The sequence below is a fragment of the Quercus suber genome, unplaced genomic scaffold (assembly GCF_002906115.3).
Source record: "Quercus suber isolate HL8 unplaced genomic scaffold, Cork oak 2.0 scaffold_527, whole genome shotgun sequence".
In the NCBI taxonomy this organism is placed as follows: domain Eukaryota; kingdom Viridiplantae; phylum Streptophyta; class Magnoliopsida; order Fagales; family Fagaceae; genus Quercus; species Quercus suber.
This window is the reverse complement of record NW_027069976.1, coordinates 279,875-351,963: the sequence shown is the minus strand read 5'-3', so window position 1 is coordinate 351,963 and position 72,089 is coordinate 279,875. Positions and strand designations below refer to the sequence as shown.

Here is a 72,089-nt window from a genome sequence, read left to right as displayed (position 1 = left end):
AATTGAAAATTTGACTAGTACCAAGCCTGTTATTGATAACAAAAGTGTTTTTGTTTCTCTTAAGCCTAAGACTGAGAAAGTTTATATCACTCCTTTCAAGAGGAATAATAAAGAGAAGGCTTACTTTGCTAGGTTAGACAAAGTAAAAGTTCTGATGTTAACGATGAAGTTTCTAAACCTATGTCTAAACCTGCTGCTAGTGTGCAAAAGAAATCTGTTTTTATGCCTACCTGTCACTTTTGTGGTGTTGTTGGTCATATTAGACCAAACTGTTCTTTGTTGAGGCAAAAACCTAAATCTGAGACTAGATTTGCTGTTAGGAATACTGATGTTCTTAAATTTGTTCCTGTTTGCCACTATTGAGGTGTTCGTGGTCACATTCGTCCTAATTGTCATAAGTTGAAATTTCAGCATTCTGTATGTCAATCTAGGATATGTGATGATATATCTCCTGCCATAAGTCCATATAAATTGTTTCATATTTTTTTGAAAAATTTGAGCTTGTTGGCTTGTGAAAGGAATTTACAGGATTTCAGTCTCTCTCAGAAGTTTGGTATAATCCCTCAAATACACTCTGCTTCACATGGATTTTCACCTACAAAGCTAAAGACTCGTGCTAGATGGGTGAGAAAAGATTCTCTAAGGTGAGTGTTCCTAACTTGTCCCTGATTTAATTCTTTCAATTATTTGTGGACATGTTTTGTTTTAGTTTTTGGTTGTATTATTTTCTTTGATTGTTTTGTTTTAAAAAAAAAAAAAAAAAATCCAAAAACATTGAAAATTTTCAAAAAGACAAAAATATTTTATTTTGTGTCTAGTTTTTCTTTTTGAGGATTACATGAATTATGATATCTCTCTCTTGATTTAGAACATGCTTGACATTGTGGAGAAACTTGAATAATTTGTGCTAAGCTATTTCTGATCTTGTATGAGTATGTACTAATTTGTACATGTACTCAAGGGTTAATTAAGAAATTGATATTTCTTGTTTGTGTACCCTCTATAGCTTAGTTAAGTACTGTCATGCATTGCATTTGCATTGTTCATTTAGCATAATATGTGCTTTTTGTTTTTGGTCATAAATTTTTCCTAAACCAAAAAGATTTTTGTGTTTTGTTATAGATCTTGGATTTGAAATCAAGGTTGGCCACCTTATCTTTACATAACAAGTTTATGTACCTTGTTTAGCTTGGATAGGCTTATTTATTGCACTTTACTAGTTGAAACTTTGTAGTGTATGTTGTGTAGGAAAGATATTTATGGTGTTTATCACTTTGTCTTAATCTTGAAGTCACATGTTATTTGACTGTCGGACTTGATCCTTTTGAGAAAGGCATAAATAACCATCTCACCACTGTTCACTAGCCAATCATGAACACTTTAGTGCATATCATAAGATTTTGTACTCGAGAAAGTGTAGCACATGCACAAAAAGAACATAAGGTGTAGCCTCGATTGAATTGCTTAATTAAAATTGGTGTGTACTATTAGGCTTGATGCCAATTCACATAAATATCAGGCCAATTCAAGAAACTTACATGATTGCAACCTTATATTCTAGGAGATGTGGGAGTTATATGATGTAACTCTTTAGGTGATAGTCTCTTTTAAATTCTATGTGATGAATTTTGTAAACTTTGTGATTGATTGCTATTCACATATCATCTCACATGTATCTCAAGCTTTTGCTAGTTGCACACACTACACAAGTTACTCTTTTTTAAACTTGATACATTATATTGTGTGTGACTTTGTTGTGGCCATCCAAGATTAAAAGTTCCTTGATTTTAATGCAAAATGTGTTTAAATGTTTGCGCTTTGAGGACAAATTGATTGAAAATCTTGATTTTGGAAGATCTGGGTTGAATTCAAGTATTTTTTTAAAACTTTTCGTCTCATACTCATGCATTTTTTAAAAAACAATGTGCTTTGAGAAGTTTCTGCATTAAAATGCTCTGTTTTTTAAAAATCTGATTTTTCCAGACTTTCGATTGATTGAACCTGTTTTTCGATCAATCGAAATTGCGATTAAAATTTTAGGTTTGAGTCTGCCTGACTCGATTGATGTTCGATCGATCGAAACTGAAAAATTTTTTGTTTCTATGTTTTGGACCAAAATTTTTTTTCATGCATCATTTGTGTTTAGGATTCACATGCATTGCATTATTTTTGTATCCATCTTGCAGTTTTGCAGTCATATCTCTCATTGTTTTCACACATAGCATGCATACACTTTGCTAAATTGGGTACTCAACTTGATTTAAAAATTGATTGATTAATTTTTGAGTTTTGTATATTTTAGTATATGCTATTTCTTATGTGTGAACTGCAGAAATTTTTTTCTTAAAAGATATGATGGATAATCAATGTGTAAATATTTTCTCTATTCATGCAACTGTTTATGGGTCACATAATGCCATGTTTGCATTTTATTGAAAGAGAGAATATTTTTTCTTCATATGTATCTTCACCTTAGTTTTTAACTTTGGTTTGTGTGTTTTTAACTTTGGTCCTGCTGGTGAGGATGTACCTGATCCTGTTGGTGATGCTGCTGCTGCTGCTGATTTTCCCCCACCTCTTTTATTTTTTCCCAAAACTGTTTTTCCTAAAACTTGTTTTGTTTTTTCTATTTTTGATAGGGGGAGAAATTTTTTTTTTTTTTTTTAACCTGTGTTGTTCATAGGGGGAGCTGTCTCTATTTTCTATAGAGTTGAATTGTTTTGTGTCCCCTTCTTTCTCTATTTTCTCTTATCCTTTGTTGCGTATGTTGACTGTTTACTCTTTGTATGAGTTGTCTGTGTCAATACGTGACAAAAAGGGGGAGAAATAGTTGATATGTGGGAATATGTGTGGAAAATACAAGAATGTTATGTTTAGGGGGAGTTAACATTGTTTTTGATGTATCTAACTTAGGGGGAGAGTTAGTTTGCATATTCGTTGATTTACTGTTTTTCTGTCACACATGCGTTTATGCGTTTGTTGAGTGTTTTAGAAAATATATAGGTTGATTCAATTGAGCTGCTGTCTACACTTGCAACTGATGGATAGTAGTTAGGTTGAATTTGTTGTAATGAGCATTTTATTGTATTGGGTTGTTCTTGTATTTGAGCATTTCATTCTGTATGAAAGTTTTGTCACGAATTGCCAAAGGGAGAGTTTGTTAGGTTCTAAATGTTTAGAACAACTGGCAAATCGTGAACACAAACTTGTCTAGATATAGATCTTAGAGTTTATAGGTTTTATTAGACAATACTCAAGGTGATTCAAGTTAAGATTTAAGAACATAAAAGCTGCAGGAAGAAGACTTCATATTCTGCCTGGTTCGATCGATTGAAGAACATGCTCGATCGATCGAAAATCGTATCTGCAGAATTTTAAGTCGGCCCAAACAGCAGCTTAAGCCCATTAAGGATTAGGGTTTCAGATCTACTTCTCCCACTATATAAAGGAAACCCTAAGCCACGTTTTTGGGACTTTTTGAGAGAGAGATTAGAGTGCCTCTTGTACCTCCTTTTATTTTTAGTGTTTTGTACCCAAACCTTTCTAAGTCTTTGTTGCTCATATTTACGATTTGTGTGAATCTCTTGTGAGATCATTGAGGAGCTTTCCTTCACATAAACTTAGGGTTTTCAAGGTAGAGATATTATCTACATCTTGATGATTAACAAGGTTGCTACCATTGAAACTTAAAGAATATCAAGCGTGGGTGCTTGTAACTGATTGAAGAATTCAAGAAAGAAGGAGTCCGTGGATTCGAAACTTGCACGGGGTCGTGTCAGTAAGTTCTACTGGTAGGTAGCATTAGGAAGTCGAGCGGGGAGCTTGTAAGTCATTTTGTATGAACTTCGATTCTTTCATAGTGAATTCTGTTTTACCTTGAGGATCGGTGGGTAAAATCCTCCTCAGGTTTTTTACTGATTTGGTTTTCCTGGGTGATCATATCTTGTATTATTTACTTTTTCGCTACTTTATATTCTTGATATGATTGTTTGATTGTTTTAACCTAGAATTACTTAATTTGACTAAGTAACAACTTGGCTAATTAACTAGGCTACTCAATCTGGTTGTGTTTTAAGGGGTCTAAATTTCATTTTATTAAGTAGTGTTGTAACCTAATGTTACAGCAAATTTTGTAACTAAATTTTGTCTTTTAAAATTTGGGTTCATAACATAAACTCACAGTTTAAAATGAAGAAAAAAAAATGTAAAATATAAGACTATCTATTGAAATTCCGTAAAAGGAAACTAAAATGTGTGATTATTATCTCTATATATTAAAAGGATTCAGAACCAACACATACCCTTGGTGCGATGGTCACTCCACAAAGTATAAGTGCTTGTGGGATATGGGGGGCAAGGGCCGATGTTCAAGTCTTTAAGAGGAAATTTCACACACATATACATTTAGATTGGGCTAGAGTAGAATTGTCTTGTATAAAAAAAAAAAAAAAAGATTCAGAAAGTTAGTTATTTGTTAGTTACCTGATGACTAAATTCTCTAGCTAGATAGCCCATGATATTTAGTCTTTACAAAATATGAGATGTACAGCTATTATAGATTGAAAACATGAGTTAAACCCAATGTTTTCAATTATAACTAGTAAGTTTCAAAAGGAAAAACAATGGTTAATCCCACATTGGAAAATGAGTGTGAGTTATAGAGGTTTAAAACTTGTGTTGTGTATTCAAGAGTTAGACCCTTTTGGATATACACCACTGTTAGTTTTTTTAAGACATTCTTCCTTCTCCTCGTGTGTGTGTGTGTTAAAAATACTTAGTATTCTTAAAAAAAAAACAAAATTATAACTAATAAGGTTTGCACGTGTAAGGCACATGCTGCCCCTTGAATGAGAAAATTTAAGATAACATTTTTTTTAAAAAGTAGTATCAAACCATGTATTTAAATATAGAATAGTTATTTAACATATGACCATCTATTTAATATGATCATTTCTTAGGAGAAGGTATTTGGTATCAAATGAGGAAAATTATTAGATACTCCCAGAGTACCATAAATGCATATTCCTTCCTCTCACATGAGTCCCACCATGAATTTAATTAGTGAGACCCACTATTTATGTGAGAGGAAGGAATACACATTTATGGTATTCTGGGAGTACACAATAATTTCCCATCAAATGATACTACGTTAGCAGTATTAAAATCCAGTGAGTGTGAGACATGTCATTAAAAAATAACTAACCTACTAACAATTAAAAGACATGTGTTAGTGGGTAGTTATTTTTGTACGCATGTTTCTCGTTTATTGGATTTTGATACGGATGATGGATATCATTTGATACAAAATACTTTTTCATTTCTTAGAACCTATTTACTAAAGACAGTATCTACTAACAAAAAAATTCTGCTAAGAATGATAACAAATGTCGTCATCTTCCAACAATAAACAACTAAGTTTTGATAAAATATTGTCATAATATTTAAATTTTCGCAATAAATGATGACATATGTTACAATTGAAACTCTTCATCAAATTAAATACCTACTACCATTTTCATGAATATTTTGTTAGTCATACTTCCTTCTTTATCATTTTATTTTATGAGTCTAATTATGATGCTTAGCTTACTTAATTTTTAATGAACACCTTTTTAAGAAAGAAAAAAAAAAACAAAAGACATATGTCATTGAAGTTTCTATTAGATAAAATTATAAATCTAGAAGATTTAAACCACTAATAAATTAGTGTTCTCTAGGTAACAAATAGAATACCATACATTACCATTTTTACTTTCTAAGTATGACTAAAACATAAAACTCAAAATACATGAAGAAAGTTTTTGGGACATCAAAATTTCGTGAGGCATTTTAGATATTGCACAATGAAATATTCTAGCAATCATAAGATTTTGTTAAGGTTTAATTAAGAGAGTAATAACAGGGACTATATACTTGTCTACAAAATATAAAAGAGGAAATTATTCAACTTTAAAGTTGGGATGATAAAACTACTTCAAACATAAAGGGGGAAAGTACTTTTTTCCATAAATCTTTTTTGTTGGTAAAATTATGTGTTTTTTACTTTAAAAAATGTGTTAAAAAAAGTCAGTCCAAGAAAACTATTTTTAAAACTATGAATTTTGGCTCAGCAAATTGGTTAAACCAAAAACTATGTGTGTTTTACTTAAAATGGTGCATAAAGAAAAAGAAAAAGAAAATACAAAAATTCAACCCAAAAAAATTGTATGTGAAACAGTGTGATAGGCCAAGAATGTATTGACCCTTTTGGTAACTTAATCAATTAATTTAGTCAAGTGAAATTAATTAGATTCAATTACATGCAATGAGTATGGTAGCATAAACAAATCACCAAATAACTAAATATAGTGGAAATTAAATTTGACACGGGTGATTTGTTTATGAATGGAGAAAACCATTGAGGCAAAACCCCATTAGGTGAATTTAAGGTCACCACTCTTGAGAATCCACTATTATCAAAACAAGCGGTTACATGTAAAAGGAATCCCAGTACCTAATACCAATCTATAGTTGAACCCCTACCCCAATACGTAATTGGACTTGTAATATAGCGGCAATCTCTCCTTTCAATGCACGACTCCTAGTACATGATTAACCAATAATGCACGAATCCCAGTACGTGATTAACTCCACAGCAACCCCTTGATTGTTGTAGTTCATTTGTAGTAGCTTCACATAGAAACACCAATAAGATCTTCAATGTTGGTGCAAGAGCCTTTGTTTATAGAACCTAAGGGCGTATAAGAAACACAACAAGAATTCTTTCTTCTATAGGAAAGGGCTAGGGTTTCAAAAAGAAAACCTTATGAAGCTCTCTTGGGTTAGGTTTTTCTTTTTCCACCTTCTTATTTAAATAGGAGCTCAATGGACTCTCCTATTCCAAATAGGTATACATAAACCTTGAGCTTTCCTAGTCCAATAAAGATTATACAAACTCATAAACAAATAACATTCTAGAATAAAAATGTTGCTGGCTATAGTTTGAATCTCGTAAGCTCGATAGATCAAGACATGTGTCGAGTTTTAATGAATCTCGATAGATCGAGCTTTTATTGAGGAGGTATCGAGACTTGTAGATTGCACTTTTTTTGAGCAGTTCTTGAGTAATCTTCATGTCTTCAATGTAACCACTTGTAAGGATCATTTTGAACATATTTAGATTTACCCAAATACAAGTAAAGTGCATTTTGTCAAAAGATATGCCAATTACATAAAAATATGTCCCTAACAATCTCTCCTTTTGGCAATCCATGACAAAACCACAAGTGTACATTGAATATCCAAAAATACATTCTACTCAAAATTATAGAATAAATAAGCCTAGTTTAAAAGATCTGAACCTTGGAAGTTGCTGCAAAAGAAGGTTCAGAATCTTGACTTGTTTTAATCTGTCTTTCCTGAAAGGCACTAACAAAACACAACAAGGTACCATGTGGAAAAAAAATGACAAGTTAAATAAATAAGAAACTTATGTATAAAGAGAGAAAAGAAACAACATATGTGAGATAAAGAGTGAAACACGTACATCATAATCAAATATAGAAACAACACATGATGTATGTAAATGGTTACAAAACCAAAAGATACACAACACAAAATATATATCAATATCAAAGTGTATCAAACTAACTTTCCTCCTAAGTTAGTTACATCAAAAACTTTCTTTCCTTTAACATAAAGTTCTCCCCCTAAGTCTATTACTCCCCTTGATGAATGACATTCAATTTTCAAAATTCTCCCCCTTTTGACACAAATATCAAAGGGCATAAAAGGCCAAAAAACTTGACCCGTGACAGAAAGAAAACTGATATAGAGAGAACGAGGAGAACAAAGAACCATAGACCTACAAGAAAAAGAAAACAAGATGCTATGGACACAAAGGAAAAAAATTCAAAAAAAATGAAAAAAAAAAAGAAATGCATGAAAGGGTATCTTGATCGATTGAGGAGGTGTCGAGCATTTATTGAGAAGAAGCTAACCTCGATGGATTAAGAATCTGTTAAGGATGTGTCAAGCAGACAGAAAGCACAAGATTTTGGCTTGATGGATTGACCTATCTGTTGAGAAGCTGTCGAGGTCAAATCCAGAAATCTCAATAGAATAGGTATCTATCGAGATTTTATCGAGAAGCTATCGAGGATGCGAAAAAGAGGTTTTTCAAGGGGGGAAAAACACATAAGATGAGAAACTGACAAGATGGCTACTCAAACAAGCACCCAAGCAACATATTATGCACTCAAACCACATCTTAACTCTAGATGCAAAGCATTTCTAGATCCACAAACACACTAAACAAGTCTAACCAATTTTATATTTCAAAAAAAAATTAAGACAGTTTAGCAAGTATATATTAACACATGTATCCTTTGTGATGACCAAAACACATTGTACCTGCACATGTATCAAGAGTAGCAAAGAGTATATGTGTTGTATGTGAAAACATAACAAGTGTGATCAAGTTTCTCATATTATGACGATTTGAGATATGAGAACATTTAATACACACACACAATTATAACTATTTCATGGGGACTATCACCTTTGAGGTACATCATATAACTTCCACATCTCCTAGAAACACACTTACAATCATTTTAAAAGCATTTTGATTCTTTTTGCTTATATTTTTTGCATATATTCTTTTTGAACATATCATGCATGGGCATATAAGAGAGAAAAGAAATCCCCAATTATGTAAGGCAAAATATCACAATTTTGTTATGTCGAAGTATACAGATGTTATACATGATTAGCATGCTTTAGTGGTGAAATGGTTATTTATGCATTTTTCTTAGGATTTTCTAGTCATTTCCGTCAAAAAGAGTGATATGATCATGAGATATAAGAGATCATCTTAATCGTACTCATCACAAATATGAACCATAAAGCTCACTTGCTTGGTTGTGTATTGAGATGTTCATCTATGGTACAAGAGATACAAAGTTTAGAAACTTTGTTTCAATGGCCATCCAAGTTACACAAGTAACAATATATAAATACACACAATTGTTTTTTTTTTTTTTTTTGAAAAACAAATAAAACAAAAACTGAAAACAAATAAACAAATAAACAAAAACAAGCAAACAACTATAAAGCATAAAAACTAGATGCAAATGCATGAAAGATGATTCTAAAAGCACAAGAAATCAAGCAAGAGAGTCCTACTTTAAATAGAAAGAATTAAAGTAGAGGACAAACAGAAAGACAATTAAATCTTAGGATCCTTTATCACCCACACAGCATGAGTCTTTGGTCGTAAAGATGAAAAGACACATCTCCAAGTATGATTACTAAAGGACATAGAGGAATTAGAATTCCCTTGAAATTGAGTTAAAAAGCTCAAAAATTTTAATAACTCACTAAGAATAGGTACAGAGCCTTTAGACAAATGATGAGACCTATTGGACACTCGCTTATGAGGAAACAACTTGAAACAATTAGGACGAATGTGACCTGAAGCACCACAATGGTGACAAACATGAGTGGTTTTAGATCTACTCAGCTTCGTAGAAGAAGGTCTACCCTTAGAGGTTGACAACTTAGGACAATTTGGCCTAATATGACCAACAATATGACAATGATGATAAGTGGGGACAAATTCAGAATTTTTATTCAACCTAGGGGGAGTTTTAGACATAGGTTTAGAAACTTCAGTGTTAACATCAGAATTTTTACCTTTGTCTATCCTAGCAATATTAACCTTCAACTCTTCACTATTCCTTTTAAATGGAGGAATATAAAAAAAAAAAAAAAATTTCCTTTGAGTTAGGCTTAACAACAAGTTTGGTACTAGTTAATTTTTCAACTTCAGTTTTAAATTAATTAGTTGCTCTTCCAAACTTTTAATTTTGTCCACCTAAGATGAAATTTGATTTTTAAATTTCTCATTCAAATTATTAGCTTCATCCAATTTTGCAATCAAATCATCTTTTTCAAGCTTGACCTTTTTAAATTTAGCCTTTTATTTTGTAGAACTTTTAAGAGATCTCATACAAAAATTATAAAGCTTACAATAGGCATCTTGAATATCATCGTCATCATTCAACACAAGATCATGCAAATCAAAATAATCAAGAGTTTCCATGAAAACGGGGGTTAATGGATCACAAAGCAAAGATTAAAACCTAATCAGGGTGTGCTTGCTTTGATACCACTTGATAGGCCAATAATGTATTGACCTCTTTGGTAACTTAATCAATTAATTTAGCCAAGTGAAATTAATTAGATTCAATTACATGTAATGAGTGTGGTAACACAAACAAATTACCAAATAACTAAATGTAGTGGAAATTAAATTTGACATGGGTGATTTGTTTACGAATAGGGAAAACCACTGAGGTAAAACCTCACTGGGAGAATTTAAGGTCACCACTCCCGAGAATCTACTATTATCAAAACAAGCAGTTATAAGTAAAAGGAATCTCAGTATCTAATACCAACCTACAGTTGAACCCTTACCTCAATACCTAATTGGACTTGTAATGTAGTGGCAATCTTTTTTTTTTTCAATGCATGACTCCTAGAAAGTGACTAACCAACGAGGCACAGATCCCAGTACGTAACTAACTCCACAGTAACCCTTTGATTGTTGTAGTTGATTTACACCAGCTTCACATAGAAACACCAATAAGATCTTCAATGTTGGTAAAAGAGACTTTGCTTTGTTACAGAATCCAAAGGCGTATAAGAAACGCAGCAAGAACTCTTTTTTCTAAAGGAGGAGACTAGGGTTTCGAAAAGAAAACCTTATGAAGCTCTCTAGGGTTAGGTTTTTCTTTTTCACCTCCTTGTTTAAATGAGAGCTCAATGGGCTTTCCTATTCCAAATAGGTATACACAAATCTTGAGCTTTCCAAATCCAATAAAGGTTATATAAACCCATAAACAAATAGCCTTTTAGAATAAAAACGTTGCTTGCTATAGTCTGAATCCCGTAAACTTGATAGATCGAGACATGTGTCGAGCTTTAATGAATCTCGATAGATCGAGTTTTTGTCGAGGAGGTATTGAGATTTGCAGATTGCACTTTTTTTGAGCAGTTCTTGAGTAATTTTCATGTCTTCAATGTAACAACTTGTAATGATTATCTTGAATCTACTTAGATTTATCTAAATACAAGTAAAGTGCGTTTTGTTATAGGATATGCCAATTACATAAAAATATGTCCCCAACACAGTGAATTTTGACTCAACAAAAATTGACTGATAAATTTTTTTTCTAGAAACACAAAGAATGGCACAACATTTTCATAATACCTTTATAATTTTGTTATATTTTACTTTGACTTGTAAGGAATTGACACCTCAACAATTGTGAAAATTGTGACAATAATAAGATGTCTTAACATTTTCACAAGAGTTCACAACATTTTCATTACAAATTATAAGTAGTAGGTTGTTACGGGTTGTTATTGGTGGGCAAAAAAATAATTTCATTGGTGAGTTTAAATTAGAATAACAATTTACTACCTAAGATTTGTTATGAAAATTTTGTGAAAAATGTTGTGGATGTAGCACTTTTTTTTTTTTTTTCACAATACCTTTATTTTTACTTGTGGTTGGTTCTAATATGATATTTTATTATTTTATTTTGACATATAAGGAAGTAACACTTCAACAATTATGAAAATATTGTGACAATTTGTTGTGTTACTATTTTATTATTATTATAATCAAGTTCAACGCACGTATTGTAGCACAAGTACCGTAAAAAAAAAAAAAAAAAGAAGGCAAGTGTCAGTGTGAGCCTGTGAGAGATAAACCATTCAGTGAGATACCTTTAAGTAGGAGCGTCAATTCGGGTTAGCATGTCGAGTTCATGTCGTGTCAAGGTAGGGTATTCAACTAAGTGGCTCAACTCGAACCTGACCCATTTAATAATCGTGTCATGATTTTTCAATCCTAACCCAACCTGTTAATAAGGTGGGTTGACCTGACCCAACCCACTTGACACGCTTAATAAACTGGTTGTGTTGGGTTAACACGAATGTGGCACAACTCATTTCAACTTACTTAATATTAAATATAACATCCATTTAGGATTTTTTATTTTATTTTATTTTTTTATTTTTACATTCCAAAAGTAGTGCATACATTTCAAGTCTTCAACCCATTTCAATTTCCAATTATATCCCCTATAAGTTTTTGTTTTTGCTCACTTTTCTTTTTAAGTTTAAAATATAGGTTGGATATAAAAATTATTTGACAAATCCAAAATAAAATGAATATTATTTGTTATATAAGTTAAATGGGTTGTGTAAAATGTGTTATTTTAGGTTGACACGAATAAATTGACGTGTTAAACATGTCTATTGTGGGTCACATGGGTTGACCCGCTAATGACATGTTTCTTATCGTGTCGCATTTGGGTCAACCTGTTTATGACCCAAACCCGCTAAGGCCCAACCCTAACCTGTAAAAACTTGTGTTGGGTTTGTGTCGTGTTCGCAGGTTGGGTCGATCATTGACACCCCTACCTTTAAGTGTGCAACAGTGGAGAAAGTGGGAATTGAATATACCAAAGTACTGTTGCACTATACCGATTGACTCTTTTTATATATACCTAGTTTGGGTAGTACGTGCAAGGCACGTATTGCCTCTTGAGTAAAAAATTTAAGATAGAGTTTCTATTTGAAGAAGTATAAAATCATACACTAAAAAATGCATGTCATGCATTGCTAATATTATTCATATAAGAATTTTGATTACATACAAACTTAGCATAACTATTTAACATATGAATATCTATTTTAATATTATAGTTTCTTAAAAGCCATTTGACTAAAAAATTCTAAAAATGATAACAAATATCATTTTCCAACAATAAGCAATTGTGTTTTGCTAAGACATTGTTATAATATTTGAATTTTTGTAATGAATGATATTTAGGAGAAAATTGAAACTCTTCATCAAATATCTACAACTATCCACAATGGAGATCTTTATTCATGCTTCCTTCTTTATTAACTTACATTTTATGCATGTAACTATAGTGTTTAGCTTATTTAGTTTTTAATAAACACCCTTTTAAGCAAGAAATAAATTAAAAAATAAAAGAAAAAAGAACAAGATAACAAAAGCCATATGTGTCGTCGAATTATATAAAATTATAAATTTAGAAAATTAAAACCTACTATATCAATGTTCTCTAGGTAACAAATAGAATACCTTATATAGTAGGGGTAGTTCAGACTATCATATAAAACTAAAAAATGTGATGCAAAATTTTGGGATATTAAAATTTAGTGGGGGTAGTTTAGACTTTGCACACTGAAAATCGTAACATTCCGTTAGGGTTTAATTGAAAGAGTAACCATAAAGGGCATTTGCTTGTTTCCAAAATATAAAGAGAGAAATTGCTCGAATTTAAAGTTTAGGAAAAAAATTGTGAACTAACCCAAACATAAAGGGGGAAAGTGATTTTTTTTTTGAGTAAAATTGTGTTGGTGCTTAATAAAATAAAACAAAAAGCCAGCCTAAGAAAACTGTGAGTGAAACATGCTTACCAAAATTGTCTAAACCAAAAACGTTTGGGGACATAAAAAAAGGTCAATATTTTCACACATAACTTTAATTTAAGTTGTGGTCAATCTCAGTTTGATAGTGTATTATTTTATTTTTGATATATAAAAAGTAAAAACTCAGTTGTTTTTGAAATATGTGACAACAACAAAATGTCACAACATTTTCACAACACATTTATTTACATTTGTGGTTGGTCCCAATTTAATAATTTATTATTTTATTTTGACCTACAAAAAACTTATACCTCAACAGTTGTGAAAATATTGTAACAATAACAAAATGTTACATTTTCATATTACCTTTATTTTAAGTTGTGGTGGGTCTTGATATAATATTTTATTAATTTATTTTGATCTATAAGCTACTAATAGTCTGATACCTCAATGATTGTAAATATATTATGACAATAACAAAATCACCAACTACTCTTTTCCTTCATTGTCGAGCAATGCAAAGAAATAATAAAAATTGAATGCACAACAATAGTGCTTGTGCATATTTGCACAAGAACCATAGCTAAAATGCATTTTGCACAATAAATGCATAAACTAATGTGTGTGACTTTTGGGCTTGGTTAGGCAAAAATTGGCACTTATGAAATTTTGTATTAACTGATGCGTATGCTTTAAAAAACTTACAATGTGAAAATATTATGACAATAACAAAATGTCACATTTTTATTAGTCTCTTATTTTAAATTGTGGTACATCTTGATATGGTAATTTTTTTATTTTATTTTGATTTATATGCAACTGACACCTTAGTAATTGTAAAAAATATTGTAACAACACCAAAATGTCATAATGTTTTCACAAGAGTTTTATTTTCAGCTGTGGTTAGTTTTAGTCTGATAGTTTATTATATTTTTATTTTGATCTATAAGAAACTGACATCACAACAATTGTAAAAATATTATAACAATTTATTGTGTAGGTATAATAACTCCTAAAACCAAAATAATCTATTATCACATATAAATACTTTAAAAAATAAAAAAGGAAACAAGTTCAAAGCATACTGGCATGAATGGTGATTATTAGACCAAAAAGAAAAGGCTAAGTCACGTGAAATGGTGGTTTTTTGCTCACAAAATTTGGTCTCTCACTAAAACAACTTTTGCTTTTTCACAACAAAACCAAATCCCACCCCCCCCCCCCCCCCCCCCAAAAAAAGAATTATATAAACCAAATCCCTGTAGAAAAGCTATCGGCATTTTTTATATAGTTAATAGACTAGTAAGGGTTGCATGTGCAAGGCATGTGATGCTCCTTGAGTGAAAAAAAAAATTAAGATAGAATTTTTTTTGAAGTAGTATTAAACCATGTATTTAAATTTAGAATAGTCATTTAACATACGGCTATCTATTTCGTATTATAATTTCTTAGGAGAAGGTATTTGGTATCAAAATTTAATAAGTGTGAAATATGTCAGCAAAAAATATCTAATCTATTAACAATTGCAAGACATGTTAGTGGATAGTTATTTTTGCACACATGTCTCTCGTTTATTAGATTTTGATACGAATGACATGGTATAATTTGATATAAAATACTTTTTCATTTCGTAGAACCTATTTACTAAAGACAATATATATTTACTCACAAAAAAATTCTACTAAGAATGATAACAAATGTCATCATCTTCCAACAATAAACAACTAAGGTTTGATAAAACATTGTCACAATATTTAAATTTTCGCAATAAATGATGACATATGCTACAATTGAAACTTTTCATCAAATTTAATACTTACAACCATTTGCAATGAATATTTTGTTATTTATACTTCCTTCTTTATCATTATATTTTATGAGCCTAACCACGATACTTAGCTTAATTACTTTAATTTTTATAATGAACACCTTTTTAAGAAAGAAAAAATAAAAAAAGAACGAAATAACAAAACACATATGTCATTGAAGTTTCTATTAGATAAAATTATAATTCTAGAAGATTTAAACCACTAAGAGTGTTCTCTAGGTAACAAATAGAATACCATATATCACATTTTTTACTTTCTAAGTATGACTAACAGACAAAACTCAAAATACACGAAGAAAATTTTTGGGACATTAAAATTTCGTGAGGCATTTTAGATATTGCACAATGAAATATTCTAGGAATCGTAAGATTTTGTTAATGTTTAATTAAGTGAGTAACAACAGGGACTTTATACTTGTCCAGAAAATATAAAAGAGGAAATTATTCAACTTTAAAGTTGGAGGATGAAACTACCTCAAACATAAAGGGGAAGTACTTTTTCCCATAATTAATTCTTTTTTGTTAGTAAAACTATGTATTTTTTTTACTTTAACCAATGTGTTAAAAAAAAAAAATCCACCCAAAAAAACTGTTCATAAAACTATGAATTTTGGCTCAAAAATTGGCTAAACAAAAAAGAAAAATTTAGGAACACAATAAATGTCATGATATTTTCTCAATACCTTTATTTTAGTTATGGTGGGCTCTGGTATGATCTCTTATAATTTTATTTTAGAGTAATGTTACATTTGTAACATTTTCACAACAATTTTTAGGTGGTAAATTATTATTGTTTTTAATTGGGACAACCACTTTAAACTATGCATTAAAAGAGAAAAAAAAAAAAAAAACCCTAATAGAAGAAAATTGTGCGTGAAATAGTGAATTTTTGCTCACCAAATTTGACTAAACTAGAAAAGAAGTCTAGGAGCACAATAAAATGTCACTATATTTTCATAATATCTTTATTTTCAACCGTGATAAGTTTCGGTCTGATATATTATTATTTATTTTATAGAAATGCTATCTCCATAATATCTCCAAATTTGACTAAACCAGAAAAGAAGTCTAGGAGCACAACAAAATGTCACAATATTTTTACAATATCTTTATTTTCAGTTGTGGTAAGTTTCGGTATAATATATTATTATTTATTTTATAGAAATGCTATCTCCATAATATTTTCATAACAAATTCTAGATGATAAGTTGTTACTAATTTTAAAATGGACCCATGACTAATATTACTTTTTTATCCATTAATAGTAGCTTATCTATGATTTGTTGTGAAATTAATGTGAAAATGTTGTAGACTTAACATTTTTTTTATTTGATCTATAAGAAACTAAGATTTCAACAATTGTGAAAATATTGTGATAACAATAAGTGTTACAACATTTTCACAAAAAATTTATTTTCAGTTGTGGTTGGTCACAGTCTCATATTTTATTATTTTAGTTCGACATATAAGAAATTGACATCTCAATAATTGTGAAAATATTGTAAAATTTGTTGTGTCAATATAACAATATATATGCCAACTCATATAAATATTTTTTTAAAAAGAGTACAAACTGATGATTGAAAAAAAAAAAAAAAAAGACAATGAAGTGATGAACAATACATATTGAGCAAACTAAAAAATACTGTAGCTTTGACACATTCACACAACAAGTGTTACAACATTTTCACAAAACATTTATTTTCAATCGTGGTTGGTCATAGTCTCATATTTTATTTCGATCTATAAAAAATTGACACCTCAATAATTGTGAAAATATTGTGAAATTTTTTATGTCAGTATAATAATATATATACCAGCTCATATAAATATTTAAAAGGAAAAAAAAAAAAAACTGATGATTGAAAAGAAAAAAACACTATAGCTACTGTGTCAATTGAACAAACCAAAAAACACGGCAACTACTGTAGCTACGCGCATTTGCACTTTTTATATATCAGGGATGGAGTCAGGACTTGGAGTTAAGGGGCCGATTCTGTTGCTAGCTATGTGCGGTAGCTTCGGCCTTTAACTCTTCTACTTTATCACTAAGGATTTTTGTTTAAAATTTTTTAAATGGCCAAGTTGTTTGTTTTGGGTAAAATATATTGATTGAGCTTAATTATTTTTAGCTTTATTATTGGTAATTTGTGTTGTTGGGCTAATTTTTTTGGGCTTTTATATTTTGTTTTAGATTTAACCTATTAATTTTTATGGCCTTTGAAAGGTGAAAAATGCTAAAACTACAAAATTTCTACAAATTGCTAATGTGGTGAGTGATTATTGATAAATAAAAAATGATGCAAATGTGCAAACCAATAAGAATTTGCTACCTTAATAGTTTGAAAAAATGTTATAAAAAAGTGTGTAACTATAATATTACTCTTAAAAGAATTAATGACATTGTTAAGGGATGTCAATATATAGGTATGTCCCTTTTATATATAGATGGGCAAAACTTAGGTAGTTCCTTAAGTGTTGTTTTTAAGGTTTTCTTTTTAAGATTTAGTCATGTGGCTACTTAACTAAAAAATACACTTTTATTTTATGAGAAAAAATCCATATGACAGAATTTAAAAAAAAAAATTTAAAAATAATACCTAAATACTGTACTTTTTCCCAATTCAGCTGCAACTACATAGAAAGCAAAGCACACTGCATGTAAAACAGTGTGCGAAAGAAACAACCCCATATAAATATACGTACAAGCTCCAACAAACAGTTATCGGAAGGAGAAGCCAAAATTATTTCCTCATTATATATCTACAACACCTCTTTTACAGTTTGTATAGTGCCACGTGTCTTTAATGTGCTTGGGAATTAAGATGACTTTGCAAGATCTAAAGGTTATTTGTTTACCAAAAAAAAAAAAAATGAAATTCTGTCGGGGATAGAGAGAGAAAGTGAACTAATGATCCGTACAAAATAACATTTAGTAGTTTTGTACTATTCTGTAGGCTTGTAGCCGAATTCTTTGACTTGTCCAAACTCAACTCTAAATAAACCATTGTGTTTGTGTGAGAGTCAAAAAACTAGTCCAACTATCTATTTAACCCAGCTACCATGTGCAACTATCTATTTAATCCTTTTGGCTTTTTTTTTTTTTTTTGGATGTTTTAATCATTAATGTTTTGTTAAGATGATATTTCATCGAACCTTCTACGACTCTTCAACTCTAGCTACCGCCGCCGCCAAGAATTGGGTCCGATTTTTTGGAAAATAACCAAGATGCCATTGAGCGATTTGTTGCGGAAACAAACTTTCGCTCATTCAATTCACTTTTGATTAATTTTGAATGAAAAATGTTGATCAACATGACATTGTATTATTGAATTTTTTTTCATAACGGAAATAATGGTTTTTTTTTTTTTTTGGGTGTGTGTGTACATATTCCTTTTCGGCTAAACAGTTGGTGCAAATATTAAAATGCCATGGTATTAATTTGATATTAGTCTATGATATTAGTCTATGGTCATGGCCATTGACATTTGTAAATTGTTTGTTTTATTATTTATTTATTTTAAAGGAAAGGCACCGACCTAAATACCAATAATAACATTCTGAATCTGATAATGGCGCTCCTAGATTAGCAACTAATATTTGCTTTAGAAAGTAGGATAGGAATAGGATACAATTTAAGATTTCAAGTGGGTCTGCCCATCGCAAGGAAAAACAGTACAGGGGACAAGTTGGAAATGCGACAAGCACGTGTAATTATCAGTTAATAGTCCATGTAGTAGATATAGTAAAATACATGCACAATTTAGAAAGTATCATGATCAGCTATTGGACTATATGGGGCTAGCTTGTGTTCGATTTGGTTTGTAATCAAATCCAAATTGGAAGCATTACCATTTTAAATGGAAGATTTTTTTGAGGCTTAAGTGCTTAACCTATCGGCACAAACTATTTTGGAGTATTTATTTGTCGCTTTAAATTAGGGTTCATTTTTGTATTAAAAAATGTATTGTATGGCTGCTCTTGTATTTTCTTCATGACATAGTAAAAACACAGCAATTTTGTCGGTATAAGTAAATTGCCGAACCACATAAATATTGTGTTAATTATGTGATTGTTTCTTTCTATGCAATTTTTTTTTTCACTATATTCGTTTCTCACAGGTTCAGGAATTTGGTTAAATTCCTAACAATTGGTATTAGAGCAAAGGTTTTAGTGGGAGCAATGGTAGGAGAAGGAAGAAAGGCGCCAAGAATTAAGAAGTTTGACTGCACATATTTTTTGTTTTGGAAGATGCAAATCGAAGATTATCTCAATGGGAAGAAATTACATTTGCCTTTTCTAGGGAAGAAATTTGTTACTATAAAAGACGAAGAATGAACTCTTCTTGATAGACAAGTGCTAGGAGTTATTTGATTAACTTTGTCAAAATTAGTTGCACACAATGTTGTGAAGGAGAATACTATAAAGGATCTTATGACAAATTTTTCTAGCATGTATGAAAAATTGTCAACTACAACAAGGTGCATCTAATAAAGTTGTTCAATCTGAAGCTGGTAGAAGGTACCTTTAGTGAAACATCTGAATAAATTCAATATAATTACAAATTAATTATCCTCTGTGGATATTGAATTTAATGATGAGATCTATGAGTAGATCATTTTGGCTTCTTTGCTAAATAGTTAGGAGGCCATGAGAATGGTAGTGAGTAGTTCTATTGGAAAGAGAAAACTCAAATTTGATGATATCCGTGATTTGATTCTAAGTAAGGAGGTTTGTAGGAGAGATGAAAGAAATACCTTAGGTTTTGGATCCACATTAAACCTTGAGACAAGGGGTAGAGGAATCCAAAAATTCTAATGGGGGTAGAAGTAAATCTAGATTTGGGAAATAAATGGAATGTTGGAATTGTCGCAAAAATCGCCACATTAGTAGGCACTGCAAAAATTTGAAAAAGAAGAATGAGAATGATTTAGCAAATGTTGTAACAGAGAAAGTATAGAATACCCTACTTCTTCAATGGATAGTCCAATTGATGATTGGGTTTTGGACCCAGAAGCCTTGTTTCATACCACTCCACCAAGAAATCATCCAAAACCATTTTGCAAGTGATTTTGGTAGGGTGTATGTGGTTGATGGTGAAGCCTTGGACGTTGTAAGTATGAGAGACATACACATTTATATGTGTGATTATGAGAAACAATCCAATTTATTCGCTCTTTTCTCGATGATGGACAGTTGATACTTTAGAAGATTTGTGGAACTTAGGATTCGATAGATATGATGACTAAGGGTGTTATAGTTGAGAAACTAAGGTGGTGTGCAACTTCAGTTGGTCTTCTGGATTGAGGACTGGATGATGAGTTGCTACAATGGAGATTATGTTTAGAGGCATGTGTTTGATGTTGATGATTGAACTAGTCTCCTAGTGGGAGATCGTTAGGCTATGTGGAGTCTAGATTTTGTTCGATTCATTTTATGACCTGACCCAACTTGGAAGCGTTTAGGTTTTAAATGTGAGATTTTATGACACTTAGTCTATGGAGGGGAGGCATAAGCCGACAAGCCAGCACTCAACCCCTGAGAAAAATTTTGGCTTGTTATTTTGGGGTATTTATTTTTTGTTTCAGATTATGGTTCATTGTTATATTAAAAAAGAATGTATTGTATGACTGCCTTTATATTTTCTCCTTGACATAGTAAAAATATAGTAACTCTATGAACGTAGATAAATTTTCGAACCTCGTAAATATTGTGTTGTATAATTGTTTCTCTTTTCATAATTTTTTTTCTCTATTATCATTTCTCACAGGTTTAGGAATAAGATTAAATTCCTAACATCAGTATCACAATATGTATAGCATCAGTAGTAATTCCAAGTTGTGCATGTTGTTCCTATGAACGTAAAATGATCAGTTAATGATCAGTAAAATAAATTTCATAATCTTCATATTTATAATATAAATAATAATATTTTACAGAAATTAGATTTCACCATAAAATTGATAGAAAATTAGGAGATATTATCTCATTTCAACATATCTTGTAACATGATAAATAAATTGTTACAATCAATTCAACGAGTTTAAAAGTGGTGGAGTTGAGGCATGAACTAGGTCACTCTCTTGAGACATTGCGTATACAATTTTTTGGTGTAGTAGACCAGCAATTTTGCACGCCATCCCTTAAGGATACAATAAGCCGAACTACCTAGCTGTATATCCTCACAAGTCTATACTACTTGTAAGATGAGAAACTCTCAAATAGTAATTTCTTAATCCTAGAATATAGTATATAGAAAACAATTACTTCTTGTTTGAAGGATAAGATTGAGATATTATACATATATGTATATATATAGTGGAATGGTTGAGTAGGAAGTGACTTTAAAGTTGGCTGACAAAGGGTCCGTTTGGATACAACTTATTATTGCTGAAAACTGATTGTTCCTAAAAACACTATAGTAAAATAATTTTTAAATGTATGAATAGTGCTGTGGGACTCATTTTTAATATATTTTTTTGAATAAAGTGGTTGTGGGTCTCATGAACAGTGTGTGAATAGTACCGGAACAGTGCGTGAACATTGTTTTTTGTCCCTGCACAATAAATTATGTCTCCTAAACCGCAAAAAAAAAAAAAAAAAGAAAAAAAGAAAAAGAAGACGCAACGCAACAAAACTCTGTATCCAAAATCTCACAAAGTGTGAGAACTGGAGATAACAAAAAGAATAATGATATATATATTTTTTTGATGGTAAGTGCGGGGGAAAGAACACCCGAGCAAAAGGTTACAAAAGAACCTGGGTGCCACTTGGCTACAAGGCCATTGGCACAAAAAGAATAATGATGGCTACTTCCCTTGACCACATATATATTAGTAGTGAGAAAGTAAGATACATTGCGGTTAGAATTGATTCAGTCACATTTACAAATTTTGGCAATTAAAGTAGTGGCTAGAACAAAACTGAATACTAATAGAAGGCATGGCAATTAATGATAGGTTAAAAACCATTAGCCACAAATGTTCACAAAGCTTGCCAACTCATAAAATTATTAAAAAAAAAAATGTAATACTTATTAGAATACGAAAGTATTATAATAGCAAGTAATTTATAATGACTATTTAATACTATATCTTTACTATAATTGAATATAAAACTCATGTACTAATAATACCAATGATCATTTATTCAAAGATCCCCTCAAAAAAAAAAAAAAAAAAATCATTCATTCAGAGATTTATAATAAAAATAATAATTTTTATAAAAATACTCCAACAGTGCACGATTGCTCGCAAGTCTCTCTTACAAATAATCTTTCATGTCGAAGTCAAATATATATACTCAATTAAGCGAATATATGTGCAAATGTTTTGATGGCTTTGGAAATAATTCAAAAAAATACTTTGTTTGTTTTAATAGTATTTGACACTGGATTAAAAAATCAGTTTTTTATTATTATTTAGTTTATTTGTGTTACTATTCAGCTTATTTCTATTACTATTCATGGATCTTATTGTACTTTTTGATACTATTCATAAATCTCATTATACTATTTCAGTTACTTTTTAGCTTTATTTGCCGTATTTTTAGTAAAAAGTTTTTAATTTCACATAAATAAACTATTGTCAAATGGACTCTTGGACTCTCTCTACTCATATTTTTAATATTGTTTATTTAGTTGTTTATGTGTTCATTATTTTCTATTGAAAAAGAAGGTTTAAGTTTGAAATTGAAATAATACCCAATCTAAATATCAATTTTAAATAATGAAATAAAATAATTTTAGTCTAACGAAGACTCGGAGAAGTTTCAAGAACATGATAGTTAGTTCTGCCTACCAAAAAGGAATAATAAAAAAAAATCGTCTTCACAATAAATCAAGCATCGAGGGGCAATATCATAAACCGATGAAGGTCTAAAAGTTGACCAAGAGAGTTCAATAATTTCTTCTCATCTAACATAACCTTTTCTTTTCCCACTCCCACCATCTCATCTCTCTTCCATTCACTGTTATATCCATCTTTTTGTACCCATACCGTAACCCCATGACATATCATTCATCAATTTCATCTCTGTAATTATGAAGAAACACAAACACCACCACCAACCTCTCCAGCTATTTCTGCTTCCCATTTTCCTATTCTTCCAATCTATTTCAGCTGTTGATTTTGTGTTCAATGGCTTCAACTCCTCAGATATGTTACTATATGGCTCAGCCACCGTTGAATCTCGTATTCTAACACTCACTAACGAAACAAATTTCATGATTGGTCGTGCTCTTTACCCTCAAAAGATTCCCACAAAGAAGCCAAACTCTTCTTATGTCTATCCTTTCTCAACTTCTTTCATCTTTTCTATGGCTCCTTATAAGAACACTCTTCCTGGGCATGGCATGGTTTTCATTTTTGTACCCGTTACTGGCATCGAAGGAGCTACCTCATCTCAAAATCTCGGCCTTCTCAACTACACCAACGGGAATTCCAAAAGCCATGTCTTTGGTGTCGAATTCGATGTGTTTAAGAACCAAGAATTCGATGACATAAATGCCAACCATGTTGGAATCGACATGAACTCCCTCAAATCAGTGGAAGCACACGATGCTGGGTACTGGCCTAACAGCCAAGGAAGCAACAACACCAATAGTGGTGCTCAAGATGAGAAGTCATTCAAGGAATTGAAGCTGAACAGTGGTGAAAATTACCAAGTTTGGATTGATTACTCTGATTCTTTAATTAATGTTACTATGGCTCCTGTAGGCTTGGCAAGACCTCAGAGGCCTCTGTTGAGTGTTCCTCTTAATCTTTCTCAGGTTTTTGTGGATGAAATGTATGTTGGGTTTACTAGTTCTACTGGACAATTAGTTCAAAGTCACAAGCTTTTGGCTTGGAGTTTTAGTAATTCAAACTTTTCGTTAGGTGAAATGTTGATTACAACAGGTTTGCCATCGTTTGTTCTTCCAAAAAGTTCGATAATTAGATCAAAGGGGTTTATTGCAGGAGTCACAGTGGGAGGTTTCTTTGGTATTGGTCTTGGTGCTCTGTTCTTAATTAAGAGGCAGCGAAGGAGAGCAAGGGAGAGAGAGGAAATGGAAGAATGGGAATTGGAGTATTGGCCACATAGAATTACGTATCAAGAAATTGAGGCGGCAACAAAGGGGTTCTCGGAAGAAAACGTGATTGGAATTGGAGGGAATGGGAAAGTCTATAAGGGTGTGTTAAAGGGAGGAGGAGCAGAGATTGCAGTGAAATGCATATCTCATGAAAATGATGGGATGAGAGAATTTTTGGCTGAAATTTCAAGCCTTGGAAGATTGAAGCATAGAAGTTTGGTAGGGTTGAGAGGTTGGTGCAAGAGAGAGAAGGGGAGCTTCATGTTGGTTTATGACTACATGGAGAATGGGAGTTTGGACAAGTGGGTGTTTGAATGTGATGAGAGTAAGATGTTGAGCTGTGAAGACAGGATAAGGATTTTGAAAGATGTGGCCTCAGCGGTCTTGTATTTACACGAAGGATGGGAAGCCAAAGTTCTACATAGGGACATTAAGGCTAGCAATGTGTTACTTGATAAGGATATGAATGGCAGGCTAGGGGATTTTGGACTAGCCCGGATGCATGACCATGGTCAAGTGCCTACCACGACAAGGGTGGTTGGAACTGTCGGATATTTGGCACCGGAAGTGATTAGGAGTGGCCGTGCATCGGCTCAAACCGATGTGTTTGGATTTGGGGTCTTGATTTTAGAAGTCATGTGTGGGAGGAGGCCTATAGAGGAAGGGAGGCCACCTTTGGAAGAATGGGCATGGCAATTTATGGTAGAAGGACAATTACTTAATGCCCTTGATGAGAGATTGAGGGCTAGAGGTGGGTTTGATGAGGAGGAAGTGGAGAAGGTGCTTCACTTGGGCTTGTTGTGTGCCTATCCTGATCCAAGTGCAAGGCCAAGTATGAGACAAGTAGTGAAAGTATTGGAGGGGAAGATTGAGTTGGATGAGTCAGAAAGTGAGGACATGGATATATATTTGCTACAAAAAATGAAATCCAGGGATATAGGATCTGAGTTTCAACAAAATTATGGCTCTTCATTACACCCAACATTTGAAGATATTCGGCAGACCCAATCTTCATTCATGTCTCTCTCTTGGTCCAACACTATGGTGGAGGGCAGGTGATATATTCTACTTTGTGAACGGAAAATGAGGGTCATTTGTTGGTTGGAAATGTTGCGGCACTTGAGGATTATTAGTGTGTTGTTGTTTATGCACCTTTCTTCATTCGTTCATTCATGTTAATTGGGTTTGGGTATTAGAGAAAGTTACCGTTAGGACATGTTAGCGTGTACATGTATAATGAATTCAATTCAGCTTACATTTGTTATAATTACAGAATATGCGTTGAATTATGATTATAATGCACATCATGATGTCTAGTATTAATAATCGTCAAATTTCAGAAACATTTATCGGCTAAAAAAGAGTGAAAATATTGGCTCGGATTGAGCTCTTGTTAGAACTTCATTATCATAGGAATCTTCCTGTCCTTGTCCAACTGCCAATTTGGTACCAAACTACAATAATTAATGCTGCTCATTTGAAATAAAATGCTTTTATTTATGAAATGATTGTTATTATGCGGGAAGGGCTTATAATTTCTTGCTCATATTGACTAGGCCAAAATACTCGGTTGGTCTCTAATGTTTACATGTTGAGCACTTTTAGTTCATGATGTTTAAAATGTGAGGAGGACTTATAATTTCTTGCTTTTAAAATGTGAAATGCTTTTATTTATGAAATGATTGTTATTATGTGGGAAGGACTTATAATTTCTTGCTCATATTAAATAGGCCAAAATACCCGGTCGGTCTCTAATGATTACATGTTGAGCACTTTTAGTTCATGATGTTTAAATGTGAGGACTTATAATTTCTTGCTTTTAAAATGTGAAATGCTTTTATTTATGAAATGATTGTTATTATGTGGGAAGGACTTATAATTTCTTGCTCATATTGAATAGGCCAAAATACCCGGTCGGTCTCTAATGTTTACATGTTGAGCACCTTTAGTTCATGATGTTTAAAATGTGAAATTTTTAGTATCTAAAGTTCCAAAAATAAGCTCTATTAGTCATTTTGTTTAGTTTAATTAGTTTATTTGTGTACTTGGCTAAAAGAGTAATCAGGATGTGGTGGCTTATTTTTAATGAAATGATGTCTATTTTTTTATTATTATTATTTAAAATTAAAAAAAAAAAACAAAAAAAACTACTCAATGTTCTTACCCAACCCAAACCATGATCATTAAAAATAGATGGGATGCTTTTTGGGTTCCTCTGTATCCCAGTATTCCTGTGCTGCTATTCCTAGAAACCCAGCTAAGGTAGATGTTTGGCCATTTTGTTGACAATAGGATGAAAAAAAATTCTTACATATGAAGCAATCACCAAAATTGACAGTATGGTCTTGGGTATAAAGTTTTGTGGGGGGTCTCGTGAAATGACATCAGTTCAGAATTTCTCTATCATGTATAAATAGTGTGACACATTTTTTTGCGACTCGACTTAGGTCACAGGATTGCACACGTACTTAACACAATTTCCATTTGGCATTTTTGCATTCTTTTCCTCTCCTCTAATAAGATCTCCAAATACAGAGCTAATAGAATTCCAACCCTATCGAAAATTTGAAACCATAAACTATTTTTTCAATAAAAAATTATAAGTATGACAAATAATCATTGATAATCAAATTTTCCAACAATTTGTAAAAGAAAAATTAATAAAGCCTAAATATATAAAATAGATTAGCAAAAATGGCTAAATATAAAATAAGAAGGGTGGATTTGAAATTAACAAAATATAATATATTGAGTTGTCCCTACTTTTCACCCCTCCAACCTTGCACTACAAGTCTACAGATGAAAATTTTGGATCCCAAGTGGTAGAATGACGCAGGGCCCATCGATTGTGTGCTGCTTGTTGGACAACAGTCACAACACGACAGAAAATGTGAGAGTGATTGCTTACTTGCACCGTACTTTCTAGCTAGAGGAGTTTTCTGAGTGCATAAAGTATAGGCAAAGAACACCTTTTGGTCCTTATATTTTGGGTTTATTTTAAATTTGATACTCATGTTTTTAGAGTATTCAATTTGGTTCTTGATTTGTTGAATCTATATCATTTTGGTCCTTGTAGTCATATTAATGACAAAAAAAAAAAAAAAAAAAAAATTGAGTCAGAAAGTGAGGACATGGATATATATTTGCTACAAAAAATGAAATCCAGGGATATAGGATCTGAGTTTCAACAAAATTATGGCTCTTCATTACACCCAACATTTGAAGATATTCGGCAGACCCAATCTTCATTCATGTCTCTCTCTTGGTCCAACACTATGGTGGAGGGCAGGTGATATATTCTACTTTGTGAACGGAAAATGAGGGTCATTTGTTGGTTGGAAATGTTGCGGCACTTGAGGATTATTAGTGTGTTGTTGTTTATGCACCTTTCTTCATTCGTTCATTCATGCTAATTGGGTTTGGGTATTAGAGAAAGTTACCGTTAGGACATGTTAGCGTGTACATGTATAATGAATTCAATTCAGCTTACATTTGTTATAATTACAGAATATGCGTTGAATTATGATTATAATGCACATCATGATGTCTAGTATTAATAATCGTCAAATTTCAGAAACATTTATCGGCTAAAAAAGAGTGAAAATATTGGCTCGGATTGAGCTCTTGTTAGAACTTCATTATCATAGGAATCTTCCTGTCCTTGTCCAACTGCCAATTTGGTACCAAACTACAATAATTAATGCTGCTCATTTGAAATAAAATGCTTTTATTTATGAAATGATTGTTATTATGCGGGAAGGGCTTATAATTTCTTGCTCATATTGACTAGGCCAAAATACTCGGTTGGTCTCTAATGTTTACATGTTGAGCACTTTTAGTTCATGATGTTTAAAATGTGAGGAGGACTTATAATTTCTTGCTTTTAAAATGTGAAATGCTTTTATTTATGAAATGATTGTTATTATGTGGGAAGGACTTATAATTTCTTGCTCATATTAAATAGGCCAAAATACCCGGTCGGTCTCTAATGATTACATGTTGAGCACTTTTAGTTCATGATGTTTAAATGTGAGGACTTATAATTTCTTGCTTTTAAAATGTGAAATGCTTTTATTTATGAAATGATTGTTATTATGTGGGAAGGACTTATAATTTCTTGCTCATATTGAATAGGCCAAAATACCCGGTCGGTCTCTAATGTTTACATGTTGAGCACCTTTAGTTCATGATGTTTAAAATGTGAAATTTTTAGTATCTAAAGTTCCAAAAATAAGCTCTATTAGTCATTTTGTTTAGTTTAATTAGTTTATTTGTGTACTTGGCTAAAAGAGTAATCAGGATGTGGTGGCTTATTTTTAATGAAATGATGTCTATTTTTTTATTATTATTATTTAAAATTAAAAAAAAAAAACAAAAAAAACTACTCAATGTTCTTACCCAACCCAAACCATGATCATTAAAAATAGATGGGATGCTTTTTGGGTTCCTCTGTATCCCAGTATTCCTGTGCTGCTATTCCTAGAAACCCAGCTAAGGTAGATGTTTGGCCATTTTGTTGACAATAGGATGAAAAAAAATTCTTACATATGAAGCAATCACCAAAATTGACAGTATGGTCTTGGGTATAAAGTTTTGTGGGGGGTCTCGTGAAATGACATCAGTTCAGAATTTCTCTATCATGTATAAATAGTGTGACACATTTTTTTGCGACTCGACTTAGGTCACAGGATTGCACACGTACTTAACACAATTTCCATTTGGCATTTTTGCATTCTTTTCCTCTCCTCTAATAAGATCTCCAAATACAGAGCTAATAGAATTCCAACCCTATCGAAAATTTGAAACCATAAACTATTTTTTCAATAAAAAATTATAAGTATGACAAATAATCATTGATAATCAAATTTTCCAACAATTTGTAAAAGAAAAATTAATAAAGCCTAAATATATAAAATAGATTAGCAAAAATGGCTAAATATAAAATAAGAAGGGTGGATTTGAAATTAACAAAATATAATATATTGAGTTGTCCCTACTTTTCACCCCTCCAACCTTGCACTACAAGTCTACAGATGAAAATTTTGGATCCCAAGTGGTAGAATGACGCAGGGCCCATCGATTGTGTGCTGCTTGTTGGACAACAGTCACAACACGACAGAAAATGTGAGAGTGATTGCTTACTTGCACCGTACTTTCTAGCTAGAGGAGTTTTCTGAGTGCATAAAGTATAGGCAAAGAACACCTTTTGGTCCTTATATTTTGGGTTTATTTTAAATTTGATACTCATGTTTTTAGAGTATTCAATTTGGTTCTTGATTTGTTGAATCTATATCATTTTGGTCCTTGTAGTCATATTAATGACAAAAAAAAAAAAAAAAAAAATCATACATGACTAGTGGATTACACAACTGGTTTTTTTTTTTTTTTTTTTTGCTTCAGCCGCACCTTTTGACTAAGTCAACAGTGAACAGTGCACTGTTCATAGGTCCCACAAATTACACTTTTCAGCAACTTTTTCATTAAAAATGGGTCCCATAATACTATTCACACATTTAAAAATTATTTTGCTATAGTGTTTTTAGTTTTCAGTTTCAGTAAAATAAGTTCTATCCAAACAGTCCCTTAGTGTTAGTGAATGTCCTCTTGGCTATCATAAACATAGTGCACCAATGGTCCAACCACCAATACTTTATATTTAATTGTGTGTTTAAGATTAAGATTTATTTTCTTATATTTTATGTAATTTTTCAAGATCAATCAATAGGAAATTAGAAATGACATTTTTCATTTTTTCTGAAGGATTGGTTTAGTGATTATTAAAACCTTATGAAATTCATTTAGGTTCAAAACTCTTAATCTAAATCTTGGGACAACCCTTAAGATATTCTTTCATGTAATTACTTGGTGTGTATGAAATAGAGGACAACACACACCAAGGGCAATAATAAGGTGCTTAAAGACAAACACACCCACATTAGCCAAAAAAAAAAAAAAAAAAAATTGTATAATATCTTGCATATACATAATTTGAACCGACTCTTGAAATTCTAACATCAAATTGCACGGTGATTGCCAAGTTTAAATTAATGATGCAAGAAAAATGGCACTTGGTTGTGATTTTTTTTTTCTTACGGATTACATTGGAAAGGAAATCGCAAGATATGGTTTTATATGCAATTGTTTGACAAACTAATGTTTCTGTTAGAAATCATAAGATCCAAACCTTAGGGTGTGTTTGTTTGGAGGTGAAACAGGGTGGATGAAAAATTTTGTAGAGAAAATGGGAAAGAAAACTTTTTTGGAGTGTGTTTGGTTACGTGAGGAGGAAATAAAATAAATGGTGGGGCCCAGGTGTTTTCTCCCTAGGCTCACCAAAAAGTTTTCTCTCTAAAATGGAGAGAAAACTGAAGAGAGAAAATGAGACTGCCTCTTCTTCTTCTTCTTCTTCTTTTATTTCTTCCCTCGTTGCCTCTTCTTTCCTTTTTCATTTTTTTTTTTTTGATTTAAGTGTACATTGCTCATATATATTTTTTCTTTTCTTTTGCTTTCTTTTGTGGTTTTTTTTTTTTTTGGTTGTTTGTCACTTTTTTGGTTTGAATTGGGCATCATTTTTAACAAGGGTACATGAGTAAATTTATACAAACTCACTTTTTTCATCTCTCCATTTTTTCACCCCCAATCAAATAAAAAGGAGAGAAATTAAAATCTTTTCCATCCTCTCACCATTTTTTATCTTCCCACTTTTCCACTCCTCCAACCAAACAGACCCTTAGGAAAAACATAATATAAAATATTATATGAAAAGTATAGACAAAACAATGAATTGATCTCTTCTCTTTAGATTGAAAAGAGAGAAGATACTTTTTTCGCCTTGAAAAATTTTACAAACACTCACATGTGCAGATATCTCATGTAATTCTCACAACACATGGATCCTACACAACTATAACGTTCACTTTCCTTTAGAAAGATACTGTATGTATCATTGTAGACACCGCATTTTGTACCCGTTAATAAATTTTGGTACCCAACCCCAATGATGTACTTGACATATGTCAACCAAGGATAATTAAAGAATTCACAATAGTTTGGAATAAAAAAAAAAAAAAAAAAATTGTATAATATCTTGCATATACATAATTTGAACCGACTCTTGAAATTCTAACATCAAATTGCACGGTGATTGCCAAGTTTAAATTAATGATGCAAGAAAAATGGCACTTGGTTGTGATTTTTTTTTTCTTACGGATTACATTGGAAAGGAAATCGCAAGATATGGTTTTATATGCAATTGTTTGACAAACTAATGTTTCTGTTAGAAATCATAAGATCCAAACCTTAGGGTGTGTTTGTTTGGAGGTGAAACAGGGTGGATGAAAAATTTTGTAGAGAAAATGGGAAAGAAAACTTTTTTGGAGTGTGTTTGGTTACGTGAGGAGGAAATAAAATAAATGGTGGGGCCCAGGTGTTTTCTCCCTAGGCTCACCAAAAAGTTTTCTCTCTAAAATGGAGAGAAAACTGAAGAGAGAAAATGAGACTGCCTCTTCTTCTTCTTCTTCTTCTTTTATTTCTTCCCTCGTTGCCTCTTCTTTCCTTTTTCATTTTTTTTTTTTTGATTTAAGTGTACATTGCTCATATATATTTTTTCTTTTCTTTTGCTTTCTTTTGTGGTTTTTTTTTTTTTTGGTTGTTTGTCACTTTTTTGGTTTGAATTGGGCATCATTTTTAACAAGGGTACATGAGTAAATTTATACAAACTCACTTTTTTCATCTCTCCATTTTTTCACCCCCAATCAAATAAAAAGGAGAGAAATTAAAATCTTTTCCATCCTCTCACCATTTTTTATCTTCCCACTTTTCCACTCCTCCAACCAAACAGACCCTTAGGAAAAACATAATATAAAATATTATATGAAAAGTATAGACAAAACAATGAATTGATCTCTTCTCTTTAGATTGAAAAGAGAGAAGATACTTTTTTCGCCTTGAAAAATTTTACAAACACTCACATGTGCAGATATCTCATGTAATTCTCACAACACATGGATCCTACACAACTATAACGTTCACTTTCCTTTAGAAAGATACTGTATGTATCATTGTAGACACCGCATTTTGTACCCGTTAATAAATTTTGGTACCCAACCCCAATGATGTACTTGACATATGTCAACCAAGGATAATTAAAGAATTCACAATAGTTTGGAAGTAATCACAACTCAAAAGTGCTCAAGCTTTGAAATCGATATTAAAAAATGACATTTTCTCACTGTTTTGATCATAACTTTTGATCAATAAATAATTTTTTAGTGCGATTTATTTCATTGGAAATTAGACATCCTGGGCTTCAATTTGAATACAAATTTTGCCTAATTTGGAATTATATTAAGTGAGTTATGACTATTTGAAGTTGGACCAATTGGGCAGTCCGATTTTTTAGGTTTTAAAACTTCATTTTAAGGGCCCAAAATATAATACTTTGATGCCCATGGACCCTTGAGAACGTCCAAAGATCATTAAAAATTCTAAAAACCCTAATTTTAACTTATAAATACTCATTTTATGTCTTCAATCAAAACCCTAGTTAGAGAGAGTCTTGTTTTAGCCTCCATATTCTCTAAAACTCTAATTCTCTTTTCTAAAACACACACATAGCACCTTTGCACATTTTTTACAAATTAAAAACCTCTCTTTAGTTAGTTCTAAGGCAGAAACTATTTTTCCAATTTGATTTCTCAAAACTAATCTTGTTCTTGAGTTATGATTATCAAAAACTATTGTATTCTTTAATTCTCTTCTTCTCTCAACTTAATCTTTGTGTTATAGTCATTGAGGGGTCGGTTAGATATCAATCAAGTGTGTTTCCATAAGTAAGGTGAGTCTCCCTTCATGGCTTTTCCTTGAGTTGGATCTTTTATAACTTGTTCTTGTTGTTCTTAATTGATTTATATGTTGTATATTCTATAGAAATATGATTTTAATCCGGTTTGGTTTTGATTTGCTATGTCTCACCATATTTTGATTAGAGAGTTGAATGTTTGGATATTTCAATGAACATGTTTTGATGTGTTAAGTGTGTTCTTGTTTGTTATTAGATCCAATGCATGTTTAGGAATAGATTTTGTTTAATTTATTTTGGATATTTTTGTTGTTAGTTTAAGTTGTTTATTTTTATATTAGAAGCATGTTAGGTTTGTTAGTTCCTTAGTTTTCATTTCTACTTTATTTCTGTGTTTCTAAGTTTCTGGGTTAGGGTTTCTAGAGGCATGTTTGTGTACACAGAATTCTACATTCGCATGTAGGCTTAAAGTATGCGTATGCATACAACTAGGCTGCATACACATGCTTATGTATGTGCACGCATACTTCAGCCTAGAATCCCTAATCTGAGTTTTTTTTGCTTCTTTTTCTTTATTTCCTTGTGTCATATGCCTCTATTTTGGCTCATTTTTATATTTTTAGTCTTTGTTCATCTGTTTAATTGTTTGTTTGACTTTAACATGCTAGATTAGGTTTTCTTTTCTTTTCTTGTGTTAATACCATGCATATGCATTTACATGTCCATTCATTGATGCATAGGCGCTAAGATGTAGTAAGGTAAGTAAGGTAAGTTATGCATCCATATGAACATGCATTGTATATATATTTAATGATGAGTTGAACATGCTTGGTTGGATGATGGGTTCTTGATATCTAGAATGCAATCACATGTTTCTTTGATGTTGCCATGTCTATGTTTCTACCCTTGTGATATCTTGTTGTTTGCTGCCTTGGATGAGTTGATATGGTATGCATGATAGATGTATGCTAGGCTTGATGTGAGTTGCCATGATAGATGTATGTTAGGGCTTTTGTGATGATTGATGCCATGTTGATTGCTAGATGTATGCTAATGTGTGTGAGTATAGATAACAATATTGAATGAGCTTTTTTAATGAGATTAAGATGTAAGACACAATGGCTGGAAGCTGACACATGGGTTGGGTGGGGTTGGGTGTCTAACACCTTTCCACCTTCATACCTAAACTCCGAACTCATACTCTGGTAGTAAGACTAGTCCTTCCACATAAGGACGCTATATTTATGGTTTTTAGACCTAATCTAGGTAGCGACTCCATTAGTCTACAACCATATACATGAGATCCTTATTGCACTCACAGTTATGTATGCAAATTACAGGTATGAAAACAAAATGTTTTATTTTTTAAAGGTACAAGTATTGAACTAATTGAATACAGGTTTGTTGAAGATGATCAGGTAAACAACATCGTTAAGAGATAACATGTGCTGTTAAACACACGTGTATCAATTAATTCAAACGATGCGTTTCATCAGAAGCAACAGTTAGTTAGTTTTCAAGAAGTTAGTTACGACACGAGTTTGAGCGGGAAATTCTGTTTTGGTTGTTAGAGGATTTTTCTGGAAGATATTTATAAGTGATCCAAGATTTCTGGATTCTTTGGTTGACTATATATATCCGTGTACTATGTAAATTTCTCATATAGTGAAAATATCAATTTTCTCTTTCTCACAAATCTCTCTCTCTCTCTCTCTCTCTCTCTCTCTCTCTCTCTCTCTCTCTTTCTCTCTCATTTTTCCCTTCATTCGCTAAGTATTTGCTCTAGAATATTCAATAGCTTTCTTGTGATTCACTTACAAAAGCCACAGATGGATTCTACTGCAATGTCATCTTTAACCTCAACAATGGCGTCCTCATCCTCTACTTCGCTAATCAATTTGGTCAATCAACCTCTTCCGCTATTGTCAAACATGGCAAATATAATGACAGTGAAACTTGATAGTCCAAAATATAGAGTTTGGAAGCAACATATCACGATGGTGCTTGATACCTACTCAATGTTTGAGTTGTTTAATGAAACTCAACTAATTTCTGAGAAGTTTTTCAAAGATTATTCAAGAACAATCACAAAAATTGTGAATCTTGATTACTTGACCTAGAAATCGAAGGAGAAAGATCTAGTTACATTCATTAGCTCAACACTTACACCTTTAATTCTTGCTCTTTCTATGGGTTGCCACTTAGCAATAGAGGTGTGGAAGGTTCTTGAGAACTGTTTCTCCTCAATTTCAAGGTCACACATTATAAACCTCCTAGGAGAACTCCATAATATCAAAAAAGGTACAGATTCTGTAGATCTATAATTGCAGAAAATCAAGGCTGTGAGGGACAAGTTGATGGCAGTTGGAGTAAGCAACCAAAGGCCTTCCAAAAGACTACAATGCTTTTAGATCTGCCATACGTACAAGGAGTACATAATTAAGTTTTGATAAACTCACTACCTTGCTCAGTGCAGAAGATGAATCACTTAATGATACTAGTGATATCAAGGATACTTTTGTAATGGCTATGAATACTACTCCTAGACCTGAAGGTGATAATCAATATAATTAGTATAATGGTAGAGGAAGAGGGAAAAATGGAAATAGAGGTAGAGGTAATGGAGGTGGTAGACGTTCCAATTCTTCTCCATATCAATTCTCTCCATACTCACCAAAATCAAAATCAGTAGAATTAGTTTTCTCCAACACAAGCTCAAGGTCCCAAGACTGAGAGACCAACCTGTCAAATTTGTGGAAAGATTGGTCATCTTACCATTGACTGTTATCATAGGATGGACTATGCTTTTCAAGGGAAGCATCCTCCTACAAAGTTAGTTGCCATGGGTACTGCTTTAAATGCAGCAATTACTCAAGAACAACCCTGGCTTACTGTTAGTGCAGCCACTGATCATGTCACATCCAGCCTAAATTCACTCTCCTTTTCTCAGCCTTACAATGGACAAGATCAACTTACTATTGGTAATGGTCAAAATCTTCCAATCTCACACATAGGTAATGTTTAATTCCCTATTCAAACTTCATCTTTTCATCATAAAAATGATCCTAGGGTGCCTTCCATAGCTTCAAATCTAGCTTTTGTTCACAAAATCTATCATGACAATAAGTATTGGTGTTATTTTGATGAAAATCTTCTATCTATTCAGGCTTTGGCCACAGGGAATGTCCTTTACCAGGGCAAGAATGAGCAAGGTGTCTACCCTATCTACCCTAGTAAAGCTTCTAATCTGTTTCTTCAGTCTAGAGTCTGCAATCATGTTGCATCTACACCTTCCACTTGGGAAATTTGGCATAACAGACTTGGACATCCACATGCTCAACTTTTGCAATTCCTTTTCCAAAGTTTAAATTTTTTGCCAATAAGTGTAATCTCACATCTTGTACTTATTACCTCAGTGGTAAAATGCATAAACTTCCTTTTACTTAGTCTCAATTCACTACACATTCACCTTTTGAATCAGTGCATTCTAATGTATGGGGTCTTGCCCCAGTTTCATCTCTCAGTGATAGCCAATATTATGTGCTATTTGTTGATCATTATACTCATTTTACATGGATTTAATTACTTAAGAAAAAGTATGAAGTCTTTTCTCTGTTTGTCAAGTTTAAATCCATGGCTAAAACTCAATTTTCCTCCAAAATTAAGATTTTGAGATCAGATGGTGGTGGGGAATATGTCAAATCATTTGAATCTTTTCTATCTGCAAATGGTATTCTCCACCAACTATCCTGCCCATAAACTCCCCAACAAAAAGGTTTGGTGGAAAGGAAACATAAACATCTTATTGAAACCACTGTCATTTTACTATCTAAAGCTTCTATTCCTTCCACTTTCTAGCCTTATGCTGTCCAAAATGCTATTTTTCTTGTCAAATTGTTGCCTACTTCTATTCTGCATTTTCACTTACCTTGGTCTTTACTTTTTCACTCTAAACCTGATATTAGTCAACTTAAGGTGTTTGGTTGTGCCTATTATCCTCTTCTCAGACCTTATAACTCTGATAAGCTAGATCCTATAACTGAAGAATGTATTTTTCTAGGATATTCCACTACTTCTAAAGGTTATTTGTGTTTTGATCCTAGTTCTAAAAGTGTGTATACCTCTAGACATGTTCTATTTAATGAGACTAAATTCTCATATCCAAATCTGATATGTTCTTCTCAGTCACAATCTCCTCGTCCTTCATAGTCCCTTTGGTTCTCCAATCTTCTCTATTTTTACTCTCATAGGTTGCATTTGGCATTAGAGTTTAAAGTTAGTTTATTTTACTATTTACCTTATTTTACTACTATTCATGGGTCCTACTTCATTTTTTAGTACTATTCATGGGTCTCACTGTACTGTTTCAATTAGTTTTTACCTTTATTTATAATACTTTCAGCAAAAAATTTTTAGTTTCAGCTAAATAAGTTGTTCTCAAACAGACTCTTAATCAACCTTTTGTCTTAGGTCCATTGCCTTCTTTGAATTCCATTCCTTCCCTTCCCCTTCCAATTCCATTTTTGACATTTCAACTCCACTGTTACATACTACATCTGATCCTATTCCACAATCCACTTTACCTATTCCAGCTACTCCCACTTCATCACCTACAAATTTACCTACTGTTCCTATTGATCCTAATCCCTTACCTATTGTTCCTGTTAATCAGCATCCTATGCAAACCAAATCCAAAAGTGAAATTTCTAAACCTAAGCTTTGATATAAAATTATTTTTGACTATTCTTTCACTAAACCTCGTACCTACAAGATTGCCTCTTCTTATCCAAATTGGTGCAAGGCTATAGATGCTGAATTGATGCACTACAAAAATAGCAGACCTAGGTGCTTGTTCCTCCACATCCCAATGTCAATCTTGTGGGATGTAAATGGGTTTTTAAACTTAAGCTTCACAATGATGGCTCCATAGCTTGCTTCAAAGCAAGACTTGTAGCTAAGGGCTTCCATCAGCAACAGGCATTGATTATACTGAGATATTTAGTCTAGTGATCAAACGTGCAACAGTTAGATTAGTTCTAGCCATTGTAATGAGCTTTAATTGGCTTATGAGATAGTTGGATGTATCAAATGCTTTCTCCATAGTCATCTCAAGGAAGAGGTTTATATGCAACAACCTTCAGGCTACATTGATCAATCCAAACCTCAGTATGTTTGCAAATTACTAAAGTCTCTTTATGGCTTGAAACAAGTTCCTTGAGCCTAGATTGAGAGGTTTACCTCACATTTGCTTCATCTTGGGTTTGTAGCTTCTTTGGCAGATACTTCTTTATTTGTATGTCACTCTGGTCCTACTGTTTTCTATCTTCTCTAGTATGTTGATGATATAATCATCATCGGCAATGTTCCTACTCAAATTTCAAACCTTGTTCATGCTCTCAATTCCACCTTTGAACTTAAGGAACTTGGCCCTCTTAATTACTTTCTTGGTATTCAAATAACTCCTACTAGGTTTGGTCTTACCTTGTCTTAGTCCAAATATGCCTTTGATGTTTTACACTGATTCAATATGCATAACTCGAAGCCCACCAAAACTCCATGATGTCTTGCTACAAGTCTTACTCCTACCACTGGGTATCTTTTCACTGATCCAACAACTTATAGGAGCATGGTTGGGACTTTATAGTACCTTACCTTTACTAGACTAAACTTGGCATTCAGTGTTCACAAGTTATGTCAATTCATGCTAATAGGCCAAAAATGTATTGACCCCTTTAGTAAATTAATCAATTAATTATCCAAGTTAATTAATTAAGTTAATTTAAAATGCACTAGCGTGGTAGCACAAACAAATCACAAAATAACTAAATGCAGCGTAAAATAAGTTTGACACAGGTGATTTGTTAATGAATAGGGAAAACCACCAAGGCAAAACCCCACTGAGTGAATTTAAGGTCACCACTCCTGAGAATCTACTATTACCAATCACAAGCAGTTACAAGTAAAAAGAATCCCAATATCTAATACCAACCTACAGTTGAACTCTTACCCCCATACCCAATTGTACTTGTATTGTAGCGACAATCTCTCCGTTTAATGCACAAATCCGAGTACATGACTAACACACCAACTTGAGGAAGATTGTTGGCTACAAAATTTTTCAGTTCATCAACAGTGAAGATCAAGAAGCTCCGTAACAAAACCCTTGGTGTAAAGACGTAGTAGCTTCTACAGAGAATATGATGAACTAAAACAATTTTTGTCTCTGGTCACAATATGCATGTATTATTACTTTACATCACCTTATATCCTTGTGACTACTCTTAAAATAATCCTTATATATGTCTAGGATTGTGAGAAAAGAAACCCTACACAAATATTCAAGGATATGCGTGTAATCAGATCTGGAAAACCTGATTTCGTAATTCTCGACATATATAGCTTGTGTCGAGCTTATGTCGAGCTTCAGCAGTAATTCTTGATAGAAAGGATTATGTCAAGCTTTAATAAGCAGCACATTCTTCACTTGTTTCTTGGTCAGATTTGCATGACTTCAATATTAAACTTGAACATTTGTTTCTTGAAGTATTAAACCCATACTCAATCTACCTAATTACAAGTAAAGTACGTTTTGTCAAAAGATTTGCCAATTACATCAAATATGTCCCTAACACATGCAATCTCCTACTACTACCCACCTACAGGCTACAAAGAAAGTAATTTGTTATGTTAGAGGTACCCTTACTCATGGTGTTCACCTTTCTCGTGGTCCTCTCATTTTATCTGCCTTTACTGATGTTGATTCGGTAGGGGATCCATTTGATAGGAAATCTACTACTGGTTTCATTGTGTTTTTGGGGTCTAATCCTATCTCATGGTCATCTATAAAGCAAACCACGGTTTCCAAGTCCTCCACTGAAGTTGAGTATCGTGCACTGGCCACTACAGTTATTAAGCTTTCTCGGCTCAAAACATTATTTCGTGAGCTTCATCTTTTTCTTCATCATATTCCAGTTCTTTGGTGTGACAATGTCTCTGCTATTGCTCTTGCTTCCAATCCAATGTTTCATGCACATGCCAAGCATATCAAGGTGGACTATCACTTTGTTCGAGAAACGATTCTTCACCATGATCTTTGTGTTCGATTCGTATTTGGCAAGGACAATCTTGTAGATGTGTTTAAACCTTTGGCTGCTCATCTCTTTCTTCTGTTCAAAGACAAACTCATTTCTTGTTCCTCCCCCATTTGTTTGAGGGCGGATGTTGAAGATGATCAGGTAAATGACACCATTAAGAGATAACATGTGTATCAACTAATTCAAACAGTGCATTTCATCAGAAGCAGTCCTAACTTAGGCACATGGGGTGTTTCATCTCATGCTAGCAAAGCAACAGTTAGTTAGTTTTCAAGAAGTTAGTTATGGCATGAGTTTGAGCGGAAAATTCTGTTTTGGTTGTTAGAGGATTTTTCTAGAAGATATTTATAAGTGATCTAAGATTTTTGGATTCTTTGGTTGAATATATATATATATATATTTGTGTACTATGTAAATTTCTCATATAATGAAAATATCAACTCTCGCTCTCTCTCTCTCTAAGTATTTGCTCTAGAATCTTTAGTAGCTTTCTTGTGATTCACTTACAAAAGCTTAGCATTTCTTCAAGGTTATAGAACTAAAAAATTTATTTGATTATTATTTGATTATTGACACATCTATAATTTAATATGAGACCTAACTATAATTCTTTTTTCATGCTGTTGGATAAGAAGCTTTCATGGCAATTTCACAAAGTCCTTCCTTAGCAGCAATGTCCCTTTGCATCCTTATATAGCCACCCTCACCCCATCTTATGCCCCATGAATTTTTCACCTACCAATACTTAGTCCCATTAGTATCAATACCATACCCAACTGTTGTGACACCATGATCTAGGCTTGTACCACATTTGCCAGTGAAAATGCCACTTGAATAGAAACGGAAAGCATCTTTACCAACATTAATGGCGATTGAGATTGGTTGGTTGGCGAAAGCTTGTAACAAAGCCTTCTCATCATTAGTAGGCACATCTTTGAAAGCACGGATTTGTGCTAAAACACAAGAGCTTGTTCAGTCCCAAATAAAAATTATGGCTAGATTGCTTTTACTCTAACTTAGACTAAGGCTCCGTTTGTTTTGGTTGTAAATGGTTTCAGGAAATCATTTTGCGTAAAATAGGCTGTTTGGTTGGCTTTGAAAATAGGCTTTTCCGGAAATGCTTTTCGGTTGACCGTAAAAAATATGCTTTGACTTCGGAAATTCATTTCAGTTCCTATTTTCAGTTCAAATGATTTCCGGAGAGAGAGAGAGAGAGAGAGAGAGAGAGAGAGAGAGAGAGAGAGAGGAAGAAGAGGGAGCACCACACCGGCGAACCCAAATGACTTAGATCACGCCTTCGACATCGTCGGCGAACCCAACGCTCCAGTCCGACGATCACACACCGCGCCGCTCAATCTCGCCTCCGCTCGATCTCGTCGCCCTCTCAATCTTGTCTCGATCTCGTTGTTACCCATGACCGATCTCGTCGCCCATGACCCATGACTGATCTCTCCCTTTCCATCCATTTTTGATCGAATGATCACTCTCTCTTCCTCGATCTCTTAGTTTTGTTTTTTTAAGTTTGATTTTTGTTGTTGTTGTAGTGGTGGTGTTTTGGTGGTTGTGGCTTTTGATTGTTGGAGTTTGTTGCCGTGGGTTGAATTGAGTTTCGGTGGTGTGTGGTGTTGGGATTTGGCTGTGATTTGTTTTGCGGATTGGGATTTGGCTGTGATTTTGAAATTTTTTTTAAATAAAATTTGTTTGGATGCTGAGAAAATAGCTGAGAAAATGTGAAAAATTTGTAGGAAAATAGCATTTTCAGAATAGAACCAAACACATGAAAACATTTTCTACAACAATTTTCATAATGCAACCAAACACTTGAAAATATTTTCCTTTTCCGAAAATAGCATTTCCAGAAAATAGGCTATTTTCTAGAAAATATTTTATGGGACCCAAACACAGCCTAGGTGCGAAACAAGAGTAAATAAGTGCAATGAACCGATAACTCTACCTTAAGCCATACTCATCTATCATTAACAAAAAAATTAAAGCTTAAAGAGTAGGGAAGAGATGCAAACACAAGATAACACCGAGACATGTTATCGAAGAGGAAATCGAAGAGCTCGATGAAAAACTTCTTTATGACCCTTCAAGTCGAAATTGATCCACTAGAGAATAAAGTTGGAGTACATGAATAACAAAAGACCCTTCAAGCCTAGTTTACCCTATGTACCTAAGCCCTTCAAGCTCCTATTACTAACAAACTTCTCAGAATCTTGTCTTTTCTAGCTTTTCGGATCGCGCAATTCAGTCCGATTGCATCCGCCAATGAATAACTCCTTCTAATGCTTCCCAGCAACACCAAAATCTCACTTTATAGAATGGGTATGGTAAGTGTTTAGGCTAGCAACCTCTCAAAGATCTAGAGATGGAGAGGTAGGTATTGAGGAAAATCACAAGGAAATGTGTAGATGATTGTGAGTATAATAATCTCTAACTCTCAAGTGTATTTTCTAGGGTTTTCTCTCAAAAAGCACTCCTTACAATTTGTGGCTAATGAGGGTATATATAGCATGAGTAAAGACTTGGTAAAGTAAAATACAACTTTTTGCCAAACAGAAACTTTCATGGGTCCTTCGCAGGTTGACCATTCTCGCAAGATAGTCACGAAATTGATAGCCTGACATGACTCTTCATCTTCCAGTCATGTGCTCTACACGTGGCTTTCTCACGGGTTGCTTATCGTGAGCTACTCGTGAGCTAGTCGTGAAATCCATTTATTCAACTTTTGAAGCTTGATTCTTCACTGATCTCTCACACTTATCCCTTACAAATAAACCCACATACATACAGGGAAAATGATTGAAGAAATTACAATCAAATTTGGCACGAAATTAAAGCCAACATAATATAATTGGAAATCACAACTTTACACTTCATAACCAGTTATTGTGGCTGAATGATTAGTTGTCTTCTTGGGGTTACAAGTGCCACCCACTCCCTTATAGGGGTAGTTGGCTTCAGTTGTGAGTCTAGAATTATGTAGGACGAATTGGAAGGCATTGTCCATTAAACCGCCTTCACAACCTTGGTCTTTAGTGTCACAATCCACAAGTTCTTGCTCAAATAGAGAAGTTAAATTACCAGTTTTAAGCTGGTTAATCCCTTCCATAGTTGCCACTGCTGAAAGTGCCCAGCAACATCCTAAATAACAAAATGAAAGTGACCAATTAGCAATTTAGCATTACTATGATATAATCTATCTATATATAATAATAGATGAAGTTGAGAGAAACTCAAATTAGAATTCCAAATTAGAGTTCTAATTTTGTGCCATGTGTCTTAAATTTTTTATTCTCAAAGAGTTTTATTTCTTAATTTTAGAATCAAATGTGGGACCACATCATAAATATTTATCCAAGTGAGTTTTTAAGTACAAAAACCAAAGAGTTTTATACCTGATAATATCCTTACAAATTTTTTTAAAAAATTAACAAAATATAAAAATGATTATTAAGAGTATTTCAGTTATATATATGGGTGAATTATATTATGCATCTTATTGTATATCTTTAAGTATATCTATGCATATGCATGAGGTTACAAGCTAGTTATTAGAAAAATTAAAATAGACAAAGGCACTTAATTATTACATTTAAAAAATTCGAAGGTCCAAAATCGATCATCTTAAAATTGAGAGACCAAAACCGAACATACTTATATTTGAGTCTAAAAACACAATTTACAGTAATGATTTATAAAAATCAAAAGAGAGAGTGAAAGAATCTATTTGCTCTTATAAATGATCACTTACCACACGATCCTCGGTCTTTGATAGGAGTCACAGCACCCTTCTGTCTCCCGTCTATAGAGGGTGGCACATCGTCACATTCCCATATCTAAAAGATGTAGCTTTCAAGGAGGTGTGCAGTAATTCAGAGGATTGCATATTTTAGCCATTAAGCATAGCACGATACTCCTCACTGGTTAGGTCTGCTAATTTGTTTACATTCAATGTGTATTTTTGGTCCAAGCCTTTGTTAAAAGCTTCTATCCATTCCACATTTTTCTCGAATATCATATAGCGTCTCTCTTTTTCATCCATGTCTTTGTAAATGCGTCCATGTTGAGCCATCCATTCCTCATGCTTTGTGAACATGTTTTGCTCATCAAGGGGGCGGCACAACACTTGTGAGGTACCAATGGCCAACATTAAGAGAGAGGCCAAGCAGAGGAAATAACTTTGGCTTGCATAAGCCATGGTACCAAAGTGATATCTTAGTGAGTATAGAGGTGGATCGATCTTTCAATGCACAACAATTCCAAAATGGCCATGAGATTTATAGGCAATGATTAATGTTGTTGATAAGGGTTAATTTGAGAGACAATAGTCTTGTTCACATAAAACTGTCGGGCTCAAGGAACCCATCGGCTTTACTATACAGAGGATGACGACTCTGCCCCTAAACCGACAGCTCTCAGTTGGACGACCAGACCACTTGGACATAATAGAAAGTTGACGAAAGGAAGCTGACGGGAGTGAAAAAGCTCTCGACGGATCCAGCATGGCTATTTGCTTGGGCTCCACGAATAGATATATAAGGAAACAACTTATGCCCCACAGTTAACCCTAATCAAACGAGTCCCTATAATGAAAAGATCACGTGAAATACGTGCATTAACAAGGATCTTCCCCACAAGGAAAGACCCTCTTTGCCAAGAAACTAATGTCAACTCTCCACAACTATAAAAATCCCAAAGCCTTCACAAACTAAGGCACGCATAATTTCTCCCAGTTCTAGCACTCTAGAGTTGTGAAAGTTCTTTAACTTGACTTTCAGAGGGTATTTAGCCGGTACCACACTGGTACTCTCTTAAGGTCTTCTTTTCTGTGTTCTGTAGATGTTGTCTCGAGCACGTGAGAACTGTGTAACTTATTGACAATTTTCGGCATTATCAGTTGTAACACTAATGTGTCATTTTCTTGAGAATGCTGGAGAGAGACCTGCCATATACTACGTGCCTTGGAGGATTTTTGGCTTAGAAAACCTCGAATATTTGAAAATTGCAATTCAGTATGTCAAAAGAAGTCCCCTACTTAGCGTGTAAGCTGTTGCTATTACTTCCTAATGATCAAACGGCTAAGTAAATGACATTTCCTATAAAAAGATATCATGTTTTTTGATAATTGATATTGTGCTTTTGGTTGGATCATTTATATTGGTTTATAATATTCATTCATTGGTGTGAATAGATTTTCTACTATAGTGACTAGGTTCAAAGGTACACATGATAAATACTACAGTACTAAATATTTTCATTTTCATGTGTGTTTATAAGTTATACATTGTGTACTTTTTAGACAATGTTATATCATTCAATATTTTTGTCAAATCTTTTATTGGATTGGATGATTTTCCAATTCATTAATTTTTTGTTAAATATTATTGGAGATTAAAAACTGTTTCATTTCAAAATGTTAAGAGTTTTCTTAAACTTTAAATTTTTTTTTTAAAAAAATATAAGTTTCCAATTGGATTATAAATAATATCCTATTAACGTGAAATTTGACATGCATAATTATGTGTTTAGAAAATATTTAATACAACTACTATTGGGTAGACAAAAATGTTGACTCAATAAAAGATTAGTAAGTTATTTAGTATTATTTAGAATTACATAAAGTATTCTACTCTATATGTATATATCATATATTCTTTAGGGATAAATAATATAATAAATAATTGTCATCCATTGAAAAGAAGGAATCTAAGAAAAGGAAGCTATAATATTGTAGCACGGTAAGTAATCTTTGATAGAGAAATGATGAAATATAATTTTAATTATCACAACCAATGATGGATTTTTTTTTTTTTTGGAGGAACAAGACAATGCATTAAAAAAATTAAAAAATACCGGCTAAATTAGCTTGGGGTACAGGAAAAAATTGGGGTGGAACATCCTCTATCCAAATTAAAAACCTAGCACATTAATAGAATATCGAGTAAGACAATGAGTTACCTTATTGCCTTTTCTTTTAACATGAGAGTAATGCAATTGAGTAAAACAAAATAGACCTATATCGAACATCATCCAAAAGCAAACCACAAGGAAACAGATCAACACAACCATTTTTCAGAGCTTGAATCAACATCAAAGAATCACCTTCCAAAACAGCATGTTCGATTCCTAATTTAGCAGCAAACTCCAAAGCCCGTGCAGCAGCTAAGGCCTCGAAAAAGAAAAAAAAATGATCCATCGAGCATTGTGGACCAGACCATTAACTTGCTGTTGGATTAATTATCAAGGCCAACAATCTAATTAGGGATCATAAAAATTTGAAACATCTTCGAGAGGAAAACCATAAGCAAGGTCAACGAACCCTCCAAGTTTAATCTCATTTCATTTGATTGGTTATTGCGAAAAGGCATTTAATACGATGTCAGTAATGTTTGGAATTCTGTTACACTCATTTTTCTGGGATAATTGAATGTTTGCACTTGCAGTCATACTCTCTCCAGCATGAGAATAGAATCTAAATTAGTATTCTTTTCTAGAGTAATAGAACAAGAAGCACCAGTGGTCTAGTGGTAGAATAGTACCCTGCCACGGTACAGACCCGGGTTCGATTCCCGGCTGGTGCAATTGGTGTTTGCGGGGATAGCTCAGTTGGGAGAGCGTCAGACTGAAGATCTGAAGGTCGCGTGTTCGATCCACGCTCACCGCACCTTCCTTATTTATCTTTTTCTTTTTCTTCTTCTTCTTCTACTTTCACTTTCAAAGTGGGCTTTACAAAGTTCAATTCATTCATTTCCGCCCAATGGGTTGGGCTCAATTTCTCTCTCAAACCATTGGACTTTCCAGAGATCCAAATCTAATAATTCTCTTTTGCCTTTTAGTTTTAACTTATAAGGCCTACGTACTGATTCAACACACCGCAATTTTTCACTACAGCAACAAGACAAACCATACAATATATAATCAAGTTGTTCAATCATTTTGTCACTTCCTTTAATGAGCTCACCTAAAGCCATCTGTGCTAGCATAATTCTTACAGTTTGTGCCAATTAATTTGGCATAAAGGTAATGACATCAGTAAAAGAAGCATGGGATAGTATGTTGGCGAATGTTGAAAAAAAAAATCCACTTTGAGACATTCAAAGCAAAGGTAGTTAAAGTTAGTGTATTTTTATGCAATGGCATTTGCTTGTGTGAGAGGTTGTTTACTGATAAATAAAGTTCTCTTGGGGATAAAGCAATTCCAAACCATTCATTTTGGGGATGAGGTTGTTTGTTTTACACCCAAGGTTGTCAAAATCGGGATTCTACATAGGATCGTGGGAGGTAGGTAGAATCGTGGATCGTAGGATCGGATCGTGAATCGTAAGATCCTACCTATTTTCATATTTTAAGCAAAAAACTTATTGATAGTGACTTTGTATGTTATATAATTACTTAAAATATGAATCCATCCATTAAAAAAAAAAAAACAATTGCATCATAAAATGTAATTTGCACGCACTATATCGCTCTTATGTCATTCTAACGAAACAAAATATATTTAACTTTTAACATAATGTATTTAAAAAGTTTAATACATGTTTAATTAGCAACTAAGTACCAAAATATTATCAACACATATGGAAAATGTTTTCCAAATTCTAAGTTCCAAATCCAAAATAAGTTAGGCTAGTTACCAAAAAGCTTAAAGGTAGCGATGGCTCACGGCAACATCATTGAGAGGGCTGAGAGGTGCTGGGTTTTTGACAGAGGACTGAGGAGGTGCGGGATTGAGGTGCTGGAGCTGAATGTTTCTAAATATTTTAGGATTTTTTTTTTTAAATGTTAAACTTAAGAAAGCTTAAAGGCAGTGATGGCTCACCATTGAGAGGGATGAGAGGTGCTGGGTTTTTGATAGAGGACTGAGGAGGCATGGGACAGAGGTGTTGGAGCTTAGTGTTTCTCAATATTTTAGGTTTTGTTTTTGAAAATGTTAAACTTAAGTACTATAGGTTTTTTTTTTTGAGATTTTATGTTGACATAGGGATAAATTTGGGACTTCAATTCATTATTGGGCTTCTGATAACCCGTTGGGCTTGTGGGTTTAGGTGGATTATCTTACCCAAATGAATCCCACTTAAAAAAAAAAAAAAAAAAAAAAAATCAAGCTAGATGGTAGGATCGGTAGGATCCCATACGATCCTACACAATCCTATCATTTTTGCAATCTTGCTACGATTTTAAACTTTTTGGTGAGGTGGGATCGTAAAATGGATCGCGATTTTGACAACTATGTTTACACCCCATAAATGTGGCTAAAGCATTCGTGACTCGTGAGGTATGTGATTGTAAAGGTCAAGAAACTCATTCTACATTCAAAGCATTGACATTCAACTTGTAAGAGCATTCACACTAGGACGGCCAAATGCCATATGTTGGCAAATTTTACCATTAAAACACAAAAACCAAGCTCCATCCGAACTGCTAATTGTAATTTTTTTTTAGAATACTGCTACAGTACCATCTTATATGTAAGATGGTACTGCAGTAGCTTGTATTTAGTTTTTACTAATTTCCTTCTCTCTCCTCTAGCTGTCTCCCACTTCTCCGTCTCCTACATCTCTCTCTCTCATTTCTTTGCCTCTTCATCACTCTCTCTTCAATCTTCAGGCTTCATCACTTCATCATTTCACCACTTCTTAATCTTCGCCGACCCATCTTCAGTCTTTGCTGACCCACCACTGCATGCAAGCCTTTCTCTCATTCTTTCTCTCCATAGCTCATCTCAGACCAAGCGGGTTTGTTCATGGGTTTTAGGCGTGGTTGGGGTTTGTAGGATTCTCTGGGCGAGATCGGCGTGATCAAGGATTTGGTAGTTGTTGTGGCGGCGAGATCGGCGTGGTTGTGGGTTTGCAAATTGGATTTGGTTATGGGTGGTGATGGGTTTACTAATCGGTTTTGGCCATGGGTTTGGGGCTTAGTTTCGGCAGTGGATCGTGGCGGCATTGGTGTGGTGGGCCGTGGGTTGTGGTGGCACGGTGGGTCTGGGGCTAAGTTTGGTGGGTTTACTTGGTGGGTTAGGTGGATCGGCGTGTGTTGTTGATGGTGGATCAGTGGATTTTCTTTTGGGTTTTTGATAAACTGTGTTGATGGTGGGTCAATGAGGTTTTTTTTTTTTTTTTTTTTTTTTTTTTTTTTTTGATAAACTATGCTAGGGTTTTGGGTCTTCATAGTGGTGATGGAGGTGATGAGAGAGAGAGAGAGAGAGAGAGAGAGAGAGAAATACATTTTATTGTGTAAATATTTTATTTTAATGTATTGCATAAGAAAATAAAAGTTGGGATGTTAGGTGGGTTGGAAAATGGTATGGTATAAATGATAAAGTGGATTTTGACATGGTAAAATATAATTTTTTGTAAATTCCAGATGCTAATGCTCTAAGTCATTCATTTTGCACCACTTCCACATTTTGAAGATTCTCATGGCTCAATGATTAGTAAGGCGTTTCATATTGCAAATTCCATGGCCAGCTTAGCTTTTTTAGAAAGTATAGAACAGATTGATATATGGGCAATTCTTCTGGAAAAACTAAAAAATAATGTTTTTTTTTTAATAGGAAATGTTAACGAATGTTTTAAGGGCATTGGTTTAGTTAGGAACTATTTTTTAAAAAATTTTATAGAAAATTGATAAAACAATTAAGGCTATGTTTGGTAACCGTTTTTTTTCCTCAGTTTTCTATTTTCAAAAAATAGAAAACTTGTTTGGTAACTTATCTTAGGAAAAAATCAAAAACTATTTTCAATTTTCATATCGTGAAGGAAACTGAAAATAGGACTTAACTTGTTTTTATTTTTTAGTTTTCACTCTCCTTATAAAACATGCTAAAACACACTATTACATGGCTATTAATGAACCAGCACACTGGTTCGATCCACATGACTGACAAAAACTTTTCCCGCGCTTCCACTTTTTTTTTCACACAATATTTAGTGCCTAAATTGTATCTGATGAACCCGTTATATCTTCCTCTGCGCGTCCCCTTGCTCCATCTTCCTCATAGAGAAAACCTTGATTGAGAGAATCACTTGTAAGGTAAGTGATTGGTCTTCGCCAGATTGTCCTTCATGACTGCTTTTTGTTTTTCAGTAGATTCTACTACTCCTTTTCTATTCATTATCTCACTCTACGTTTTTTTGTTTTTTTTTTTTTTTTTTTTTTTTTGTGTGCATGATGTAGCAGGTCTTTTAGATTTAGGGAAGTATTTCATAATTTTAGGGACCCAATCACTTAAAGGTATGAGTCTTTTCCTTTTTTCTTTGTTTATGGATTATTATGAAATTGCTAGAGCATTGGTGTGTATTTTACGTAATGTAATCTGCTGTGCCTCTATTTTCTGGAGCATGTTAGCTTGTGCATATAGCACAGTTTGTTACTAGGGCCCTTGCTGATTTCTTGTTTGCTGTTATTATAGAGCAGCGCACAAGCTGTTTGATGTAATGCTTCTTTGTAATTTTTATTAATAAGTGGGTTTCTCTATGGGTGTGAATCTGTGTATGTGCATTGAATTTGGGACCTCTGAGTTTATTCAAAATGGGTATTTTCTGTGTGTGTTTGGTTTAGGATTTTGGGGTTTCGGGTTTGCTTTGGCCATGTTGGTACTCTTGTGGGCTCTATGGTGTAGCCGTGTGTGTCTTGTGTTTAGGTATGTGAATGACAGTGGGTTTTTGTGTTAAAAAAAATGCATGCTTGTGTGAATAAACAATAAATATGATATGTATGTGTGTTCAAATATAGGTATTTGAGCATGTAGAGGCTAGGAAGCATTGCACAGATTGAAAGTAAAATGCTATGGAAAAGGTTGAGTGTTACCTCCCCTATTTTCTTGTTCATTACCCTTTGTTTCTTTAGCTATCTAATATGCTCTGTTTCTGTGCTCTGTTGATAGCTAAAAAAGGAACAAACTTTTGGTTAGACTTTGAACTAAAATTAGAAAAGAAAGAAAAATGAGAGTAAGAATAGAGTGAGAAAAAATTATTGGGTGGTCTCTGCAATGCTCTATCCTCTTCTCTCTTTTTTTAGGTTGAAGTTGTTGCCTTGATGTTGCTTGGGATTGTCTTTGCTTGTTGGTTATTTTTGCTTGTTGAAATTTCTTGTGACTGTTGTTTGTTGTTGTTATTGGCTACTATTGAGAATAGCTGTTTAGGGTCTCATATATATGAGCAAGGTAGGATTTTTCTGTAGCTTTGGGTTTGTGAAAGAAAGGAGGTTGCTTTTAGTGTTTGTTGTTGTGGTTTTGGGTTCTGTTTTTGGAGTTTTGGAGGGTTTGTCTGGTTGTGGTGGAAGGTTGTTGCTGTTTTGTGTTTGTAGTTGCTATTGTTGTTGGCTCTTGTTGAGAATGATTTGAAATTAACAGTATATATGATTTGAATTTAAAAGATTTTGCTTTGAAAAAAAAAAAAAAACTCAAGATCCCAATCTGTTGTTGTTGAGTGTCAATTGTTAATGTGAGGTTAATGGTTATAATCAAATGAGTATTTCTGTGTTTCATATGAATTTGTCCAATTATAAGTTATTGTTGTGTTTCAATTGTTAAGGTTATACACATGTTATTATAGAGTAGCACACAAGCTGTTTGATGTAATGCTTCTTTGTAATTTTTATTGACAAGTTATAAAAATTTCTATCTTTTTAAGGTCAAAAATAAAGAAAAGAAAATAAGTTCCTATCAATATATATAGAATGAAAAATGATGTCCATGAGAAGCTATTCCTTAGTTGTATTTGATGGTTGTGTTTATAAAGGTTGTTCCTTAGTTGTTTCCATGTTTCATTGTATTATAATAGATGAAAGGAAACAATTCAATTGATGAAGATAACCTTTGGACACCACAACTTGAGAAACTATTTATTGACATAATGCTAAAAGAAATCAATAAGGGAAATATGGCAGATGGGCAATCCAGTTTCGATACTTGGAAGAAAATGTTAACTACATTGAATGAATTAGGTAAATGGAGTTTTACAATGACTCAATTCATAGGGAAGTTTAATAGAATGCATTTACTACACCATGAGTTTTCTACTCTCATAAATTAAACTGGTTTTGGTTGGGATGCTGAAACGAACACTGTTTATGCACTTGAGGAGTCATGGCAAAATTATTGTCGGGTAAATATCTTTGAATACAATACAGTGTTTTATTTTGACACATTATCCCCCATCATTTTTTTTCTTACTAGATGACTTTATATGTTTAGGCACATCCTAAGGCAAAGATGTTTCGAACCAAAGGACTTTCAAATTATAATTTGCTTGGACTTATATTTAATAAGTTTATAGCTACTGGGGCCTTACACTGTGCATCCACCCAAGACCCTCCTAATTTAAATAAAGAGAATGCATTGGAAGAACGACTCATTCATGGGGGAGTTCATGTTAATTTAGAAAGTACTACCCAAGACCTTGTCATGGCAATCCTTGAGTCTGACATTACAATCCGATTGAGCAAACGTCCTAGTGATAGTTGTGATGAGCGTCCTAGTAAGAGTAAGCGAGAGTTAATAAGCTCCTAAATGAATGATGCCTTACAATCAATGGCTGAGGCCACTAAGGCTAGGATAGAGGCATCTAAAGCAAAGGTTGAGAGGCATAAGAGGTATACCATTGATGAAGTTAGTAGCAGTACTGCACCTACAAATGACTTCTTTTTAGGCAAGTGCATTAATATCTTTGAGACCACGGAAGAAGTCAATGATGAAATATTTATGAAAGTTGTTGAGAAGTTCAAGTAGGATCCTAATAATAGAGAGATCTTTGTTAACATGAGTTTTGCCAGGAGGATGGTTTGGTTGGGTAGGCTATAGGGGATTATGTCAAAACAATAATTTCCTATTAGATTATGTTTATTTTAATGTCTTTGAACTATGATTTGGTACTATTCTATTGTTATTTAATGTTGTTAAATGATGGTTTATTATTATTTTATGGTAATCCTTTTTTTTTTTTTTTTAAATGTTGATTATATTTTATTTATGTTAATAAAAAGCACTATTTGAGAACAAATTTGCTGTTTAATTCTTCAGGATGAATGTTGAACCAAATTATTATAGTAGTTCACCCTTTTCAAATGAGGAAGAGGAGGATGATATGTTCTTCCTACTAATGTTTGTTGAGAATAAAAACAACTATATTCCTAAGGAGCCTCAACGTATCTCTATGTTGACCGGTAATGCATTTATAAAAGAGATATTGAATGGCAATCCTTGAACATGTTATGAGTTATTCCGCATGGATAGGCCAACATTTACAAGTCTTTGTAACTATTTGAGAACATATAAATTCTTAACAAACTCACGCTGGATCACAATGGAGGAGGCAGTTACTATGTTCCTATTAATAGTGGGACATAATGTGAGGATAAGGCTAATAGTAGATCGTTTTCAACACTCAACTGAGACAGTGAACAGGCAATTTACGGAAATTGTAAGAGCAATATGCCGCCTGGGAAAATTCATTATACTCCTTCTCAAAGCAATGAACTGCATCCACAAATTGCTAACAATGCCAAGTTCTTTCCATATTTCAAGGTAATCCCAAAATACTGTTCATTTTATCATACAAATATTATTTGCTTGCATATGTTAATACTTGTGTTTATATTTTTTCTTGAAATGTATAGGCACAATTAATGGAACATATATCAGTGCATGGGCTCTAGCATCAAAGCAAGTCAGCTATAGGAATAGAAAGGCCACAATCGCCCATAATATAATGTGTGCATTTGATTTTGATATGAAGTTTACGTTTGTTTACATGGGTTGGGAGGGTACAGCCAATGACTCACGAGTATTCTTAGATGCACTTCAAAGGCCAGAAAATAATTTCCCATGGCCTCCATCTGGTAAGATATATTGTTGCTTCACTTACATATTTACAATTTTTAAGTTTAATTCGTTCACCATGTCATACTTCTCTCTATCTTATTATTTTTTTGTTAGGTGGCTATTATTTAGTGGATTCTAGTTATCTATGCTGTACGTACGTTTTTAGACCCTTTAAAACACAAGTTGTTTAACATAGTTATTTAGCCAAGTGATTACTTAGGTAAATTATTCAAATCTAGGTTATAACAAAACAATCATATCATGTAAAGCAGTGTGGAAATATAAAGAACATACGATATGATAACCCAAGAAAACCAAACCAGTAAAAAAAACCTGGTGAGGATTTAACCTAGCTATCCTCAAGGTAAAATAGATCCACTATGAAAGAATTGAAGTTTTACAGTAGTGACTTAGACCACTAACATCCTATTACTACCTCAAGTAGAATTTTAAGATTAGTGCCCTTAAATCCTATTGTATGATGCTATATATGATATTAAGTTTGACATTGTGTATGACATTATGTATGACTTAATATTGTGTTTAATGAATTTGTTTTATTATTATCTGAAATAATGGTAACATGAATATTCGAACATTATCATTTAGTCCATGAGATTCATAGTATGTGATTTATGTGAAAAGTCACAGAAGATATAAATCATAAGTTCTTTGTAAACTTAGAATTATAGTTCGTAGTTGGTGATGAAATTGGGCATTTCATCTGCGAAGACTATAACATATCAACCACGATGATTTATCTTGATCATGGAAGTTGAGACTTCTGGTTGATGTGTTAATATGTTTTAAGAGTTAAGACATATTGAACTGAACTGCTGTAAGATTTATTATTTTCCTAAAGACTGTCATATGAATAATAAATCTTACGACTTGTATTTGCATGAACTCTTAATCCTGAGAGAATAATAGACCTGATCATAAAGTGTAGGTTGCTTTGATATATCAGGAGTGAGATCTATAGTAATGGTCAAAACCTCAGTATATTGGACAGCCACATTTAGTATTGATGGAACATGTATTCTCAAGATGGAATTCATAGTCTCTTAACGGAGATATAAAGTATTCCCTTGAAATAAGTTTAATGAGTTTGTTATTCAGAGAGTTAGGCCTAACCACTTTCGTAAGACTAAAGTATATATTTATGGAATTGGATTTTATAAATATATAATGAATAACATTAAAGGATTAAACCGGGTACTCAAGGATTAAGATGTAGTAATTTACAAAGTGGCAGTCTACATTAATGACTTTGTATTACTACGAATATTTTATGAAGAGGTTGCACGTATAATAAAGTCTTAGGATATAATTTATAGATAAGGCCTAGAGTGCAACTATATTTATATAGTGATATTAAATATAGTTAATGGTAACTTTGGACTTGTCAAGAGTTGACAGAAAAGCCCAAAACCCATTGGAGCTAGTGTCTTATTGGTCCCTTTTGGTCCCACTCCAAGCCACACACTTAAGCCCAATTGGAAAGGCCCAAAAGGCCAGCCCAATTAGATAATTGGTTAGATACAAAGGGAAAAATGTACAGAATTTTGAGAGTGAGAAAAACAACATTGTAATGGTGTGGAAGTGAGTGTATGTCACTATCTAACCATCCCTTTGTAACCAATTGAGAGTCCATACTTCTTGAGCGTTAGTGGAATTGGAGTGAAGATTAAAAGTATTCCTAAGTGCTTCAATCTTCGGTTTTGAAATTCACCGCTTCAAGGTACGCTCTCTTGTTCTCAAATTCTGAAATTTACTTAATGCATGTTGTCAATTTTGAACGATGTAGATCCGTTATTTTTTCGCTGTGTTCACATTTATTTCCATCAAATGGTATCAGAGCGGTCATCAATTTCGAATTGTATAACATGTTTTGTGAATTTTAGAATTAGAGATGATAGTTTCATATTGTTAGAAGATTATGTTTTAATTTTTTGCATATTGTTAAAACTATGATTTGATGAAAACTGAAATTGATGTTATGATGTTTTTTAAATTTAAATTTAAGTACGTTAAATTGAATTTTAAGGCTATAGCATCAATAGAATTCAGTTCTGACATCAATCACTCTCTGTAATGTTCATATGTTGAATGTTTGTTCATGAAAAAAGGAAGAAAACTGCCTTAGAAAAATTTCTAGAAATTCGAGTTTCACAATTTTCGATCAATCAAACTTTCGATCGATCGAGTGAAACAGTGATTTGACTTTTTAAATAGATTGATTTTCGATTGTTAGTCGATCGATCGAATTTGTTTTTCGATCAATCGAGAGGCGATCGAGTATCAATTGAAGGAGTCAGGTGATCAAGTTTGAATTTCTTAATTTTTTTGATCGATCAAGGGGCACTATCGATCGATCGAAAGAAAGAATATCAGAATTTTTTCTAAGTGTTTTCACATGTAGAAATAGCAAGGCTATGTGTAATTAGATTATGCATGTTTCAAAATTAAAAACCTTTATTTTAAAACATCTAGTGGGAGAGGTATACAAGGCTTGCATCTCACAGCCTCCATTGTCAGTTTAAAGTAGTGTGATTAAGCACCTCGCCTTAGCGTACATGCCTTGCTCCCTTCGGAGGGTGTTTGATTCATGGTACTACATGTTAAACTTCTTAAAGATAGATGAAATGTGTTTTTACATTGAGAACGACCACGCTTCCATGGAGTTACTTGGTTATTCACATTGATTCTAGGCAATGGTGTACACTAGACTAAGTGTAATGTTAACCTCCCTTCGGAGCTATGTCATTATTACTTAGAGGTTGAAGGGAAAACGACAAATTATTTTTGTTTGGTAAGAGTTACCATGATAGCATTAATAATGAGAATGTTTCTCACCTAATCATAGTGATTGGTATGACCTCGCTTCCAAGGAATATTAATTGCGGGATTGGATTGTCATTGCATATATTATATTATGGTTTTATTAAGGTTCCATAATATATGTTTATATGCTAAATAGATAATGTTCAGTTTATTGATTATATTCTTGTTTATTGTTTTCAGATTTAGAACATGGCATCATTTAGCCCACTTGTTACTATTCTTAATCAAAACAAACTGACTGGATCCAACTGTGTTGACTGGAAAAGAAATTTGGACATTGTTCTTACTGCTGAAGAGCATAAATATGTTCTTACTAAACCATGTCCCAGCTTTCCTTCATTAGATGCTCTTCCTGAGGAAAAACAATGATATGATCGTTGGCAGAAATCTAATAAGATGGCCAAGTGCTACATCCTAGCATCTATCTCAAATGTTCTACAGCATCAAATGCAGGATGTAGAACTAGTTTCAGACATCATGCTAAGTCTGAAGGAGATGTTTGGTGAGCAAGGCCTTTCTACAAGGCAAGAGACCATGAGGCAAATTTATAATACTAAAATGGCTGAAGGTACTTTAGTGAGGGAGCATTGTCTTATAATGATCTCCAATCTGAATACATTGGAAGTTTTAGGTGCCGATATTGATGGAGAATCCCAAGTGGATATGATACTCCAGTCACTACTAGAATCATTCAAGGAATTCAAACTTAACTATAATATGAACAAAAAGATTTATACCTTGTCTGAATTAATGAATGAAATGGTAGCAGCAGAAGGCATTCTTGGTACTTCCAATGTTGAAGCCAATGTTAGTGAAGCTTCTACTTCTTAACCTAAGTCGAAAGGCAAGGGTAAAAAGAAGAAGAAGAAGGACTTCACCAAGCAAAAAGGTAAACAAATTGCCTTAGGGGTTGCTGATAAAGGAAAGAAGATCAAAGGAAAGTGTTTCCATTGTGGTGAGAAAGGACATTGGAAGAGAAATTGTCCAATATTCAAGGCTGCCAAGAATAAAGGTATGATTAATACATTCCTTCTTGAAATATGTTTGGTACAGAATCCTACGAATGCCTGGTGTGTGGATTCAGGTTGTACTAATCATATCTGCAATTCCTTGCAGGGGTTCCAGGAGACCAGAAAGCTTAAAGAAGGGGAGTTGTTTCTTACTTTGGCTAATGGGAGCAGGATTCTGGTTGTAGCTGTTGGTGTTTATAATTTATGTTTTAAATCTATAGTCCTAATATTAGAAGACTGTTTGTATGTACCTAATGTTCATAGGAATTTAATTTCTGCTACTTAGGTAAACATGGATATTGTGTTATCCTGAAAGACAATGTTGTAATAAAGAATGATAAAGTGTTTATATATTCTGGCAATATTGTGGATGATCTTTATATTTTAACTCCTGATAAGCATGAATTATATAATTTTGAATTAGATAATAACTCTCATGTAAAATCATTAAAGAGAAAGTTTCCTTCTACTAGTGATGCATATCTTTGGCACTTGCGTTTGGGTCATATTAATTCAAATAGAATTCAAAGACTGAACAAAGATAGACTCTTAGAGCCCATGGACTTTGATGAATTTCCAGTTTGTGAATCTTGTTTGGAAGGTAAAATGACCAAACAACCTTTTAATGCAAAAGGTAGAAGAGCTCAAGATTTGAGTTAGTGCATTCTGATGTATGTGGTCCTATGTCAATCCAAGCAAAAGGAGGTTATGAGTATTTCATTACTTTTACCGATGATTACTCAAGATATGGTTATGTGTACCTAATGAGATGGAAGTCCGAAACCTTTGAAAAGTTCAAAGAGTTTAGGGCTGAAGTAGAGAATCAATTGGGTAAACGCATAAAAGCCATTCGATCTGATTGTGGTGGTGAATACCTTCTTAGGGATTTGAAGGATTACTTAACTCAAAATGGGATTGTATCCTAATTGGCTGCACCTGGAACTCCCCAACAGAATGGTGTAGCAGAAAGAAGGAATAGGACTCTTTTAGAAATGGTTAGGTCCACGATGAGTTACTCAACTTTACAGATTTCTTTTTGGGGTTATGCCTTAAATACAGCAATACATCTTTTGAATTTAGTCCCATCAAAATCTGTTCCCAAAACACCCATGGAATTGTGGAGTGGGCGTAAGCCTAGTATGAAATATCTTCACATTTGGGGTTGTCCTGCACATGTGTTAAAAGGGAAGCCTGATATATTGGAACCAAAATCAGAAGTGTGTTTGCTTATAGGTTATCCAAAAGAAACTAGGGGTTATTTATTCTATAGTCGTAAAGATAACAAAGTTTTTGTTAGTACAAATGCTAAATTCTTGATATGAATAATTTTACTCCTAGAAGTAGAGTTGTGTTGGCTGAAATGAATGAACTTGTAAATGAACAACCAATGGATGAAACTAGGGATAATGTGGTTGTATTAGATACACCACAAGATACTACTCATGACATGTCTAGTACAAGATACTACTCATGACATGTCTAGTACACAAGTGCCTCGTCGTAGTGGGAGAATTGTTCGGCTTCCTATAAGATTCATAAGTTTAGGAGAAACTTACGAAGCTATCTCAGAAGAGGCTAAATTGGATCCCTACACCTATGAAGAGGCAATGAATGATATAGATGCACATCATTGGGTCAAAGCTATGAAATCTGAATTAGATTCCATGTATTTCAATCAAGTTTGGGATCCTGTAGAGGCGCCTAACGGCATTAAACCTGTTGGTTAAAAATGTGTTTACAAGAGGAAGAGAGGGATAGATGGAAAGGTTGAAACCTTTAAAGCAAGGCTAGTGGCGAAAGGGTCTACACAAAAAGAAGGTATTGATTATGATGAAACCTTTTCTCCAGTAGCAATGCTTAAATCTATCAGAATTCTTGCTGCTTATTATGATTATGAGATTTGGCAAATGGATGTTAAGACTGCATTTCTCAATGGCAATTTTGAAGAGGAAATCTATATGATGTAACCGGAAGGTTTCATAGCAAATAACCAAAAGCATATGGTATGCAAGTTGAAAAGGTCCATTTATGGACTTAAGCAAGCATCTAGGTCATGGAACATCAGATTTGATCAAGCAATCAAGTCATTTGGTTTTGAGCAAAATCTTGATGAACCATGTGTGTACAAAAGACATTGTGATAAAGTAGCAATGTTCCTAGTGCTTTATGTTGATGATATTCTACTCATTGAAAATGGTGTAAGGGTAATGTCATCAGGAAAGGTTTGGTTGTCAAGCCAATTTGATATGAAGGACTTGGGTGAGGCTAACTTTATTCTAGGGATCAAGCTTTGGTGAGATCGCAAAAATAAGATGTTAGGCTTATCACAAGCTGGATATATAGATAAGGTTCTAGAACGGTTTAGCATGCAAAACTCCAAGAAAAGATTACTTCTTTTCAGACATGGAGTTCCTCTGTCTGATGACCAAAGACCTAAGACTCAAAATGAAGAAAATATGATGAGACAAGTTCTTTATACTTCTGCAGTGGGAAGTCTCATGTATGTCATGCTTTGTACTAGACCAGATATCTGTTATTCAGTTGGCATGGTCAGTCGATATCAGTTAAATCTAGGACCAAAACATTGGCAAGCTGTAAAACATATTTTCAAGTATCTATGGAGAACAAGAGATTATATCCTTGTTTATCGAAGTGAGGATTTGATACCTATTGGCTATACAGATTCAGATTTTCAATCTGATCTAGAGTTTAGAAAATCCACTTCAGGATGTGTTTTCACCTTGGGAGGTGGAGCCATAAGTTGGCGGAGTATTAAGCAATCTTGTATTGCAGACTTTACCATGGAAGCAGAATATGTTGCTGCTTGTGAGGCAGCAAAGGAAGCTGTACGGCTTAAGAAATTCCTTTCTGACCTTGGTGTAATGACAATGGAGCAAGTTCCAATCACATTGTTTTGTGACAACAGTGGAGCAGTTGCACAATCTAAAGATCCAAGGAATCATAAGAAAGGAAAGCACATTGAGAGGAAGTACCATATCATTCAAGATATTATTTTTCGTGGAGATGTGGTGGTAGCAAAGATTGAAAGTGTAAATAATCTAGCAGATCCATTTACTAAAGCCTTGTCTCAAAGGACTTTCGAGTCACATTTGGAGAGAATGGGAGTTAGATTAGTGCACAATAGTCTTTAGGGCAAGTGAGTGATTGTTAAGATTAGTGCCCTTAAATCCTATTGTATGATGCTATATATGATATTAAGTTTGACATTGTGTATGACGTTATGTATGACTTAATATTATGTTTAATGAATTTGTTTTATTATTATCTGAAATAATGGTAACATGAATATTTAGATATTATCATTTAGTCCATGAGATGCAGAGTATGTGATTTATGTGAAAAGTCACAGAAGATGTAAATCACAAGTTTTTTGTAAACTCAGAATTATAGTTCGTAGTCGGTGATGAAATTGGACATTTCATCTGCGAAGACTATAATATATCAACCACGATGATTTATCTTGATCATGGAAGTGGAAACTTCTGGTTGATGTGTTAATATGTTTTAAGAGTTAAGACATATTGAACTGGACCGCTGTGAAATTTATTATTTTCCTAAGGACTGTTATATGAATAATAAATCTCATAACTTGTATTTGTATGAACTCTTAATCCTGAGAGAATAATGGACCTGATAATGAGGTGTAGGTTGCTTTGATATATCAGGAGTGAGATCTATAGTAATGATCAAAACCTCAGTATGTTGGGCAGCCACATTAAGTGTTGATGGAACATGTATTCTCAAGATGGAATTCATAGTCTCTTAACGAAGATATAAAGTATTCCCTTGAGATAAGTTTAATGAGTTTGTTATTCAGAGAGTTAGGCCTAACCACTTTAGTAAGACTAAAGTATATATTTATGGAATTGGATTTCATAAATATATAATGAATAACATTAAAGGATTAAACTGGGTACTCAAGGATTAAGATGTAGTAATTTACAAAGTGGCAGTCTACATTAATGACTTTATATTACTATGAATATTTTATGAAGGGGTTGCATATATAATAAAGTTTTGGGATATAATTTATAGATAATGCCTAGAGTACAACTATATTTATATAGTGGTATTAAATATAGTTAATGGTGACTTTGGACTTATCAAGAGTTGACAGAAAAGCTCAAAGCCCATTGGAGTTAGTGTCTTATTGGTCCCTTTTGGTCCCACTCCAAGCCACACACTTAAGCCCAATTGGAAAGGCCCAAAAGACTAGCCCAATTAGATAATTGGTTAGATACAAAGGGAAAAACGTACAGAACTTTGAGAGTGAGAAAAACAACATTGTAATGGTGTGGAAGTGAGTGTATGTCACTATCTAACCATCCCTTTGTAACCAATTGAGAGTCCACACTTCTTGGGCGTTAGTGGAATTGGAGTGAAGATTAAAAGTATTCCTAAGTGCTTCAATCTTCGGTTTTGAAATTCATCGCTTCAAGGTACGCTCTCTTATTCTCAAATTCTGAAATTTACTTAACGCATGTTGTCAATTTCGAACGATGTAGATCCGTTATTTTTCCACTGCGTTCACATTTATTACCATTATAGAAAACTTACTACTACGACCATGTGACAGCTTCGAGTCCACGGATTACTTCTTTTCTTGATCCACACCAACCACAAGTTCTCCTACTTGTGTTTTTCTTTAAGCTTTTGAAACAGCAATTGAAGAGATCACCAAGCTCTTGACATCAATCTTGATCTTAATAACCCTAAGTATGTATGAAGGTAAATACCTCTAGATCTCACAAGAGATTCACACACACAGCATATCAACAATCTTTAAAATGTGGCTAGGGTTTTTATTTTTATACTTGAAGCAAAACATAAGACTCTACACATCATATGGGCTTGGGTTGAGTTGGAAAATTCTGCAGAAAAATAATCTGCACGAGCTTCGATCGATCGAGTCTAATTTTCGATTGATCGAGTTTTGCAGAAATTGAATAGTAATTTCCTGCAATTGCTCTATTCCAACTTTACACATAACCACACTTTGAGTAGCAAAAATCTTGACTAAGTTGTTTTAATCATAGTTTGCCAATATTACACATTGAAGTGCTAATACATTAAGATCCTAAAGTCTTAGAACTTAACAAACTCCCACTTTGGCAATCCGTAACAAAATACATACCAAAATATAAATGCTCAAAGTTACAAAACAGCCCATTAAATTTAAAATGCCCAAAAACAATTCAACCTAATTACTATCCATTAGTTGCCAATGTAGATAGCAGCACAACTGAATAAACCTGTATATTCCTGAAACACTTCTACAGACACATAAACGCATGTGTGGAAAATACAAGTAAAAGAACATAAATTCTTGATTTCGCAAAACATAAAATAAAAGACATATATCATGAATAACCTTATAATATAAATCAATAGCCAATGTAGCACATGTAAAACAAGAAATAGTAATAAAGATAAAAACATAAAACAAAGTATAAAAAAATGAATATGTAAAGTTGTTATTTACAACTATTTGTTTTGTTGGCTTATATTCCATGCCAAATTTGATTGTAAATATATTCAATTTGTTGTACCCTGTATTTATTGTGGGATTTCTTTGTAAGGGGTGTGTGATAAAGAGAGAGAGTGTGAAGACTCAAGCATTTAAAGACTGAAGATTTCTCGTGGGTGTATTGTGACTTAGCTACCCGCGAAATGACTCATGTGCCCTGCACGTGCTGGAATGCGAAAAGTCAGGCCAGATGGAGATAGCTGTGTCTAGCGAGTATCTCGCGGGTAAGGCCTTCCCGCGAGACACCCGCGAGGCATTTTGTTTTGCCAGCTTGTCTAGTCTGATACACACTTTTACCCACAAATGTTAAGGAGAGCTTTTGAGAGAAAACCCTAACCAAACACCTTGAGAGTTAGAGATTGTTATACCCATAATTCTCTACACATTTGTTTTGGGAATTTCCTTATCTCCTATTTCTCCATTTCCATACCATTGAGAGGTTGATAGCCCAAACACTTACCACAGAGGTTGATAGCTCAAACACTTACCACACCCTTTGAGAGTGTCAAGTGAAGTTTTGGTGCTGCTAGGAAGTATTGGAAGAAGCTTGGAATGGCAAATGCAACATAGAGCTTGTTGCGGGATCCGGAGAACTAGACAAGACACGGTTCTGAGAAGCCTTGTTGGAGTAGAAGCTTGGATGACTTAGGTACAGAGGGTAGATTAGGCTTGGAGGGTCTCTTGCTCACCCTTGTATCCCAACTGATTGTCTAGTGGATCGATTTCCGCTTGGAGGGCAGCGGAGAGGTTTTTCACCGAGTTCTTCAGTTTCTTCTTCAATAGCACGTCTCGGTGTTATCTGTGTTTGCATCTCTCTTCCCTACTCTTGTTCATTTCTTTTTTACTGCTGGGTTGCTTTAGATATGGATTCTAGTAGTTGTCTTGCTTGTACGCTTGTGTTTACACTATTTTGCACTTAGTATTAAGTTAGTGTAAAATCAACAAAGTCGTAACTTTAATTTGGGGGTCTAAACAGCTCGTGTGTTTTCAATACTTTTCTGAGCTTCAATTAGTATCAGAGTGGGTACACTCGCTGTGGTTTAAATACCTGAGTGTGATCCTTAACTCTTTTTGAGATGGATAGGTCTCAATCCCTAAATGTTCCACCATATTTTGATGGTAACAATTATGCTTTCTGAAAAGTCAGAATGAGGGCATTTTTGTGATCTATTGATGATACTGTTTGGCATGCAATTGAAATAGGTTGGACTAGGTCGGAGGTTGCTAAATCCACTTGGGAAAAGGTAGCTCTTGCGGCAGCCAATGCTAATAGTAAAGCTTTAAATGTTATTTTCTGTGGTGTGTTTCCAGATAAATTCCACAAGATCTCTCACATGACAGTTGCCAAGGAAGCTTGGGAGATTTTGGAGACTACCTATGAAGGTATAAAAAAAGTTAAGGACACAAAGCTCCAGATGCTTACCACTAAATTTGAAGAGCTCAAGATGGGTGATGATGAATCGTTTGATTCGTTATATGGGAAGCTCAACGAAATTGTTATTGCTAAGCTCAATCTTGATGAGAAGATTGAAGATACTAAGGTGGTGAGAAGATTGAAGATACTAAGGTGGTGAGAAAAATCTTGAGGTCTTTGCCTGAAAGCTTTAGAGCAAAAGTCATAGCCATAGAAGAGAGTAAAGACTTGGATGAGATCAAAATCCAAGAGTTAATTGGGTTAATTGGGTCTCTCCAAACATATGAGCTGGGACTGCCTTCCCATAAGACAAGTAAATCGCTTGCTCTCAAAACCATCACCGAAAGAATGGATGATTCCTCCGAAGAAGACAGAGTGGAAAAGGAAGTAGCATTTCTTGTGAAAAATTTCCGCAAATTTTGGAAGATGAAGAACAGTGAGAAACCATTCAACAGAGGGAAGTTCTCATCTTCAAGAGGTGATAGGAAAGAGTTTAAGAGGAAAGAGGGGAAGGATTCTCAATCTCTTTCAGACATTGTGTGTTATGAATGCAATGGCCATAGACATCTCAAGAAGTAGTGTCCAAATTTCTTAAGACGGAAAGGCAAGGCATATGCCACAACCTTAAGTGATTCAGATTCTTCTAATTTTGAGTCGGAAGAGAGCTGTGATGGAGAAGGAAATTTTACTGCATTTATGACCATCGCCCATGTAGAATCCTTGGAAGACCTGTATCAACTTGTACAAGAACTAGGGGAGCACAGCGATGAAGAATCCATAGGGATTGTGGAAGAATCAGATACTGAAAAGGATGAGAACATAGCTGGCCTACAAGAGAATTACACCTTACTCCATGAGAAGTCAGGAGAATATGTAAGGGTGTTGAAGGCGACTGTGAGGAAAATGAAGAAAGCAGAGGAAGATTACCGAAGCCTCTTGGTCAGACATAATGAGGCCAAATACGAAATAGAAACGTTGAATGGTGAGCTGTTAGAAGCTTACTTAAAGATTAGATTCTTGGAGCTTGAGGTGGTCCAAGCTAACGCCAAGGTAGAAAGGGTCTCCACCAAGAAGCTGGATGATGTAATCTCCACTCAAAAGCAATTCTCAAATAAATCCAGACTAGGATACATTGGAGAAAGCAGTGTAGCTGTTGTGAATATTTCCAAAGAAGTAAAGTTTATGAAGGCAAAAGAGTTAGTTGTAGCTACTCCCACCATGGAGAAGACAAAAGTTGAAATGAAGAAGACTGTGGTTGACTCGAGGGTGGTGAATAAGCATCGTATTCAAACTGTGGTCAAACCTAAAGCTCAAGGGAAACCACCTCCAAACTTGCAAAGAGGTCCAAGAATTCAACATTTCTGTCATTTCTGTGGACTTCAAGGACACACAAGACCAAACTGCCATAAGCTGAAGGCATTGAAGAGTGCAAGTGTTCAGAGGTCATATAGCCTTAAAAGGGACAAAAGGAGTTGGACAGGGAGCAATCAAGAAGTCGAAATGGTGATTCCGGCATGGTGGACGTGATGAAAATGATTGGTGCTTTCACCACCTGCTTGGAGAGCTTTACTAAACGGTTTGAAACTCCCAACTCTCGTACCCAATCCTTTAAGGATATCACCCCAAACGCAAGTGCCGTGTGGGTGAAAAAGGGAACACATGCATAAGCATTTTTACATGTCTATGCATTAATTCTTTCAATGTTTGGGGACTTTTGCTATTGCATCTTATCATGCATTGTCTTCATTTGATACCATGTTTCTTTTACCTATTGGCTTGTGCCTGTTTTTGTTTTGTTGATCTTACTTTATCTCGGTTTATTTTTTAGTGTGTTCCAAAAATTCAAAAACCCATAAAAATTGAAAAATCTTCAAAAAGTTTGATTGCTTGTTGTGTGTATATCACATGTGAGTTTGGCCTAGTACCTTCGTACTAATGGCGTAGTGCATTTACGAGCTTAGCTTATTATGTATGCACATTTATCTTTGTGGAAGAAATCTTGAAAACTATGTGTGATTGTTGTAAATAGATCTTCAAGCTTGTCATGAATGATTGGTCAATAGTCTTGATGGTCTTGATACTTGCATAGACTTGTGTCTATATCTCTTCCCACTTTATTTTTATGTTTTTGCAAAAGAGCTCACTAAATGTAAATCTCAAAATGAAAAGAGATATTGAGTTGCAAAAGCCTATCGCACATACTAGTATTTGACTAGGAAAAAGGGAAATCAACTTATGTTTTGAAATGTATGGTGCTCAAAAAGCCAAAGGCTATTTCTAAATGTTGATATATCAAAAATATCAAGCACCAATCTTAAAAAGGAGATGTATCATCCAAAATTGATCAAATGTAATCAATTTATGATTTGTGTAGATGCCAAATGAAAAGTTTCTAAGCTATGTAATCAATTTGTGGGAGGTCATATATACTCATTTCTATAATTAAAATAGTCCACTTGATTTTGTATCAGTTGTGTATGACTCGATTGAATTGATCATTAAAGCTTCACTCTGGTATGAGGACTTTTTCACACTTGATGTCACCCACAACACACAAGACTTTGATTCAATGAATGCTTATCTCATTTGTGTGATTGTACATGTTCAAATGTGATGTGTATGCTCAATTCTTGCTAATCAAACCCAAAAAGATTTTTGAGTGTTTTATTATTTTTTGAAAGTGATTTTATACCTTCGTGTCTTTAGTTTTTGTTCAAAATGAATTTTTGTGTTTTTCTTCAAAAAAGCTGGCTCAGAGGTGTTCTCGCGAGAGGCTCGCGACTTAGAGCTTCCCGCGAAAAGGGCTTGAGGGAAATAATTTTTTTTTATCATGTCACATAGAAACTCTCGCGACTGTATCACAACTGCCTCACAACCAACAGCTTCTCGCGAAATGTTGTTTGGCCAAAATTGGATTTTTCCAAAATCACACAGAAACTCTCGCGATTGTATCACTACTGTCTCACGACTTATAGCTTCTCGCGAAAGTTTTTGTGCATCGGTGCCTTTCTCGTGACTATCTCGCGACTCTCTAACCCGCGAAAAACGCGCGTTTTCAATTTTTATGTAGCAGATGTGACATTTTTCAAATCACTCATATTTCCCTTGCTCAACCTCCCTCGAACCATTTTCAACCCAAATCACTATTTCATTCAAACCCCATCATTTTCAAGCAAAATTTCTGGACAATCCTCTCAAGGTATGTTCCTACTACATTTTTCTCTTCTTTTATTTTCAGATTATGCAGTTTTTATGCTTAGGGTTTGAAAATTGGGGATTTTCAAAAAATTGGGTTGGGTTTCCTTTTAAAGTGAAAATTTTTCATAGTCTTTGATTGGGCTGAGTCCCATTTGCTGTTTGTGCATTGTGTTGGCCCATTATGGCGTTTTAACGTGTATTGAGGCTAGATTTCAATATGTTCATGCATTATTCATGTCTTATTTGCGTTTATGTATGCTAGGTGTTCGACAAAATGTCCTAGTGACATTTTTGTCTTAAATTGGATTCAATTGAATTCCAATCTTTGGTTTTTCTCTTATTTGACCTTGGTTAACTTGTTTAGGTCATGTATCTGTGTTTCACAGTCTATGCCCTTGTTGCTCACCCTAGGCACTCACCTAGGCACCCCTCATGTATCTTGTGCTGCACACACATGCATCGACAAATGCACACACAGGCAACAACACATGTACAACCTATGCACACACTGTTTCACTCACTTCATTCATACATAGTAAGTTGGTTTACATGGTTCTTTAGCTGGTTGTTTGTGTCATTTTGCTCTACTTTGAGTATGGTGTGCTATATTGTGAGTTATTGTCTATTTTACTTTGAACTAACATACTTCTGATAATGGGTTCTACTCTGTTTGTGCCTTGAATTCTTGGTTTTTCTGGTTTTGTTGTTATACAAATGGCTCCAACCAAGCATGCAGTTCCAAAGAAACCAACTTCGAAACGAGCACGCACTGATTCTGACAACTTCAAGTTAGCAGAAGATGATATGAAGTACAATGATTGCTACAAACAGGCCACCATTATCATGGAAAGGGTGGTTCAACTAGAAACCCTTGAGGACACCTTCATCCCTAAGGTGTTCAAAAAAAGAACTTAGACCAAGCTGTTGAACCCAGTTGGAGTTGTTTATTCCGAGATAATCAATGAGTTTTTCTCAAATGCAGCTATCGACGGAGATCGTATTGAGTGCTGGGTAAGGCATAAAGAATTTGTGATTACAAGAGAGATCATCCAAGATTTTTTGGAATTTCATCCTCCATCTCAGCCAATTACAATGGCATATGAAGACAGATTGGGCTCTATTGATGAGATGATTAAAGTTCTTGCTGGCGAACCGAAGAAATCATACATGAACACAATCAAATTTTCTCCGGAGATGAGGATATTGAGTTATGTGATGATTCATAATTTGTATCCGGTCACCAACCTCACCACACTATCTGCTCAAAGAACAAGATTCCTATATGATCTCTTTTCCCATAAGGAGATAGATATTTGTGGTCATATCATCCACGTGCTAAAAAAGAGCATTACGAAGCAGAATTCAAGGACTGTAATGCCCTTTCCCTCTTTGATTATGGGATTTACTGCTAAGGCAAAGCTCAAACTTCCTAGTGGCCTCATAGTAGTTTAGAGGGACTACCCCATTGGTGGTCATACATTGACTAGGAGCATAACACACATCAAAGGCTCCAAGACCGGTGTGCATACCATACCACAAACGCAGGTTCAGCAGGAGGAAGGTGACACAGAAGATGAGATAGAGCGTTTTACTACTGCTCTAGAGTCATCAGATTAGCCCTCGACACAGCCATCATCTTCTGCACCAGCACGAGGACCAGATAGACTAGATCGTCTCCTACAGAGGGTAGACCAGATGTTCATCATGTTAGACTCCCATGTGCAGCACATAGCAACCCTGTTTGCATACGTCTAGGGACAGATAACTGCATTGTCTTCCCAGATCAATGACTTGTCCACAATGCATGGCTCAGATTCAGAATCTGATCAATTCTAGCCTTTTTAGCCATTTCGGTCAAAAAGGGGGAGAAATTTTTGAGGGGGAGCTGAGAAAGAGCTTGCACAGTGTTAGAGGGAGTATAGTTTTAGACTTATAAGTTTTGGTTATTGGTTTATAAACGGTTTACCTTTGTTTATTTTAGTTTTTATAACTGCTGTTTTATGCTTACTGTTTCTATTGCTTGTGTTTAAAACTTAAATACTCTATTTTAATCTCAGTTTTATTTCAGTTTATTTTGTGTTTATCTCAATGCTTTTGTAGCATTTTTTTTTTTGTACTTTTAAGATGTTGCTAATATGTCTTAAGTACCTCACTCTTGTGCCTTAGTAGGATCTTTTATCCTAGTTGCAAGTACTTAGTGTATTTTGCATTGGTTGAGTGTTGGACATGCAATTAATCTTTTGGATTGTTCATAATTGCATTGCGTGTCCGGATGAGAATTTTCTTACTAAACGTTCATTGTAGTCATTCGTTAATGACTGGTTTTTGTTTGATCAAAGATATGCTTACATGTTATGATGTACTTACAAACTTGATCGCACTTTTCTTGCTCATATACGTACCTTGTATTTAACTTGTCATAAGCCTAATGAAAGTTTTGTTTGTGTGCAAGTGTTTCAGGTAACAAGTATATGATTGCAAGTGCTTCACAGCTTCTAGATTAGGTGTGAGTGAGTTTTGCCACTGTTCTCAAACTCACGTTTAAGTCTAGAGTTTGTTTTAGGGGTTTTGTCATAGAATAGCTAAAGGGGGAGATTGTAAAGTTGTTATTTACAACTATTTGTTTTGTTGGCTTATATTCTGTGCCAAATTGGATTATAAATATATTTAATCTGTTGTACCCTGTATTTATTGTGGGATTTCTTTGTAAGGGGTGTGTGATAGAGAGAGAGTGTGTGAAGACTCAAGCATTTGAAGACTAAAGATTTCTCGTGGGTGTATCGCGACTTAGCTACTCGCGAAATGACTCATATGCCCTGCACGTGCTGGAATGCGAAGAGTCAGGCCAGATGGAGACAGTTGTGTCTCGCGAGTATCTCACAGGTAAGGCTTTCCTGCGAAACACCCACGAGACATTTTGTTCTGCCAGCTTGTCCAGTTTGATACACACTTTCTGTGCCTACACTATTTATACCCACATTACCCACAAATGTTAAGGAGAGTTTCTGAGAGAAAACCCTAGCCAAACACCTTGAAAGTTAGAGATTGTTATACCCACAATCCTCTACACATTTGTTTTGGAAATTTCCTCATTTCCTACCTCTCCATTTCCATACCATTGAGAGGTTGATAGCCCAAACACTTACCACACCCTTTGAGAGTGTCAAGTGAAGTTTTGATGTTGCTGGGAAGTATTGGAAGAAGCTTGGAATGACAGATGTAACATGGAGCTTGTTGCAGGATCCGAAGAATTAGACAAGACACGGTTCCGAGAAGCCTTGTTGGAGTAGGAGCTTGGAGGGTCTCTTGCTCACCCTTGTATCCTAACTGATTGTCTAGTGGATCGATTTTCACTTGGAGGGCAGTGGAGAGGTTTTTCACCGAGTTCTTGGGTTTTCTCTTCGATAACACGTCTCGGTGTTATTTGTGTTTGCATCTCTCTTCCCTACTCTTGTTCATTTCATTTTTACTGCTGGGTTGCTTTAATATGGATTAGAGTAGTTGTCTTGCTTACACGCTTGTGTTTACACTATTCCGCATTTAGTATTAAGTTAGTGTAAAATCAACCAAGCTGTAACTTTAATTTGAGAGTCTAAACAATTCGTGTGTTTTCAACACTTTTCCAAGCTTTCAGAATACATGATGAATCTCCTAAATAAAATCTAAATCTCCCCTATCAACAAAAACACAAAATCTCCCCCTATCAACATGTATAAATTCTTCCCCTTTTTGTGACGAATAGCCAAAATGCAATCAAGACTCATCATCAAAAGGTGGAGGCGGAGAAGAATGTCGAACAGTTGCCAAATCCACATGTAAAGCCTGAAGCTCAGCAAGCATATCCACCAAAATCTGTCCATGCGCTGCCTGAATGGTTATGATAGTCTCCAACATACTCCGAATGGAAGCATCACTGGATGAAGAAGGTGAAGGATCAACAGTGGCGGTGGGATCAACAAACTCCCCAGCAAATGGATCACCAGAGGAGGAGGCCGAAACG

At 34.0% G+C, this 72,089-nt stretch overlaps 1 protein-coding gene, 2 non-coding genes and 1 pseudogene across 3 annotated transcripts; 3 read left to right on the top strand and 1 right to left on the bottom strand.

Annotated features, from left to right (window-relative positions):
* The first annotated feature begins 23,138 nt into the window (after nucleotides 1-23,138).
* On the top strand, nucleotides 23,139-25,660 carry LOC112032386 (L-type lectin-domain containing receptor kinase VII.1). The gene has a single exon (XM_024065155.2). It carries the CDS (start codon nucleotides 23,325-23,327, stop codon nucleotides 25,410-25,412), a length of 2,088 nt encoding a protein of 695 aa, XP_023920923.1. The 5' UTR covers nucleotides 23,139-23,324; the 3' UTR covers nucleotides 25,413-25,660.
* A 15,202-nt stretch (nucleotides 25,661-40,862) lies between these two features.
* Nucleotides 40,863-44,451, bottom strand: LOC112032388 (senescence-specific cysteine protease SAG12-like; annotated as a pseudogene).
* Nucleotides 44,452-46,763: 2,312 nt separating this feature from the next.
* On the top strand, nucleotides 46,764-46,834 carry TRNAG-GCC (transfer RNA glycine (anticodon GCC)). Its single transcript has one exon. It is a non-coding gene; the product is annotated as a tRNA-Gly (tRNA).
* A 10-nt stretch (nucleotides 46,835-46,844) lies between these two features.
* On the top strand, nucleotides 46,845-46,917 carry TRNAF-GAA (transfer RNA phenylalanine (anticodon GAA)). Its single transcript has one exon. It is a non-coding gene; the product is annotated as a tRNA-Phe (tRNA).
* Nucleotides 46,918-72,089: the final 25,172 nt, after the last annotated feature.

Bases quoted from the DNA above. Each gene is read 5' to 3' on its own strand.
- LOC112032386 (XM_024065155.2), top strand. From the start codon at position 23,325: ATGAAGAAACACAAACACCACCACCAACCTCTCCAGCTATTTCTGCTT.